Source organism: Cupressus sempervirens, chromosome 8, assembly GCF_028749045.1.
Source record: "Cupressus sempervirens isolate cs-2001-9-10 chromosome 8, ASM2874904v1, whole genome shotgun sequence".
In the NCBI taxonomy this organism is placed as follows: domain Eukaryota; kingdom Viridiplantae; phylum Streptophyta; class Pinopsida; order Cupressales; family Cupressaceae; genus Cupressus; species Cupressus sempervirens.
Window position 1 is genome coordinate 320,453,025 of NC_143125.1, and position 72,089 is coordinate 320,525,113.

The window sequence follows — 72,089 nt, forward strand, 5'->3', positions numbered from 1 at the left end:
TCTCTCTCCCCTCTCCCATCCCTTACTCTCTAGATCACTCACACACACTCCCATCCCTCTCTCTCCTCCTCTCCCACTCCCTCTCCCACCACCTACTATCTCTCTCTCTCTCTCAAGTTCTCTCTCTCCCTCTCTACTCTCTCTCTCTCTCCCATCCCCTACTCTTACTCTCTCTCTCTCTCCAATCCCCAACTCTCTCTCACACTCTCTCCCATCCCCTACTCTCTATGACACTCTCTCTCATCCTTTCACTCTGTCTCTCTCATCTCGTACTCTCTCTCACTCTGTCACCTCCTACTCTCTCTCACACTCTTTCCCATCCTTTCACTCTGTCTCTCCCATCTCGTACTCTCTCTTTGCCACCCCCTACTCTCTCTCGCACACTCTCACTCTCTCTCCTATCCCCTACTCTCTCTCTTTCACACACACACACACTCACACTCCCATCCCCCCTCTCTCTTCTCTCCCATCCCCTACTCTCTAGATTTGTCACACACACTCCCATCCCTCTCTCTCCTCCTCTCCCACTCCCTCTCCCAGGTCACCTACTATTTCTCTCTCTCAAGTTCTCTCTCTCCCATCCCCTACTCTTACTCTCTCTCTCTCCCATTCCCAACTCTCTCTCACACTCTCTCCCATCCCCTACTCTCTCTCACACTCTCTCCCATCCTTTCACTCTGTCTCTCCCATCCCGTACTCTCTCTCTCTCTGCCGCCCCCTACTCTCTCTCTCACTCTCTCCCATCCTTTCACTCTATCTCTTCCATCCTTTCACTTTGTCTCTCCCATCTCGTACTCTCTCTGCCACCCCCTACTCTCTCTCACACTCTCACACTCTCTCCCATCCCCTACTCTTTCTCTTTCACAGAAACACACACTCTTATCCCCCCACTCTCTTCTCTCCCATCCCCTACTCTCTACATCTGTCACACACACTCCCATCCCCCCTATCTCTCTCCCTCTCCCTCTCCTACTGCCTACTAGATCTCTCTCTCTCTCAAGTTCTCTCTCTCCCTCTCTACTCTCTCTCTCTCTCTCCCATCCCATCCCTTACTCTCACTCTCTCTCTCTCCCATCCCCTACTCTCTCTCACAATCCCATCCCCTAATCTCACACTCTCTCTCCTATCCTGTACAAGCTCTCTCTGCCACCACTTACTCTCTCTCACACTCTCACACTCTCTCCCATCCCCTACTCTATCTCTCTTACACACATTCCCATTCCCCCTCTCTCTCTCCCTATCCCACTCCCTCTCCCACTACCTACTTTCTCTCCCCCATCCCCTACTCTCTCTCTTTCATAGACACGCACTCCCATCCCCCCCTCTCTCTCTCCTCTCCCATCCCCTACTCTCTAGATTTGTCACACACACTCCCATCCCCCCTCTCTCTCCCTCTCCCACTCCCTCTTGCACCACCTACTATCTCTCTCTCTCTCAAGTACTCTCTTTCCCTCTTTACTTTCTCTCTCCCATCGCCTACTCTCACTCTCTCTCTTCCATCCCCTACTCTCTCTCATACTCTCTCTCTCTCTCTCTCTCTCTCTCTCTCTCTCACCCATCCTGTACAAGCTATCTCTACCACCCCCTACTCTCTCTCAAACTCTCACACTCTCTCCCATCCCCTACTCTATCTCTCTTATACACATTCCCATTCCCCCCCCCCCTCTCTCTCTCACTCCCTCTCCCATTGCCTACTCTCTCCCATCCCCAACTCTATCTCTCTTACACACTTCCATTCCCCCTCTCTCTCTCCCTCCCACTCCCTCTCCCATCGCCTACTATCTCTCTCTCTCTCTCTCCCTCTCTCTCCCATCCCCTACTCTCACTCTCTCTCTTTTCCACCCCTACTCTCTCTCTCACTCTCTCTCATCCCCTACTTTCTCTCTTACACACACTTCCATCCCCCCTCTCTCTCCCTCTCCCACTCCCTCTACCATTGCCTAATCTCTTTCTCTTCCATCCACCCTCTCTCTCCCTCTCCCACTCCCTCTGCCATTTCCTACTCTCTTTCTATCCCATCCCCTACTCTCTCTATCTCTCTCTCCCCTCTCTCATTCCCTACTCTCTCTCTCTTTCACACACACCCATCCTCCCTCTCTCCTCTTCCATCCTCTACTTTTTCTCTCACTCGCTCTCCCTCTCCCACTGCCTACTCTCACTCTCTCTCTCTCTCCCTCTCTACTCTCTCTCTGCTACCCCCTACCCTCTCTGACATTTTCACACTCTCTCTCTTTCTCTCTTACACACATTTCCATCCCCCCTTTCTCTCTCCCTCTCCCACTCCCTCTCCCATCACCTACTCTCTCTTCCATCCCCTACTCTCTCTTCCATCCCCTACTCTCTCTCAAGCTACTCTATCTTCCCCCTCTCCCATTCCCTACTCTCTCTCTTTCACACACATGCACTCCCATCCTCCTCTCTCTCGCTCTTCCTCTCCCACTCCGTCTCCCACCACCTACTCTCTCTCTCCCCCATCCCCTACTCTCAATCTCTCTCTCCCAACTTGTACTCTCTCACACACTTCCTATCTCTACCATCCCCTACTTTCAATATCTCTCCCCCATCCCATACTCTCTCTTTTCCACCTCTACTCTCTCTCTCACACTTCCTCTCTCTTGCATCTTGTACTCTCTTTGCCACCCCTACTCTCTCACATTTCCTCTATCTCCTATCCTATACTCTCTGCCACCCCTACTCTTTCTCACTTCCTCTCTCCCCTCTCCCATCTCCTACTTTCTCTCTATCTCTCTCACACACACAAATAGTCATTCCCTCGCCCCACCCCCCAGCTCTCTCTTGGTTTTGGTTTGCAATTTAGGTCTCAATAGTGTGTGCGCACTATAGCGCGTGCGGACTACCTCAAATTCAATAGCGTTTTAATAGGGTGTGCGCGCTATAGGGCGCACGCACTATTCAAAGCTTTGCATTAAAACCAAGCCTAAGGCTTAGTTTTTCCTTGGAGATCCAACCCAAAGGTTTGGAGTTTATAAACAGGTCTGAGACATGTTTCCAGAAAACATACAAAAAATGATTGATTTTTCTTGTGTGCTACCCTTCAAGATTCTTCATGGTTGGGTATCGATAAGATCAGGTTACATAACATTATAAGTCTTTGTGTTAGCTATCTAACCATATAATTTATTTTTAATTTGAACTATTTTAAGTCTTTCATCTATAATTTCTTTTGAATGTATGTTCATTTTTTGTCAAAAACCACCATGTACTAATTGGGCTGTAGATTTTAGCTCATTCATCGAATTTTGTAACAACTTAGTTTTTTAGAAACTAGACTCCATTCTACACACTTTGAAAAAAAGAAGTTTTGATTTTAGATTAGTTTTCAATCATTTCTAGGGGGAGCACACAGATATTTCATGTTTTTGGGATGGGTCTAATTTAAAAATTCATTTAAAAAAAAATACACATTATAAAATTACTCGAAAAATCTAGGATAAACTACATAGTGTTAGGTAACTTTTGACTAGAGCAATTAAAGAATTTCGATAAAAAAGTTAAAATTTTAGGGGGGCCACACTTTGTACTATGTTATGTGTTTTTGGAATAAATAGTACCACTTTCTATGGCCCCCTTTTTTGAGGACCTAAAACTAAACCATTTTGAAAAAAAATTAGTAGTTTAGAAACTAGATTCAAAGGACTACAACTTTTGTTTTTGTCATATCTTAAAATTTTGAGCGTAACTATCTTCAAATTCTTGTTGAAGTCTAGAATTTGCTGATTTCAGGAAAAAGGTGTCCACTTATACCCCCCTTTTGGCACCACAACTTGGTGCACTTACCCATTTCTTCTGCATTAATTTTATCTTGATGTTGTTTAAACTTTTTTTTAAAAAATAGTTTAGTAAACATTGTAACATGTTAGGTTTAATTCTCTTGGGTTCTCGAGTGGGGTGTTACAACATGAATATCAAGAGAGTTGTAAGAGAATAAAACAACATTGTGATCTTTCCAGATTGTAAACAATATCTCCATTCTAAAAGCATGCCAAATCTGGGCATATCTAAAAGGGAGTCTTGGAGCATCACTTAGAACCACCATATGCCAAGTGAAAGCCTCTTATTGAAAAGGCTTAAAAAAATCATAATTTCAAAGCTAGTAATTCTAAGCTCTTCTGCAGAACCAAAAGATATGCAGAAAGATTTCAGTATGACCACAAAAAGGGCATCTAGGATCAGGAACTCCCAAATTTTAGAGTTGAGGACCCAAAGGCAATCCCTAGAGAAGAAGACACTAGGTGAAGTGAGAAATCTTTGGCTTTGTGATGGTATGCCAAATAGTGACAAATCTAAGACTCCAAGTCTTATGCAAGGAATGCAAATTGCAACACTAGTTGAGAGTATCATCCATTGGAAGATGGGGTACCAGCCACCAACACCCTAGCCTAGGCTTATAACTAGTCATTGGAGTGGTAGGGTACCATTTCCAATCTTTCCACCAAGGGTGAGATGAGTAAATTCTAAGCTTGTGTAACAAATTTGGAAGAATCACAGAAACTAGAAGATCAATTATCTGTTGATCTAGATGGATAAGCCTATACTACATGTGCAAATCCTCCCATGAGTGAAGGCTCATAGTAACCCTAAAGAACAAGTATTTGGGTGTTTTAATACCCTTGTGATATAAACACAAAATACTAGCTCCTTGAATCTTGGCTCAAGGCACACCTTGAATGGAAAACAAGGGTGACCATTAAACGTCTCATTGGTTCATTGAGAGCCCATCTTTGAATCCATTACTAGCCTAATGAAGCCAAGTTTTGATGGCTTCCCAGGGTTTCCAAATGCTCTTAGCAACAAAAGTGCCTTGAATTTGAATAGGTTCAGAAGTCACAAGAAGGGTTTGAAAACTAATCCACTTTTATGCTAATTAGTTGATTGGAAAGCATGGAGAAATGTAGTGTCATAGCAAAATTTTCCAAGCCTAATCTCTAGAGAGAGCCCGTATGACCCACTTGGCATAGAGGGCTATCCCCTACTTGTGGGTGGAAAGGAAGCCAAGACCACTAGAACCTTTGTGTAAACAACAAAATTTCTAGCCAACTCTATGAAACCCATGATGCACAACATCAAAGGCTTGCAAAAATTCCCTAAGAAGACATTCAAGCTTAAGGTATGAGGCTTTTGAGGGAGCCCAAAAAGAATAATAGTACACATGTCTAGTAGAAAGCACTTTGGAGCATATTTGAAACTTTACCACAAGTTAAAAGGGCTTAGTAATCCAATAGTCCAGCTTCTTCTCAAATCAAGCAAGCACCGCACTGCACAACTCCATAGGAGATTCTTGAATCCTATTCAAAAATATCAATCCACTTCATCTTTCCACATATTGGTTCATTCTTCCTCCTTTCACTAATTGCTACCATCTTTTATTTTCTCTTCTTAACCCCCTTTTCCTCATACACCATCAATTCAACATTTTTTATTAATTATTTTTAAAAATTTATAAATCATTCTAAAAAAATTGAGTCATCCTTATTTTTATTTTTATTTTAAATTTTCACATTTATTTATTTATAATCATTTATGAGATGATGGCACTTTAGAGTTTAAAATGACTAGAATTCAAATGTCATTCTATAATAGAATTAAGGGGTGGAGATTTTGTGACTATACATCCAAATAGAAACTTCCTTAACATGGTTTTGTTAGGGTTAACCATGGACAAAAAATAACAATTACATGCAAATATAACCAATATCAAAAGATAATAAATCACATAGAAGAGAACACAAGTCACATAAATTTAGTGTGGTTCATCCAATCCTTGGGCTACATCCACCAAAAACAAGTCTACTATTATTATTATCTAGTGGTTACAATCCATAATATCTTATAGCTCAATACCACTACAAGAAGCTACCATATCATCATACATTATGAAATCCCTAACCCCAAGTCATTTTATACAAGCTTTTTCCACTTACAAAATTAGGGCTAGAATAAGTCATCCAATAGAAAGTAACAAACGATGCCTTTTACAATAGTAGAGTCATTTTTGGCTTTAGGGGCACTACTCCTAAAAACCCCCACAGAGGCATTGCCCCTCAACCCCACCATATACTATGACAGGGAGCACACCTAAGGCGCTACCCTAGGACCTCACAAGGGGCACTACCTCAAAACCTCTATAGAAATAATCTAGGGAAACTACATCGAATAAACCTTCGAGTCTAATTAGACTCCACATCATAATAGGTTTTATTATTATATAAACATCAATAAATTTCTTGAAATTGATTGTATTCATTTAATATTATGTATCAATCAAAATTAGAAGTTATCATATAATTGTGTAAAATTTAGGGTTTTCTCCTTGTTCAATTAACAAAATAGAATATCCCTACTTCAACCTATCTTTTTAAATAAGAAACTTATAAGAACCAATATTAGAAATTGTAGATTTATACATTTCATAATAGTGGTCCTACTATTGTATATTTTCCCAGTTAAAGTTATTCATAGTAATATGAGAGGACACAATGTCCCTTGTCAAATTATATAAATTGAAGGCCTTCTTAGTCCTTATTAAAGTACATATTTATTTTATTTAGCTATTGATGTGGAAGTGAATGTTATAAAATTGTTTGATAATAAGTTGAATCATAGGAAATTTTTCCATATAGGATGGTTGACAATATGGAGTACCAACATGATCATTTTCATTCCATATAATGTGAGATTCATACCTTATTGTAGTTTAGTTGGAACATCCTTTATTTTGGGTAGTTATATCAAAATTAATATTGAAATTTTGTTTACAAATATAAATATACTATTATTGTGCGAATGTAGTCAAAGTTGACTTATTTTATTATGTTTTTAGATAAATTATTAATATTATAGTTATATTTTTTAAAATTTAAACTTTTAAAAATATTTTATTCTTTTGTTCTTTTATTTTGTATAGGTAAAAAATCATTTTAGAGAGGTAAAATATTTATTAATAATTTATTTATTTTTACATAAATAAAACATTTGTTATAAAAAAAACTTAATATATTAAGAAGCATGGGATGGGAGATTAAAGTCAATTATCAAGGTAGTTTTTTACTAAGCAAACCATATTGTCTCTAAGTAGTTTTAAATTTTTTAACTTTAAAATGATTCTTTACAAATAAAAAGGAAAATATTCAATAATAATATATTTAAACTACACATGTTATATAATTGAATTAAGTCTTAGCATATCATGTGTGTGTGTGTGTGTGTGTGTGTGTGTGTATGTGTGTGTGTGTGTGTGTAATTTTAAAAATCTTTTGTGTATTTTGATTTAGATACCAAAGAAGTTGAAATTAAAATTTAAAAAAAAAATCTCACTACATCCCTATTACTTCGAAAAATAGATTTAAATTTAGAAAAATTTCCTCAAATAATTTTCCACTCATAGAAAAGTATGCGTAATATAACAAATAAAATTCAAATTTGTTGCCCTAGTATTTATCATACCCAAATTTAAAAATTTTCAATCTATGCGAGAGGACATAAAAATTTGATCTTTAAAGTATTCAAAGACTTATCCAATTCTTAGTAGTCTCATGATTTCCAATCCTTTGGCTAATCACTAGCTCCACCTTGCACTTCAAATTTCTGAATTCCACCATCTGAGTCTCAAATTATGGCAGGTTAATGAAGAGAACCAAAATACATGGTTTTCACTCAATCCGTAACCCTTAACCTTTTAAAAGGTTAAGGTTTGGGGGTCACAACACATATTCTTACTATTAAACTTAACCATTAACCTTTAAAAAGGTTAAGGTTCGAGGTCCAGAACATGTGTTTCACTTTGAAATCTTAACTTCTCTATCAAAAAGAAATTAAGATAAATTTCCAAAGCATGTATTACAAACCATTAACCTTAACCTCTCATCCAAAAAGGTTAAGCTTGGAGATTCATAACACATATTTTGAATACATTTATTAACCTCCTTCTCTAACTAATAAAGAATAAGAAGTGAGAACTAAATCATCTCAAAGGAAGGCATAAAATGGATTTTATATCAGAAATGAAAGGATGGGATCAATGGTTTGAAGAAAGTCACAGAAGCATGACTATTTAGAAAGATGATTTTGATTTTTGAGGAAAGCAAGGGAATGCTAGCTTTTGACTTAGGCATTGACAAATTGAAACTTGAAACTATCCAAACATTATGGTAGTTATTTCCTTTGTTTTGATGGACATCTGTAATGTCCCCATTCTAGCATTCATAGCATGATGTTGTTGTTAGCCTATTTCTCCACAGTCTCGTAGGCTAACTAGGACATTAGAGGGGCTTAGAGGCCATTTGGCCTAGACAGTTTCAGTTGCAGGTCTTTCTGAGGGGTTCTGAGGCAACTTTGGGCATACTTACTATTTATAGTAAGTCATCTTGGACATGGCCGGACATTCAGTCACAGTGGTATGTCGATGGTAATTGTTTAAAATCGACAAGAAGATTTATTTATCATTGATAAGATTTGTTATGCATTGATAAAGCCATTTTATAAAGTTAAATTTAAATATTTAACTTTATTAATGCATAGACTATAGTTTGTGGGAAATATTTAAATTAAAAGAGTTCCCTTTATTTTTATAACACATTGGAGACATAAGGTACATAAAGGGAGTTATGTTTTATCCCACATTGAGAAAATGAAGGATTGAGCTCTTGTGAGAACACTATAAAAGAAATGGAAGAGCATTTTTTATGTATGGTTCGATGAAGATTAATGTTATGTTGCTGGATATCTGATTATCGGGCTTGGAGGACGGAATCCCTCTTTGCTAGCATTCTCTTCACTATTGGAAGACACAGTCAGGAGGATCAAGGGTGTTTTCACTTCAGGAAACACACTGGGTTTCATTTGGGGTGTTTGCATAAAGAAATTTACAAGGGTTTGAGGTGCAGATCTGAAGTTAGTTATTGCTATAGTGCCGCATGAACAGTATTTTGCTACAGTCGGCATGAACAGTATTTTGCTACAGTACGGCATGAACAGTGTTGGTATCAAGTTTACTTGTTTTTTCGGCTGATTAGAAGTTTGGAGGGTTGGCCGACTACATCTGCAAAATACTACGGCAAGTAATTCCAGGTTTCTTCTGTCAAATTTTGATACTTTGCATAATAATTGTTGAATACAAGTCTGAATAGTTGTTGCAGCCTTTAAGGCAGCTGTAAGTGCACATCTACATTTTAAAATCACCCTTTATTAGCAGATTGAAAGAGTTCCCAAATTTTTCATATATTGTTGAATGTGTGCCAAGTGTTTGTGAAAATGTTATGATGGGTATTATGCATTTTAATGTCACTTCATAGTTGTTCGTAAATCTACTCATTGGAAAGCAATTTATTGAGGAAATTAGCTTTATGAGTTTGCATACAAAGTGTTTGACAATATTCCTTAAGTTAAATTTCTACAAGTCAAAGTTCAAATCAGGGGAGGATATTACAGTGGTATTAGAGCTATAAGTCTTGCCATCCTGTGGAGGTCTCATAGGAAATTTGGAACTGGCGGATAGAGGGGAAAGTGTTTGATGAAATGTCAAAACACTAAAATCAGAGCATTTATGTTTGAGCATGCGAAAGGGGCCTTATAATTTCCGCAATACCAAAGCAAGACAAAGTAGGAGTTCAGACCTGCAAAGCAAATAGTCTAGTTCATCCGTACAGGGGGGTATAGAATCCAGTCATACAGACACAGCGGAGGTATTCTTTGATCAAGACAGCAATATGGGTGACTGAGATGACAGGAATACAAGATTAGGTGGAGGCGGGAATGCCAGTCCAGAGACTAGAGAGGAAAGATTCTTACAGTTATTAGAGACCTTGGTACAGGGTCAGCGAGTAGCAGAACAAAGGGCACAGGAATAGAATCAGAGATTGGATCTTATGATGCAGATGATGGCTCGTCAAATGGGGTTGAATGCTAACATGGGTGGAGGAAATAATCAGAATGGTAACAATCAAAATGGAAATGATCAAGATGGGACACATAATGGAGATGAACAAGTTGGGAACAATTTCGGTCATGCACCCCAGCGAGCTAGGACAGTGAGTTCAAGGCCCATGATTCCTACATTTCCTCCTAGAGCTCTAGAGTAGCTCGTACTAGAGCCCTAGATTACTGATATACAGGACCAGTTGAGGAGAGATTGGGAAGCCAGAGGGCCAGATTTTACGGCTGCAATTACCTTTAGGGAGTATATGGATGTGCGGATGAAACATATGCCACGTGGACATGACAGGAACCAGAGCTATGAGCTACGGAAGAAAGTAGGGAGACTTGAGTTACCAAATTATGATGGCTCAGGAAAGTCTACAGCAAGAGCTTGGGTTCAAAAGCTTGACACATACTTTCAATTGAACCCTATGCCCAAGGAAGAAGCTATTAAGTACGCAGCAATTCATCTGGATGGGTTAGCACACGAGTGGTGGCATCATGGTATGGTCACTATGGGACATGCACACATTACCTCATATGTGGAGTTTACAGAGAGGCTGATTGAACATTTTGATAGGAAGGATCCATAACTCCATTTCAAGGAGTTAGCTCAGCTTAAACAGTGGGGCTCATTGGAAACATACATTTCAGAGTTTCAGAAACTTGCAGTGTTAGTAATAGATGTATCTGAACGGAGGATACTAGTTCTATTTATGGATGGGTTAGCTGATCCGTTGAGAGGGTGGATTAAAGCTCTCAACCCTCCCACTTTGCAGGAAGCCATTAAGAAATCTTGTGACATGGATTCCTCTTCATCTTCAAAAAATAAATTCCAGGCAAAGAGTTTCCCTTCAAGGAAAGATAAGGACAAGAAACCTTTTCATAAAGAGGTTCAGCCAGCTAAGGAGGAAAGTAAGAGGTTGGACAATGAGACACTTAATGATCTCAGGAAGAAGAAGCTTTGTTTTCATTGCAGGGAGCCTTGGGATTTGTCACATAAGTGTCCATTGAAAGCAAAAGCTAAGCAGATGGAGTACTTTTCAGCCGAAGAGTCAGTAGATGGAGATTCAGAGAAGTCATCTGAATCAGATGGAGATGATGATATTTCTTCACAAGAGGAAGCACGCGGTGATAGCACGATAGCTTAGTTGTCAAGTATACAGGAGGCCATCACTTTCAGAGTTAGGGGAACCTTGGATGGACAGAGAGTTGTGGCACTCATTGATATAGGGGCGACACATAACTTCATTGATGAGAAGTTTGTGACACGTAGAGGGCTACATATAGAGGAGCATAGGGGATTTAAGGTGATGGTTTTCAATGGCTTCAAAATTGAATGTACCAAGAAAATCTCCAACTTGCAGCTTCGTTTGGGAGATTATGACATGACAGGAGATTTCTTTGTGGTCAACATTGGTGATCAGGATATGGTGCTTGGGATGAACTGGATGAAGTCTCTGGTAGAGTTCACATTTAACCTTAAGAAAATGGAAATTAGGTTTGAGGAAAATGGTAAGAAGATAGTGCTCAGAGGTTTTTCAGATGGGAGACTTCGAGTGGTATCGCTCAAGCAAATGCAGAGTTTCTTTAGACATGATCAGGTGCAGTGGGCAGCAGAGTTTAGAGTAATGCCTGAGATGACAGAGTAGCATAAACTAGAGTATCCACTTGATGTACAAAAAATAATAACCAAACATACTAAGGTGTTTGGTGAGATACCTCCAGGGAGACCCCCGAATAAGGGAATCGAGCATGTTATTGAATTAGAGGAAGGGGCTAAGCCAGTTATCATCACACCTTACCGCCATCCGAAGAAATATAAGGATGAAATAGAAAAGGCAATTAAGGAGTTGATTGACATGGGGCACATACGGCCAAGCAAAAGTCCTTTTGCTTCTTCATTAGTATTGGTGAAGAAGAAGGATGGTACAATGAGGATGTGCATTGATTATAGGGAGCTAAACAAGAAGACAATCAAGAACTGATACCCTATCCCGCGCATCAATGAGCTTATTGATGAATTACATGGTGCATGCTACTTCTCCAAGATTGATTTGAGATCCGGCTACCATTAGATACAGGTTAGAGAGGTGGATGTGGAGAAGACAGCTTTTAGATGCCACTATGGACATTTTGAGTTCTTAGTCATGTCCTTTGGGTTGACAAATGCCCCTACCACTTTCCAATCCTGTATGAATAGAGTGTTTAGAGATCAGTTGAGGAAGTTTGTGTTGATATTTTTTGATGATATACTGATATACAGCCATACTTGGGAGGAACATTTGAAGCATATTGATACAGTGCTCAGTATTCTAGAGAGGGAGTCATTATGTGCCAAGATGAGTAAATGTGAGTTTGGGATGACAGAGTTGCTCTATCTAGGGCATATTATTAGTGCAAGAAGTGTTCGGGTTGACCTAGACAAGATCAGGGCCATTCTAGATTGGCCACCATCGAGGAACACTCAACAACTCAAGGGATTTCTCGGGCTTTGTGGGTTCTACTGCAGATTTGTGAAGGGATTTTCACAGATAGCAGCACCACTTATAGATTTGACACAAAAAGATAGTTTCAAGTGGTCAGAGAGGGCTCAGGATTGTTTTGATAGGTTTAAGGAGCTGATGAGTACATGTCCTGTTTTAGCCATTCCAGATTTCACCAGGCCTTTTGAGCTGCAGTGTGATGCCTTGGGAGAGGGCATAGGAACTGTTCTCATGCAAGAAAAACATCCCATCGCATATGAGAGTAGAAAATTATGAGGTGTGGAGAGAACCTACAGCATCTACGACAAAGAGATGCTAGCAATCATGCACGCGCTAGCTAAGTTCAGGCAGTACTTAGTGGGAAGCCGATTCACAGTAAAAACAGATCATAATAGCTTGAAACATTTCCTTGGACAGAAGGACCTTAATGACAGGCAACAGAAATGGGTGAGTAAATTACAGGCCTATGATTTTGACATAGCCTATGTCAAAGGGAAGAAAAATATTGTTGCAGATGCTTTATCTAGAAGGCCTCATTTTCTTGCTGTTTGGATAGTCATGGATGATTGGAGAGAGATGATCTTGGAAGAATATGCTAAGGATAGTTGGGCATCTAGCATTATTGAGGGAGCTATTCAAGATAGTCGATACACTTTCGTAAATGATCTGATCATCTACAAGGAAAGGATTTATTTAGTACCCAGGTCTGCTATGAAGCAAAAGATTTTGAGGGCATTTCATGATTCACCAATGGCAGGACATCCCAGATTCTTTAAGACATATCGACAGGTGAGAGAGCGCTTCACTTGGAAAGGACTCAAATCAGAGGTGCTTTAGTTTGTGAGGGAATGCCCTATGTGTTAGCAGAACAAACAGGAACATTCTTTTTCGGGTAGTTTACTATAGCCCCTACCCATACCAAAGAAGAAGTGGGATAGCATTTCCATGGATTTTATCACAAGCCTCCCCAAGGCACAAGGTCGGGATTGTATCTTTGTTGTGGTAGACAGATTGACAAAATTTGCACATTTCTTTGCAATTTTGTCTACATATTCAGCAGCACAAATAGCAGAACTATTTTTTTGCAAGGTATTCAGACTACATGGGATACCACAGAGCATAGTCAGTGACAGAGACAACAGATTTATGAGCCACTTTTGGTAGGAGTTGTTCAGGTTATGTGGAACAGAGCTCACTCCGAGTACCAGCTACCACCCCCAAACTGATGGGCAGACAGAGATAGTGAACAAATGGGTTGAGGGGTACCTTCAAAACTACATTGCAGGAGAGCAGAAGGCTTGGGTGAAGTGGCTACATCTAGGGGAGTACTGCTATAATACCTCTTTCCATATGTCTATTCAAATGTCCCCTTTTATGGCACTGTACAGGTATGATGCTCCTAATTTTTTGGATTTGTTATTTGGGGACAACAGGGTGCCTAAGGCCAAGGATACTTTGCAGGAGTGCCAGGACATTATGCGATCCTTGAAGGAAAATTTGCAAAAAGCACAAAATCAGCAGAAGCAATATGCTGATCAGCACAGGGTTGAGAGGTCTTTTGAGGTGGGAGATATGGTGTACCTCATGTTATAGTCATATAGACAGTCCTCTCTCAAAAAGAGTGGATCAAAGAAATTGAAACCACGCTACTATGGACCATTCAAAGTAATCAGGAGAGTGGGCGAAGTAGCTTATGAGTTGGAGTTGCCTGCAGATAGTAAAGTGCATAATGTGTTCCATCTGTCACGCCTTAAGAAGGCATTGGGTCACAATGTGGTGCCTTCAGTAGTATTTCCACCTCTTGATGATGAGGGGAAGCTTATGTTGGTTCCTGAGGCCATACTTGACTCTAGGGAGAGGGTGCTTCGCAGGAGGACTATCAGGGAGTATCTAGTGAAGTGGAGGAACCTACCTGTTGAGGATGCTACTTGGAAAAATGAGCAGATATTGCAGCATCCAGAGCTAAAATTGCTTGAGGACAAGCAATTTTGGGAAGGGTGGACTGTAATGTCCCCTTTCTAGCATTCATAGCATGATGTTGTCGTTAGCCTATTTCCCCACAATCCCGTAGGCTAACTAGGACATTAAAGGGGCTTAGAGGCCATTTGGCCTAGACAGTTTCAGTTGCAGGTCTTTCTGAGGGGTTCTGAGGCAACTTTGGGCATACTTACTATTTATAGTAAGTCATCTTGGACATGGTCGGACATTCTGTCACAGTGGTATGTCGATGGTAATTGTTTAAAATCGATAAGAAGATTTATTTATCATTGATAAGATTTGTTATGCATTGATAAAGCCATTTTATAAAGTTAAATTTAAATATTTAACTTTATTAATTCATAGACTATAGTTTGCGGGAAATATTTAAATTAAAAGAGTTCCCTTTATTTTAATAACACATTGGAGACATAAGGTACATAAAGGGAGTTATGTTTTATCCCACATTGAGAAAATGAAGGATTAAGCTCTTGTGAGAACACTATAAAAGAAATGGAAGAGCTTTTTTTATGTATGCTTCGATGAAGATTAATGTTATGTTGTTGGATATCTGATTATCGAGCTTGGAGGACGGAATCGCTCTTTGCTAGCATTCTCTTCACTGTTGGAAGACACAGTCAGGAGGATCAAGGGTGTTTTCACTTCAGGAAATACACTGCGTTTCATTTGGGGCGTTTGCATAAAGAAATTTACAAGGGTTTGAGGTGTAGATCTGAAGTTAGTTATTGCTATAGTGCCGCATGAACAGTATTTTGCTATAGTCGGCATGAACAGTATTTTGCTAAAGTACGGCGTGAACAGTGTTGGTATCAAGTTTACTTGTTTTTCCGGCTGATTAGAAGTTTGGAGGGTTGGTCGACTACATCTGCAAAATACTACGGCAACTAATTCCAGGTTTCTTCTGTCAAATTTTGATACTTTGCATAATAATTGTTGAATGCAAGTCTGAATAGTTGTTGCAGCCTTTGAGGTAGCTGTAAGTGCACATCTACATTTTAAAATCACCCTTTATTAGCAGATTGAAAGAGTTCCCAGATTTTTCATATATTGTTGAATGTGTGCCAAGTGTTTGTGAAAATGTTATGATGGGTATTATGCATTTTAATGTCACTTCATAGTTGTTCGTAAATCTACTCATTGGAAAGCAATTTATTGAGGAAATCAGCTTTATGAGTTTGCATACAAAGTGTTTGACAATATTCCTTAAATTAAATTTCTACAAGTCAAAGTTCAAATCAGAGGAAATATAGAATGGGGTGTCATATATGCTATCCAAGCCTATAAAGATTGGTTGGAGATGACAAAGAGTAAGAGTGATAGGCAGAGTAATGGATGTTGTTGTACAAACTATGAAGGATTCTCTTGAGAAGAAAATTATTACCAAGCAAAGAAGGGTTGTTGTGACTAGAATGGGTGTGGTCACTTCCCTTGGTCATGATCTAGATACTTTCTACAACAATCTTCTTTAGGGGAAAAGAGGTGTCAGTGAAATCAAGAGCTTTAATTGTAAGGTTTTTCCAACTAGAATAGCAGGTAAAATACAATCATTTTTGATAGATGGATGGGTTGCACCAAAAATGTCAAAGTGAATGGATAAATTTATGCGTTACATGCTTAATGCTGGAAAGAAAGGATTGGTAATTGGTGAAATGAAGGTGTTCAATGATGTTGTAGAAGCACTAAGGATTTCTTATAGGAAAATGAATCCATTTTGTGTACCTTTTGCAACAACAAACATGGGATATGCAATGATGGCAATAGATCTAGGATGGATGGGTCCAAACTATTCTATATCTACTGCTTGTGTGACAAGCAATTGTTGTCTCATAGCTACTACAAATCATATCATTTGAGGGGAAGTTGATTGCATGTTCTCTGGTGGTTCTAATGCTACAATTAATCCATATGGTATTGGGGGATTTGTAGCTTATAGAACATTATCAGAAAGAAATGATGATTCCACTAAAGCATCATGGCCATGGGATGCAGATCGTGATGGATTTTTCACCTAAGGAGTGAGCTCTTCAATAAAGTTGTATCTAGATTTAATGTTCCATCATGATACACATTGAATATGAAAAAGTGGTGGGAGTGAAGAAGGTACAATACAAGAATTTGATAGCATCAAAAACTGTTTATGTTAACTCATTATTAAATTATTATTTTTCCACCAATTACTATTTAGTATTTTTTCTTTTCTAATTTAAAAAATATATATTCTAAAGTTAACATGCTAGATTTTTTAATTATAAAATGACCATAATCATTTATTTGAGCAATGGTTGGCTAATAGATTTAATATCTTAAGCATGAAGGCACTACCCACATTTATAGAAACATATCATTTATAAAAAATATTAATATTAACAATCCATGGTTGTATACAAATATATTTTATATTTTTAAAATCCTTTTAATAAATTGAATGTATTTTTGTTTTTCTCTTTTAATTATTTTACTTACTTACATCTCTAAAATTATTTTAAACATTTTAAATTATATTAAAATAATATCAAAATTAACCTTAATAATTATTTTATTTTAAAACTTAACATTCAATTAATTTAATAAATAATTATTTCACTATATTATTAAACTATATTATAAATAAAATAATATCTATGAATATATAATTTTAAAATTTTAATTATATTATAAAATTTAATATATTTTTTAAATTAGTAAAAAAAAATTTAAACTTATTAATTTGTAAATGTAGTCTAATTTGTTTTATTAAATTATTTTATATTAAAACTATAATTAACTATTAGGCAAATGCTAGCCACTACATGACACTTGTTATATTTTATAATATAATTTTTATATTAAACTTATTTTATAAAATAAAAATTATTTAATTTCATCTCTAATTCTAATTAATTTATTAAAACTTATTCTAAACATTTTACCTATTCAAAATAAATAATGTTTATTTTATTACTATATTCTAAAAGTTTAAATTTAAAACAATATAAACATAATAATAATAATTAAAAAAATTGGAATTTATAATGAGAAAAATATAACTTAATAATATAATTTACAAAGTCAAAATAAATTTACAATGACCTGTCTAAAATGATTTTGTAAATAGAAAAGTCGACATCTTAAGCGTAAATATATGTGTTAGATTCCTTCAAAACCACTCATCTTACTCATATCGATTCAATTGTCATTTCTATTTGCAATCCAAATTCTATCTTATTGTGTAGTATCCCACTACCTGACCTTTTGCGACCATACAATCTCAGGGCCAAATATTAACTCATTAAAAATAGGATAGTTTAGAATAAGAGATTGTCCTGGAATTTAATTTTAGCTATTAAAACCTGAAAGTCTATATTATGTTTGAGAATTGTAAGTAAAAATAATTTTAATTTGATAATCACTTAAAATAAAGAAAACATTAAAAAAATATATCTTTTATTATTATAAAAATGTTACATAATTTTTAATGGTTACAAATTATTGTTTTGTACAATTTCACTTAGGATTCTTTATATATATATATAGACACACACACACACACACACATTAGGTTCTTAGTTAGACTAATTTTGAACAATGTAAGGGATATGTCATATTAGTTTATCATATAGATACTAGAGGGATTCAATAAATCACCTAAATTGGTCATGGCTATTTATGTTTCTCACACCAATATTTCAATTAAGGACTCATAGTTGTCATATTAATTTAAAAATAAATTATTTAAGATAAAATAAAATATATGTAAAGATAAAATAAAAGTTAAATTGTAGAATAGCTCAACCCCTTTATTCTTAATTAATTGGCCTACCATGTCTCTTTACATTAGCATTACTACAATATCAACTTCATTACATTTCTGAAATTTAAAATGTATATATTAATATAAAATAGAAATTATGAAAAATCTCATTATTACAAAATTCATTAAATTGATTAATCAATTCCAAATTTATTATAAGAACTAAACTTAATTTAAGTATACACATCAAAATTAAACTTACTATAAATATTATCATACATCAAATTTGACATCTAACTTACAAATTTAATACTTACCAACTTATAACATTAGAATAGATTTTTGAAACATTTTGAAACATCTTAGTTTAGAAGTTTTTGATATTAACCCCTATTTTGAATGTTTTTTAAAATCTTATAGGAATAGATTTGCCTTACATGGATTGGTATCAAGTCCTTACTATCCTTACCCAAAAACAATTAGGACAACCCAAAAAAACTGTATTATGTAATAAGGACTCCCAACATTGAAATAATAATAATAGTTTATTATTAAGACATCTGCAGCCTTAATTATGGATGTAACCTTGGTTGTTGAGGCGGCGGGGCAGAAGTTGTAATCATGATCTAGCAACCTTTGCAGGTTTGAGGGGCGATACCGCGTTTAGAACCAGCAACATAGTACGCTACACGGAAGTTGCGCTGCTGGTAACTCCCAAATATGGACAGTCCTGAATCCGAGGTGCTCTTTGGAGGAGGAGCGAAAGCTAAGCATCCCACCGACCCCGGCACATTCGCCTGAATCAGGTAGTTATCCAGCGGCAGAGCCACGTCCACATTCTTGTCGAAGTGCAGCGTGATCTGCGGCACAACCACATTCCCCGAAGGAAAATTGAAGCACGCGTCAAAGATCCAGTACTGCGCAGCTCGGCTGACATTGGAGAATTGGCGAACGAAAAACTCTCTCACAGAAGAGTATGCGGGCTCCGCTAGGCGAGTGATGAAGGTTCCAGAGTCTATAATTGTCCCTCCCCCGCTCGAATCGTCCATCGCGGGCACCGACACACGATCGTCGCCAACGGAGACAGCGATCAAGGCAACGTAATAGAAGGAAGGATGGGCAGAGCTTGTCAAGAGGGACGTAAACTGCATCCCACTGGAGGATGAGAGGACCGATTTGCCGAGTTCAAGGCAGCCCGTGGACGTAGAAGAGGGGATGCAATAAGAGAAGGTTTTCTCGAATAGATTGGCCGTCTGCGAAACAAACGAGATTGACCTCCTCGCGAACCGGACCAAACCGGGCGCCGAGGTGATAAGTCCCGTCCGAGATTCCGAGCAACCGAAACTAAAATCCGGCATCGTTTGCGAAGCGGCGGCCAGCGTGTCGGTGGAGAGAACCTCGGTGACCTGTGAGCCGTCGCCGTAGGTCTGCGTTAAGAACCCGCAGTTTGGGCTGCTGCCGAGTGCCTGACACGTGTCGGAAGAGCAGCTCAGGTATTTGAAGGTGGGTGACTTGGAGGGGTCGAACACGTCACCAGTGCAATCGGGGCAGGCGGCGCAGGGAATCCAGGAGATGTCACTGCCCGTGTCGACCAACATGTAGAATCTCTGCGGGGGAGTGCCGAAGCCGAGATTGATTATGTAGTCTCCGCTCTTTACAGTCAACGGAACGTCGGCGTCCTCTTGTGTCGTAAATTGTGCCCATCCTTGCGTTATTGCCTGGTAGCGCTGATCGTCGCCTTTGATTGAGTCCAGCATTGCGCTCAGCCACGTTGAATATTTGTTGCGGTAAGGAGAGCAGTGGGCTTGGACGTGCATCAGAGGAATGCTTGTGCTCGATTTCCTTGGCTGAGCTGCAGGGCACTCTCCCTCCGCCTGAGACTCCTCGGGACTGAATAGTGCGGGACTTACTCTTACAAGCTTGCTGCTCTGGCCTAGCCGCCCAGAGCACAGTAGCAGAACAAGTAAAAGATGAAATGTTGTCATCTCTTACCAGTAAAGCAAATACAGAGAGAGATGATTGATTTGTGAAGAGGGAGCGAGCTCGTGCCTGATATATAGTTTCTAATTATCCTCTCATATTAAAATTTCCTCTTTCAATGAAAATTAAATATTATATATATAAATCAATTAAAAGCTCAAACCCATAACTAATGTAATGAAATAAAAAAAAATTATAAAAAATTATAAAAGTTTCACTAATTGAACATCTTGTTTTTTTCCTTTTGTGATTGATTTCGAAGACACCTATTCATATATTGAAACTCTAATCTACATCTTCAAAGAAAATAAAATATAATATTAACATATACTTTTAAAATTTCAAATGCCCAGCCCTCTTCACAATATTAATAAACATTTCCTCAATTAATAGATCTGATCGCAACTGTTGCAAGAGCTCCCTCGTTCTTAAACTGTGTACACAAGCACCCATACAAAATATTGTGTAAGAATGTTTTTATAACAGGAAATGCACTTTTTCAACGTTTCAGTACTCTTATCTATGTTTCCCCATAGTTCTCAGAGAGCTCGCCAATGTGGAACTTCTTTATCATCATCATCATGCTACAGCAATTCAAGTATATTTAGTAATGTGTTCCCCGAAGTAGCTATGTCTAGTAAATTTATCTGACACGACTGGACACGTTATAGGCAATTGATAATGAAGTCCACTTACTCCTCCCCCTTTTCATGATATGATGTATGGGTTGCTTTTCATAGAAAATCTGGATAAGAGTTGATTTTCTTTCAATCCACTCTATCGAAATGCAATACTAAATGAAAAAAAGATAAGATACAGTTATTTATAAATAGATATATTTTGGATGAATGATGGTGTAATGAAATAAATTTAAGTAAAAGATAAAATATATAAATAGAATTGAACTCCAATATCAATATAAAAACAAAGCTGAAAAGCAACATGTTAAAAAAAAACTCAAAACAAAATTGCCAAGATCTGACACACCCTTCGCCAACTTATAAACTAAACGGCTAATGTTGGGTCTGTTGGGGTGAGCAGAAAAATATAATGTTGTTTATATGATAGAATCAAAAAATGATATTGGTTTAGACTACAATGATATATAATTACTAATTATTCTCTTATATTAAAAATTACTTCTTTCAATGAAAATTAAATATTATATATATAAGTCAATTAAAAACTCAAACCCATAACTAATATAATGAAATAAAAAAACAATAAAAATAAATTATAAAAGTTTCACTAATTGAACATCTTATTTTTAACCTTTCTGATTGATTTCTGACACTCTGGAGAATTGTGGGGATGCGGATAAGATTGTAAAGGTGAGAAAGTGTATGTGCCATCTTATATATTTTGTGTATTGCAATCATTTATATTTATTTATTATTAATAATTTTGATTTCAATTAATTAGATGCAATTATTTTTATTTTTTATTATTAGTTTTGATTTTTCTAAACTATATATGTGAAGCAGATTTTCTACAAGTGAGGCAATATTTTAGGAATTTCAAGATGCGCCTAAAATTATTTTTAAAGTTTAGTTTTTTATTTTACTTTGTCTAATTTATTTCTATGTTGTAGTCATCTTAATTTATATTTTATGTTCAAATGTTTCACAAAAAAAATAGTTCACACATGATTGACTAATATTTTTTTCTATTAGATATAAGAGTTTTAGAACAAAAAGAGCAACCAAAGTACCACCACAAAAATCAACAAGGAGGCCAAGCCTCACTAAGGAAGAACAAAATTAGCTGTGCAACATAACAAAAAGAGGAGAAAGACTAGCTAACTAAGAAGATCATAGTAATTGACCACCCAGGCAGTCCAACCTAAGGGACCCTCCATCCAAATGACGCTTTTACGTTCTTGAATCTACATCAACCTGAATAAATCATCCTTTCTAGCATTCACTTTCTTACGAATTTCTCTATTTAGCCCAATGCAAGTTTGCTCAAAAGCTTGCAAATCATCCAAGGTTCTACACCATTGGTATCCATGCATAAAAGAAGCATGCCCATCATGAAGGAACTGTCTCATCTTGTCTCGCTCGATCAACATAGTAGCTTGCACCTGCAAAGAAATTCTAAAATAAGTGAGCTTTCGAAAAAATTCAGTAAGGTCCCTTGGCTTACCTTGGTATCTTTCCTCATTCCTGCATTTCCAGATCTGCCAGAGAATGTTAGATGACAATATATTCCAAAATAAATTGGTATCTTTAAGAAGACCATTAATATGACCAGTGATAATATCAAGAATATTAACATCAATAGGATAAAAAATGCCAAACATTCTCCATATTTCTTTAGCAAAAGTACAATCTAAGAGAATATGTCTACCAGTTTCAGGAACTCTACATAAATTACAAAAATCAGAATTAGATAAATATCTCTTAATAGGTAGCCTGTCCAACATGACTAACCATCTGAAGCATCTAATTTTAGGCTCAACAGAATTCTTCCACAAGATATCAAAGTATTTTTTCCAAACATCAGCATCATAAGAAGAGTACCAAACAACATTGACATGATCAATAATATTAGTATTACAATCAAGGATTCTATATATATTCTTGTCCTTAAGCAGATTCGTGACAACTCCACCAGGCCATTTACACTTTAGGTGCCTTTGAGAATCAACATGGCATATAGTGGGAAGACCATTAACAACTTGCACAATCATGTTATAAGTTCTCTTATGGGAATCATGGATATCATATTTATTTTTAAGCTCATCCCAAGGAGTGATTTGGTTCTGCTCAAAGAGATCTATGAACTGTTTAATACCTTTCTTAGCCCACAATCTGGCAGAACACCCTTGGGTAAGGGCCAAAGGTTTACCATTTAGGTGAAGATTCCACCAGATTGATCTTTCACCATGAAGTTGATCATTACAATGAAAATCCTTGTTAGTGATGAATTTCCTAACATGGTCCCAAGCCTTCCAAATAGATCTAAAAACTATGGAACCTTGGACCATGACAGGAAAGTTACCAATAATGAGGTCGCAAAAGGGGAGATTAGTCCAAGATCTGGCTTTCTTAGGCACACCCCTTTCAATGTTATTTCTAACTAACACTTTCCAAGGACAGTCACCCTCCATGGATTGAAAAATCCATTTGGCAGATAGGGCAATACCTTGAATTCTTAAGTCCTTCAGCCCAAGTCCCCCAAGGGCCTTGTCAGTGTGGCACCAAGCCCACCTAACAGAATGAATTTTATTATTACCCTTTCCATCAAACCAAAGAAATTGTTTGATGGACTTTTGAATTTCAGCAATCTGATAATTGTTAAAAAACCATGCAGAGGAATAGTAAATGGTGTAGGAGGACAACATCTTCTGGCAAACTTGAATTCTGCCCGCCAGAGATAATGCCCTATTATGCCATTTGTTAAGTTTCTTATCAATCTTCTCTTTAACCCATGACCACATGTCCTTGAGGGCAGGATCCACTGAGAAAGGGATACCAAGATATCTAGTGATCTTATTGGGGCCTCCCCAAAGAAAATTGTATTGAGGAAACCAATCTGGGGGCTGCACATCCCACCCCAAACAAACTAATTTGGCTTGAGATATTTTAGCCCTAGATATAGAACAAAAGAAACTAAGTTTATATTGCAAAGCCTTAAAATTGCTTTCTGAAAGCTCAAAGAACAATTTCGTATCATTTGCAAACTGGCAATTGATGAGCTCTTCATCATTAGGCAAATAGATACCTCTGACATCAAGAGATAAAGAATTATCTCTGAGAATATAGAAGAGAGCGTCCGAAGCAATCACAAAAAGAGATGGTGCCAGAGGGCACCCTTGTCTAATGGATCTCCCTAGACAAAAAGGAGCAGAAATAACACCGTTAACTTCAACTTGAGCACAAGCATCACTAAGAAGCACCTGCATAGTATTACAAAAGGAGGGAGGGAAACTGAAGGCCTCTAGCATCATAAGAATAAACCTCCATTCAACCCTATCAAAAGCCTTTTCAAAATCCAAAATAAGCATGGCCAAGTTTTGGTGTGAGCATTTAGACCACTCCATGGCTTCCCAACTAGTTATGAGATTCTTGAGAATATATCTACCCTTGATGAAACCAGTTTGGGTAGAGTTAACAAATTTAGGAAGAATATTGACTAACCTAAGAGCCATAATTTTAGCTAAAATCTTATATGACACATTAAGAAGGGTAATTGGCCTCCAATTCCTAATGAGGGTCTTATCTCCATCCTTGGGGAGGAGCTTAATGATCCCTCTATTAACATCCTGTCCCAAGGAGCCAATAGACAAAGCTTCAAAGTATAAGTCATGGAGATCCTTACAGATCCAACTAATATTGGATTTATAGAACTCAACAGGAAAACCATCAGGGCCCAAGGCCTTATCATCATTTAGAGCCTTAATAGCTCCCTCAATCTCCTCAATAGAGATATCTTTAGCAAGCATAGCAATATCCTCAGAGTCCAACTTTTTAGGAATAAGAATTTTGCATTTATTTCTTGAAGACTCAGCCTCAGAGGAGTCCTCTGAAGTAAAAAGAGTCTTGTAATAATTAGCAAAAGCCTGAATAATAATCTTAGGGTCTGAAATGTCTTGATTATCAATCAAGAGTCTATCAATGGAATCTTTAATATGCTTATGTTTAAGAAGATTGAAGAAAAATTTTGAACCCATATCCCCATGTTGGAGCCAGTGGGCTCTAGATCTGATCCTGGCACCACGAATCCTAACTTGTTGATGCTTCCTAAGAGCATCTTCGACAGCCATAACACGGGAGAGAAGATCCAAATTGGAGGAATCCCTTTGGATGTTGTTCTCAGCTATTTGCAACTCAGAAGATAATTGTTTTTCAACAAACCTGTAATCCTTAGCCTTTTTTTGACCAATGGTTTGAAGAAAAATCCTCCATGAAGAAAGGTTAGTTTTCCATCTATCAAGATGGGAAAGGTGCCGAAGGTTAATTTTATTGATACCTCTAATAATCTGCACAGCAGCAAGAACATCCTCATCCATGAGGAGACTAGTGTTTAAGATGAATTTAGTACTTATAGCCTTGTGTTGAAGCGGACTATTATTAAAATTAACCTTAGACAAAATAGGGTGATGATCAGAAAAAGTGGTGGCAATAACCCGAACAATATTTCCAGAGATATCTAGAGGAAAAGAGAAAAAATACTTATTGGCATGAAACCTATCAAGCCTGGAATAAATCCTAGCATTTCCCTATTGAAAGTTGCACCAAGTGTGCCATCTAGTGTTGGTTTTCAAGTTACCAGCAATAGGATCAAAAAGAAAGTTAGAATTTAAAAATCTATTCCAATAGAATTTTTCATTATCCTTCCAATGAAAGGGAATACCCCCCGACTTGTCATCCTGAGATTCAATCATGTTGAAATCTCCACCGAAAAGCCAAGGCATATCTGGGAGGTCTATAAGCCATTTCCAGAGCTCAATTCTTTCCTTAGGGTCATTTGAAGCATAAATAGCGAAGACCCCGAAGGTTTTGTCATCATATTGCAAAGTAACCCACATTGCTTTCTGACAAGGAGAACATCCATTATTAGTAATATGTTTTTCCCATTTATTACTAATAAGCAGGGCAATTCCCCCTCTACCTCTCTCATGGTTAGTGCAAAACTTAATAGCATTTTTCCAAATAAAATTGAGATTGGAATCCAAAGTGAATCCCACAGATTTAACTTCCTGCATCATAAAGAAGTCTATAGAATGTAGAGAGTTTAACAATTGCTTGATAACAAACTTTCTATTAGGGGCCTCTAAACCCCTCACATTCCAAGATAGGCAATTCATTGAGACAATATGTTAGAAGTGGAGCACACAATACCCTCTTGATCAGCTAGGATCAAAAAATTATTTGAGGAATCCCTTGGTTTAGTCATAGATGGCTGGGTAAAAGCACAAATTTGTGTCACCATTTGTGATACAAAAACCTGTTTTCTTCAAATCTCATTTCTCTATCAAAACTCATTTTTTTTCAAAAACTAAAAATACCCTTTTATAGATCTTAGATTGAATATCATCATTATATAAATTTTTGAGTGTTTTGATTAGTTATAATATGTTATAATCTCAAAATATTATAAGTCGATATTTCAACATTTTAGAAGATGCTCTCTCAAAAAATGAAAAAAAATAGTAAATCATATTAAAAAAATAAAAAAATAATATTTATCACTAGAGGAGAGAATTCTCTTCATGAATATGTAATTTTTTTTGAAGAAGGTATAGATTTGATAGGGAAGTTTTGACGGGAGGAAAAAACTATTGGATTCTGACAAGGTCGAACTTGAGTACTTATAACAAAGAAAATATACATCAAAAATAATTATTTCTTTTTTTGTTCACTAGGTATACATGTCATCTATAAAATATTTTCAAATCAGAACAAAAAAAGATGATTTGCACATACTTGTTTGACGGGAACTATATCCTATATTTTTTATAGTTAAAAAAGGGACTTCAAAATAAAATAAAATGAACAAATTCTTAGTCAAAAAAATTATAAAAATTATAGGCATAAAATTCATACAATTCTACACATTTCATCAGTTTACATCATCTTCATATTTTAAACACAAATACCATTTTTTTTGTCATTAATGTTGAACTGTCACATTCTAATATCACATTTCTTTATAAAAGGTGACACACGTTTGTGCTTTTACCCGGCTTATTTTTTGAGCCAGGTGGTCTTCCTCTTCACCTGGCAGTAGGAGAGTAGGTACTAACATCGTCTTCAATATTTGCTAGAGAATCCACATCCATGCACTGCCCATGATTAGACTTCAAGGGAACAGGGGCAGTTGGAATAGTTTCAAATTCATAATCCTCCCCAATCTCTTGGAAGATTTTTTGGGAGAATTTTCAAGAGGACTCACTAGCTTGGGGCTTACGATTGATATCAACAATCTAACTGACAGTATTCGCATTAGTCAAAGCAGGACCAGTTAACAATTTAACATGATGATTATTACTGTTGTTGGGGCAAAAAGTTTTAGGCATGGAGGAACTATTTCCTCTTCTTCTTTTTTTCTTATCTTGAACAACAGTAAATCCATCATCTGTATTAAGATCAATAGCTAAATCAAGACTAGGGAGCATTTGAAGACCTCCAGATGTAGGAGTGGTATCACAAAAAATGTTCTCAGGCCGAACAGTAATAGTAGAGAGAGGGTTAGGAACAGTTTTAGATGAAACAATCTTAGACTGAACAATCTTAGGACCAACATTAGTCGAAACAATAGTGGGGTTAGGGGTTTCGGTGTGAGGCGATGGGGATGAAGAAGAAGCAGGGGTTGATTGACAAAGAGCATTCTCAAGGGGAGGATTACTGGTGACAGGAGGATTAATCACATTTTTAGTTGAATCATTGGAGGGATTAGGTTTTCTCCTAATGATAGGACAATCCTTAAGGAGGTGGCCTTCTTTGCGGCAGAGAAAATAGGCATTCAACCCCCCCAAAACCTCTATAGGACAGATATAAGCATCATTAAGGATGTTAATTGAAATATTAGAAGGAAGGTCCTTACTAGGCAAGAGAGAGATAAGAATTCTAGCATCCATATGCGGGATGAGTATCACAGTTTCATCCATTCGAATAATTTTATCAAAAGGCTCAAGCAATTGCGGCAAAAAATGCCACAAAAAAGGGGGAATCTTTTTAACCAGTATCCATCTTGGAGATGAAAGTGCGAGAACCTCCTCATGGATGGCCTCTGGCGACCAAGCAATAGATCTAAATGATGTTGAACCCACATTCCAATATTGTTTTTTAAGAACCTCTGTTTGAGCATCATGATTCACAAAGAAAATCACATATAAATCCTTTTGTATTTGCCTACAGAATGAAATATGCAACCCAAGTTTGTTATTCTAGTAATGATGGAACCAATCATCCATAAATTTCCTTGGTGGACATTTATCAATTTCAATAGCTGAGAAAAAAATTGCAGTATCTCTTAATCTATCTTTTTCCTTAACAATTTCTTCCAACATTTCAGGATTAGGAACAATTGCAAAAGGAGATAGAGAAGTTGAAGGAGTCTTACCGGATTCAGAGACATCATTGTTATCTACGCTTGCAAATTCAAACTTAGCTCTATCGTTAATGACTGATGATCGACCCACAACCTCATAAAAAGATTTAGGTCAATCACTGTTATGAGAGACTGGGTTACTAATGCCAATACCTGGAGCAGATTTAGCCACCGTCGAAAAAGTATTACCTGGTACTTGCTTGGCGGTCTTGCCATTACTCACCTCAAACATCTTAAAGTCTTTAATGCAGGATGTAGAAAGGGATGTGTCTGGATCAAGGAACTGCACGGGAGAACTACGTTGTTCCCCGCCATCAGTAATGGCAATGCCAGAGGTCACCACCTTGACAAAGCCCAAGGTCGATCAAAAATCACAAGCAGATCAAAAGGAGCAGATCCGATCAAAAACTTCACTCAACAGAAACCCTAGTTTTCATAAGCAATCACAATTGCTGAATCAGATTAACTCGCAATCTCTCACAGTCAGATATTAATTTGCAAGATTTCCTTTTTATTCCTTTCACTGCGTTTTTGTAGTCTGATATTGATTCATACTCCTTCGCATTCACAATCCCAATGTTAATTTGCAGTCTCGCAGTTTCTCTGTTGTCTACTGAAATTGTTGAAATCATTCGCTGAAAATGCAGGCTCTGAAAAAGCTTCAAATCTGTGAAACACCGTTGGGGGATTTATTTTGCGAGGGCATCTCAACAGTCTGCAATTATACTCGGCAAACATGCGGGTAGACGAAGAACTGTCAGCCACATTTTCGAGCAAAAACAACAGCACTGCGATAAGTTCTATGGAAACCCTTCAACTTCAGGTCCGGCAGAAGATGCACAATCTCAATCGCCGAAGATAGAACAATTGGCAAATAATCAATGTAATATATGGGACACAAACATCTGCAGATCGTATTTGATGACGCTTTTCACTGAGTAAGATTTGCGAAGAAAATTTCGAACATCATTTGGATCTGCTCTCCTATTTTTGGTATCGCCAATCAGACTTCTGCTCGATATTTTTTGCCCTCATTTTTTGCTCAATCGCAATTTTCCTCGCTTTTTCGGCGTGCTCTTTTGCCATAATATTCATTGACTAATATTTAAATAATTATATTGTGTTTATATAAGATGCAAATTAATATTTGGAATACTATTATGAATTACTTTCAAACTAATTATTTTTTTTTTTTTTATAATTTCAATATTATATAATTCTTATATCAAAAATTTATTATGTGTGCTCTCCTTCTACTTATTAAACCTATTTCAAAAATTTAATAATTTTTAAACTATTACAACATAAGGAAAATACAACCACTACGTGACACTTATTTTTAAATATCTTCATTTAAATGTTTTCATTTCATTCAAGAATTAGATGCGTACAAAAAATATGTATTTTTAAATATAGAGAATGGATAATTATTTAGGTCATTTCTACTTTGAAAGGTTCAGTCTATATATTAGATTAATTTAGGCATTTGTTTATTAAAAAGTTTTTTTTTTTTGTTCTTTTTTTCTTTTCATAAAATACATTTAAAATATCTTTTTATTAAAATAATAATAGTTCTAATACATTGTAGTTTGATTGATTTTGCACAATTGAATTTAATGATGAAAGCCAATATTCTCATAGATTTATTTATTTGATTCCAACTTTTCATTTTTGTTGTCCAATCATTTTATTTTTTATTTTTTCATTTTTACTATTATGATATATATTGAGATTCTAAATGAGGCTTTGCTATTTGTTGAAGGAAATAAACTTTGTTTCCAATCCTTAATTCTACTATGGTGTGATAAGATAAGTGATGTGACGAGATGGAATTATATCTTGTACATATTAAATGCCAATTGTTGCCGTATTAATTGTATATTAAAAATTAACCTTATTCTAAATGGCTCTAATTCTTTCATTATGTTGACAATGCCATTCAAGCAATTATACTTTTATGATAATGGTAAGAATATGATTGGCAAGATCTTCCACACTTTTGTTCCGACATTCAAATATTCATGGGAGCAAGGAAGAGAATATAAAATTGAAATCTCACTAAGTATAGGTTAATTTCACTTTTTGTGACAGGTAATGAAGATTATGCAATCTAAACATTGCTTGATATCACTTAAATTTAACATTTAATATGTCACAAAAATTCTTTAAACTATCAATTTTGAATGTAAACAATTAGTTGGATTGTAAAAAATTATATATTAATAAAATATAATTTTAGATTATTGCAAAGGTATTAAGTCTTTTCATTATTTTTGGTCATAATCTTTTTATTATTTTAATACTAAATAATATGGTAAACTTTAGAAAGGAATTTGGAAGTAGAATAATACCGCCGAAGTAATAGAGCTTTACTATATATATTTAACTGAATTTATACTTTGTCACCTGAAAATCTATATTCTTTATATGGTCAAACAGAGAATAGATAGGCAACGTAGCATGGAGGCGGCTGAGGCGAGGAAAACATTTAATGATCTAGCAACCTTTGCAGGTTTGAGTGGCGATACCGAGTCGAGAACCAGAAACATCGTACGCTACACGGAAGTTGCGCTGCTGGTAACTCCCAAATATGGACAGTCCCGAATCCGAGGTGCTCTTTGGAGGAGGAGCGAAAGCTAAGCATCCCACCAAGCCCTGCACATTCGCCCGAATCAGGAAGTTAGCCGGCGGCAGAGCTACGTCCACATTCTTGTCGAAGTGCAGCGTGATCTGGGGCACAACCACATTCCCCGAAGGAAAATTGAAGCACGCGTCGAAGATCGAGTACTGCGCAGCTCGGCTGACATTGGAGAATTGGCGGACGAAAGAGTCCCTCACAGAGCCGTATGCGGGCTCCGCCAGACGAGTGATGAAGGTTCCCGAGTCTATAATTGTCCCTCGCCTGCTTGAATCGTCCATCGCGGGCACCGATACACGATCGTCGCCAACGGAGATAGCGATCAAGGCAACGTAATAGAAGGAAGGATTGGCAGAGCTCGTCAAGAGGGACGTAAACTGCATCCCACTGGAGGATGAGATGGCCGACTTGCCGAGTTCAAGGCAGCCCTTGGACGTAGAAGAGGGGATGCAATAAGAGAAGGTTTTCTCGAACAGATTGGCCGTCTGCGAAACAAACGAGATCGACCTCCTCCCAAACCCGACCAAACCGGGCGCCGAGGTGATAAGTCCCGTCCGAGATTCCGAGCAGCCGAAAATAAAATCCGGCATCGTTTGCGAAGCGACGGCCAGGGTGTCGGTGGAGAGATCCTCGGTGACCTGTGAGCCGTCGCCGTAGGTCTGCGTGAAGCTGCAGTTGTAATTCCCGCAGTTTGGGCTGCTGCCGAGTGCCTGACACGTGTCGGAAGAGCAGCTCAGGTATTTGAAGGTGGGTGACTTGGAGGGGTCGAACACGTCACCAGTGCAATCGGGGCAGGCGGCGCAGGGAATCCAGGAGATGTCACTGCCCGTGTCGACCACCGTATAGAATCTTTGCGGGGGAGTGCCGAAGCCCACTTTGATCATGTAGTTTCCCCTCTTTACAGCCAGCCGAACGTCGGCATCCTCTTGTGTCGTAAATTGTGCCGTTCCTTGCGTTATTGCTTGGTAGCGCCGATCGTCGTCTTTGATTGACTCCAGCATTGCGCTCAGCCACGTGGAATTTTTGTTGCGGTAAGGAGAGCAGTTGGCTTGGACGTGCATCAGAGGAATGCTTGTGCTCGATTTCCTTGGCTGAGCTGCATGGCACTCTCCCTCCGCCTGAGTCTCCTCCGGACTGAATAGTATGGGACTTACTCTCACAAGCTTACTGCTCTGGCCGGCTAGGCCAGAGCACAGTAGCAGAGCAAGTAAAAGATGAAATGTTGTCATCTCTTACCAGTAAAGAAAATACAGAGAGAGAAGATTGATTTGTGAAGAGGGAACGAGCTCGTGCCTGATATAGGGGTGGAAGCACCGTGTTGTGGACTCAACTGGAAATTTCTTTGAAGATGATGATTTGTTTTGTATAATTATTGGCTTGACTTGACTCGGGACCTTGAGTCTTTCGCCGATAACTGCGGTGGATGGTCCCCGCGACATGCCTTCTGGACAATAACGAAGAATATCTTGGCTGTATTCTCGCATTCTAAAATCTAGCGCTGCTTTGTGGAATTTAAAAAATTTGGATTTATACAAACATTGGTTTACCTAAATCAAGGTTTTACAAATCTTCATTCCGATTTTTGGGATTTTACTTGGATCGTTTGTTTCACTCGGAAGATGCATTTGAAGACACATTCTTATGTGTAAGTTTGGAATTGAAGGCAAATTTCAAAAAGTAGTCCAATCTATTGTTTTTACACTCCTTAAAAAACATAACCAGGTTTTGATTTTCAATTCCTACTTGCTAGTAGGAAATTCGAAAACTTGATTTTGAGGTAAAATTGGAAGTCCGGTATGCTACTTCCATTATGCTAATTTTGAAAAAAACGCAAAAAAATTTAAAATCCAGATATGAAAAAGCCAATTCCTATCATCTTCCAAGGAAGCAAACGGACCCTAAAGGATTGATTGGTATAATCAATGTTTATTTTCAGTAATCATCGTTGTCTTACATCATCCATGAGTAACGAAACACTATCTGCATCACGTCACATACATGATTTGTGCGAAAAACATCGACTTCAAACAAGCCTTGCAAACTTGCATCTACTAAACAACAGGGTGTAGTTGTGTCCACATATCTATCAATACAATAATATTTTTGTATTGCCTACATTGTGGTTTGATCTCCCTAAGAAAACCTACCTAAATGTCTTGCTTTATGAGAGCGGCTTAATTTTATTTAAAATATAATTTTACATTTTTTTTCTTTGTTTGATCTACTTTTTTAATATTTTAAAATGAAAAACTTAACAAACAACAAAAATTATAAAATAACAAAATAATTATCTCATACAACATGAAAATACAATTTCCTAAAACATTTCTTTCTTCGATGAATTTGGGAAATTGCATAATCTAGAACAATTTTTTCTATTGGTTTGTTCTTACATGTAGTCAGTGAATTCTCAAGACTCTACAACAATCAATGTCATTAGGAAAAGAAAGAAAGAAGAAAACTTTGTGAAATTCTTACATATAAGATTTTCTCATTTTTCTTTAATTTTCAATCAGTCCTATTCATATTTAAAGTTGTCATCTTATGTAAATTACAACCACCAACTTCTTTGTCAAGTAATTATGACTCCAGTTTGAATTGTCGGGTTGGTTAATCAATCATGTTAACTACATACAAAAATTGAACATTGAACAAAATGAAGTTTCTAGATTTAGACACCCAATTTTGAATTTTGAGTTAGAGTTTTAGCACTCAACTCTATTATCCTATTTTATATCCAATGTATCTGTTAGTGTTTTAAAACTACTGAACAACAAAGATTCAATAACAAATGGATAGTACTCACATAACCTAAGGATTAGTCAATTCATATTAGAAATCATATGTGTAAACCAATTAGACCCAACTTCAACAAAACCAAGGGTGGTTTTCTACTCTTTAGGCTCTACAAAACTAGGGTGGATATACCCAAGGATAATTCAAGACTGGAAGCTATTGTATGAGAATTATATTAGTTTCATTCTGATTCTCATCTTAAATTCTAAAATACATAGCTATTTGTGACACTTTGAACTGAATACATCCCATATAGTAGATTTGGTCATAAAGTCTTCTGTAGATTTGCAGGCACTATCAACAATAGTGGCTAGCTAAGGCTAAAGTGTTTCAGGCAAATAAGTATTGACCAACTCTGAAGGTCTTTAAGAAAGAAAACTAAAATTGATTATAATGTTGCATTTGATACCCATCTATGATCTATTTCTCTCCCAATTGAATTAATTTGACTAGTGCCTAATCCATTCGGGTTTAGAGTCTACTGCAATTCCATGGATCTGATCTATTGCCTTACAACAAATATCATCAACAATTGTTACTGGACTTTATCATTCAAAACATCCATCCTATTACTACAACAATCTTATCAATTTCATCAAAGCTTTTACTTAATTCATCAAACTAATAGCAGTGATGAGAGGATATACAACCTAAGTTGATTGCATTCAATTGCACAAGCCTTTACTCACACAACATCAAGATGACTAAGTAATCAAGAGGAGACAAAATTTAAAAAAGAAGTGATATGGGGACAGTTCATAATTTGTATTCATTTTCTTTGAAAATTGTATACACTTGTAGTAAACTTAGAATGACCTTAGAAAGAAACACAGAGATCATTCTATCTTCATGTATTCTTAGAAAACTTGTAGAGAATATACATCATAAAAATTGCTCAAATTATTGGACCAAAAAAAAAATCAATTCTATGACTAAAAGTCTTAGAAATTGGATCCTCACATTGCCTTGAAAACTCATTTATATAGGCATGATTTGCAACAAGCAAAGAGCAAATGTGATTGACAGGTGTCCTTTAAAAAGATTCTTACATACACCTATCACAAGAAGACAAAACTATGAATAACAAAAAGAATGGTACATTGAAAATCCTTTTGTGGGTCCCTTTTTGTTATTCCACTTGGAAAGACAAAAACACTATGATCAGAATCTTTTATCATTCTAGTTCCTTAGGGTAGGTGGCCATCAAGTTTGAAAGTGATGAGTCATCTCCATCTACCTGAGGATTCTCTTTGTCTTTATCATCAACTGCATGGGTGGCTTCTATTTTTGCACCTTCTTCTTCCTCATCATCTTTTTCCTTGTCATCTCCTACCATCTGCTCTATAGACATAAATTTATCTTTCCACTCATTGTAGGCAATGTCATTAGGCCAATCAAAACTCAAGACCTCTCTTTGCGCAGTTATTAAGGAATTTGCAATTGCCTCTATGTCCACAAGATCTCTTTTGATGGCGTTGTAGAACAACTATACCTTTACCAACTCTTCAGTTGTCATTGCCCATTAATAGATGGCTTGTTTCATTTATAACTTTATTCATTCTTTCACAAAATATCTCATCCAGCTCCTTCCATTCTTCCTTTTCCTTCACTTTCTCAATTGTCTTTAAAGAACAAGGGAATAAATCAAATTTTTCTGCAAAATACTTGGAAAAACAAATAGTTAATCTTCTTTGGAAGGAATCTTGTTTATCATCAAAACCTTGTAATTTATTTAATAGATCAAAGATATTTTCTATCTAATGATAGGTTAGCTAGATAATAGATATACACATAGTAGTGATATCTTGATTTCTTTCTTTCCACTTTTGTAAAATGTGTCTGAATACAACTTCATTTCCTTTTAACTCATCCCTAATAGTTGCAATCCCTACTAGCAAATCAAAAAATGATGGCCATTCAATTCTATCTACTAAATACATGATACCCTTCCTCAATTTTTCTTCATATTGATTATTAAGTTCTACATGCAATGCATATAACTTATTTTTCTCCTCTTCAAAATCCTCTGCAGTATAGAACTGAGGCCTTTCTGGGGTATCTAGTATCTCAATAATTGGTGTTGACTTAAAAGGCTCAACAGGTGGTCGTGGGGGGTATGCAATCTTGGGTTTACTAGATTCTCCTAATTTTATTTTCCCAAGAATCTTCTTCATTTGAGTCACTCTATTTTCCAATGATTGTATTTGCATACCCCTCTCCTCATATGCTTTCAAAACTTCTTCAAACCTAGCATTGAGTTGAGAAAATATATCTTCTTCTTGGCCAGACACCACACTACCAAATTTTAGCATTTCTGAAGCCATTCCCATTATTTGTTTACTACCTACCTCACTAGCCCTAAAAACTATCAATGCACCAGTGTGTTCTGCAGTAGAAATCTCATGCATTATGGTATTGTTCCTTTTTTCCATAGACCAAATAACAAGGGCTTGGTGGTCATCACTAAAATTGACTCCTCTATGAGCCTGTAATATCTCTTCCTCAGTCCTTAATTGAACATCCTTTTGTTTTCTTATTGAATAAAAAATAATGGCATTCACTATATCCCATTCTAGCAGAAGGAGGACTCCTGACTGTTTAACTATCTTCCTCCTAGCTTTAGGTGTAAATTGAGAAAAGTCATTCAAAAATTTAGATTTTACTTCTTCCTTAATACCAGAGTCAGGTTTGTCTAGTTGTTCTGCCTTTATCTTCTCACAAGTTTTCTCAAAATTTCTCATGTTTAATCTCCACAAAAATTAAGCAAAAGCCCTAGATTTTACAACATTCTCATCATTAATAAATTTCTCTGAAGCTTGGGCAACTATGGGTTCAATCTCCTTTCCTTGATAATTAGCCACAGTGAGATCCAATGAAGGTGCAGGTGGTTCTTGAGGCTCTTCAATCTCCAAATCTGTGGAAGTAACAATTACATCTCCCTCTCCACCAATTTGTCTAAGCTACTGCCTTAGAGATGTTTCATCATCAATTCTGATTGCGAATTGGCTTAGGGAATATATCTCCACTTGGGAAGAAGAACCTTGCTCTAATCTTTGTCTTTTTGGAGCACTGGCTATAGACGGGCTTCCTGGGCTTGGTCTCTACTGAAGAGAAACCTGTTGCACATTCTGGATCATTACATATCTTGCCCTTTTTTGCAAGGTGTATTGGCTATGGGCCACTACATTTATGCTATTGATCCTCCTTTGCATCTTTGTGGCCTTGTCTGGATATGTCTCAACATATATGGCCTTCTTCTCATTCATAGTTTGGATAATCACAGCAAAATTATTCATTAATGCTTGCATCTTGGCTCCCCAATATTTTTTATCTTTCAATGGGTCATAATGGGGGTCAAAAGCATTAATAAATTCTAGGGTCTTGCTGAATACTATATATTTCTCCTTTCTCAGTTCTTGTTTTTGCAAAGTAAAAACATTCCTGATCACATCCTCTAGATAGTAAACTTGTTGCACCATGCGGGAATCTTTCACCCTCTCTCTTAAGAAGTCATAGAATCCTTCAGAATCAATAAATTTAGCATGAGATTCAACCATGTTATATCTATCTAGGAAGAAATTCAGGTGCTTCCACCCTTTCCTCACAAAGACAAAATCATGTACCATAGTAACAATTGGAAAAAAAGGTACCCTTCTTAGGCAACTCCCTCTCATCTATAGTGCCTATTTTCCACAATAGCTCAGCTATTCCTATCTTCAAGGGCACATGAAATGTCAGCACATGTGGCTTTCCCAAAAAACCATATACTCTTATTACTATTGAAACATTATAAGGGATTATATCCCCCCAATTATGACTAACCAATAGCCCCTGTGCATGGTCCTTAGGTTTGACCAACTCTAACACTGCTTGTGGAATTCTAGGGTTGTCCCCTCTCAAAACTAATCTAAGCTTTGATGCAAAGTATCTGTCAAACCTCACATAATTGGCATCTGTAGCCTCTGAAGTCATATCCACACTCCATAACTGCACTGGATTCCTTTCTCCATCCCTAGTTATTTCTAGCTCCATACCCTTGGAGAAAAAGGTAAATCCCTTGTACAAGCATACATACATAAGCAATGAATACCAACATAATGGTTTGTCCACTTTTCCCTGTGCTATCCCCACCAAACCATTATGATTTTCCTTCACAAGAAAAGTAGCAAAATCCAGAATAGTGCTCATCCTGAATTGAAGGTTTTGAGCCATAACGAGGACAATTGAGTCTAGGATTTGATTAGCTTCATCCATCCCAAAAATTTTCCAAAGAAAAAAATATAATGCTTGAGCCCTAAGGTTAAAATGTCTTCTTAGTAATGGCTCTGGGGTGCTGGCAGTGATCATAGACAAAGTACCAATTTTAGCAGCATGTTCTTACAGTGGCCCTGTCCTTAAGTAAATCCTTTGTGCATCATACTATTACATATTGTGTCCCATGCCAAATATTTGAAATTTTTAAAATATTTTCTCGCCCAATGGTCACTTCCCGGTTTAATGTTATTTTTAAACATCCCAAGAATATCAAAAAAATTAAATGATCGAACCTTATGATATTCCTTATTTCCTAGGTTTATTTCTGTAGGCCCGCAAGTCCCCATTGTCGGATCTCAAAATATCCACAGTCAGCGCTATGTCGCTATTGGAAGTTGCACGTTGTTTTTCCATAGTGACATAGTGCATTTTGGCTACATGGCTGGTGGGTCCTCCTTTTCCTTGTTTCTCCGACATCGAGTTTTGATAGATCCATGGTGGGCACTATAGTGCTATCAAAAAAATTGTGTTCCTCGCCATTAGCGACATAGCGCTCGGATGGAAAATGATACTGTGGTGACATCAGAAGAAAGGTGGGTCCCAAGCATGCCCCGTCGAATATCAGTGATGAAATTTGGCACACACGGTGGGACCTCAGGCAACATGGAAGGATGACTATGCTTGGAACGAGGCTTTGATTCATCACCAACTGGGCAATTTTTTGATGTCAGCAGTTACTTGGACCCATGCCCCTTTCAAACGCATGAAGATTTCCTCACCCTTGGATCAGACTAGATCAATGGTGGGTGCTATCTCGCTATGAAAAACTACAAGGATATTATCCATAGAAACATAGCACGTCGACGACGTGTGGCACAGATGACATCATAGGCCTGCCCTTCTCCAAAGTAATATTACGGCTCATCCTCAGTGGCAATTTTTAGGTGGGTCATAGTACAGTGGTGATATTTCATTGGTCCGCTCAGCCAACTCGTTGTGTAGTCATGCATTTCTGTTGATCACCATAGGTCTAAGGAAAATCGACAGTGGGTGCTATCTCACTATGGAAAATTGCGAGGATATTACCCATAGAGACATAGCGCCATTATGCCATGTGGATCGGTAGGGTTAGGTCATGCCAAGATGAAGATGCTAGGTGGTTGCCAAGTGGTTCATGGGCCCAGATTTTCAAGTTTCTTTTAAGGAGATAGCGCAGTAATATGGCGAGTCTTCACGATCGTCAGATCAGTATAAATCCACAGTGGGCGCTATCTCACTATGGGAAATTTCTCAGAGGATACGCATAGCGACATAGCACCTCAGTGACATGTGTCACAGTGGGTCTAATGGAGGTAGTTACGGTTAGATGCACTAGCAGTTAATGTGACCATCATAGTTGGAGTTTGAGGAATTAGCATAGTTAGTAAAGAAAGATTGGTCAACCTCGGGAAGACCTTGTGGGGTGGCAAAGTGGAAAGAGATCGTTGGTCCACATGGCTCATTCTGGTGCCAGGGTTATGTTCACCTGCTGACCACACTAGTTCGTGAATTGGGAATAGGGGAAGCCAAGGTTTTTTGCATAATCTAATCTTATGATCAATTCCAACCACCCCAGAGTAAATACAAAACAAAGAGGAACACTTTACCCCTCGATCCAACCTATCTACCTGGTCAGAGCATAGTTATGGTGTCGTTTCTATCTTTTTCAGGCCCTATTTTAGTTAAAAATCAGATTTCATGGTACCAAAAAGCTATATTCAGATTGGATTTTCTTTTGGATCCCCATGATTGTTCTTTGTAGGACTTCAATGTAGTGGTTAGGGAGTAACTTTAGTTGGAGGACATCTCAGTTATGCCTGAGCTATAAAGGCAACTTCTAAAATTTTTGAAGGGGTCGACCTTTCTCTGTTTTCTTTGTTATTGCTCTACCGATTCTCAGTGTAAATTCCCCTATGCCTCAGGAACTACATGATTTTCTACCTTATCTCTTTCAGCCATTGGTATGAAAGTGCAAGAACTCTTTGCCTCTTACTTGTGTTTTGTAGAGATCTATGATCTGCATGACTATATCTCCTTGGCCTATGAATGATAATATAAGTGAATCTCTCTTTCCTTGTGTCATTCATCTTGGTCTTCTGATCTGCATGTGATTATTAGATTAAAGCAAGTCTGAATGTGTATATCCTTAGTTTCATTCTAGTTCAATACTGCATATATGGGCAGAGTTTGGTCTGAACACTTTATTTTGGTGCATCGCCTCCCTAGATTAGAATAGGTAGATTTTCTTTCCATGCATTCCGTCTCCCTTTTCCTTTCTAAGAGTAGTTAGGTGCGCCCTGATAGTAAGAGGAAGCCAGCCTTCTCCGGAGACTCAACCTCACAATTCAAGTCCCACAACTTGGAGGTTGTTTCCATGTTTCACTAGGTTGCCCTCATGCATAGGCTTTGGACAAGGGTGCAAACCTCAATGACAACAGTTTTTTCCATGCCCGGTGGGACAACTTTTCAAAAAATTTCAAGCCTACTGGTATCAAAAGGGATGATTTCAAGATCAACACCGAGGAGATAGTACTGGCTTCGGTGTTTAAACCTTCGTACTTGGTGACTCTGAGCTTCAAATACATATCTAGTTCCAGACCAAAGTTGTAGTGATTTATGCCCAGAGCTAAAACAAGGGCATCTTCTAGAGGTAAGTTTCAGTATCAAGAGCTTTCATTTTCAAACCCTAGAAGAAGGAAGACTAGAATATCTTTATCACCGGTTAGGAGTGCAATAGTAACAAATACACCTACAAGATCTATCTCTACTCCCCCTGCTATTAGATCTTAGCCTAGACTGCCATCAATACATATCAATAGATCACTTGTCTATATGGCGTTGCCTAGAGCTCATACTTTTGCCACCTTTAATGATGGGAGCCCTCTCTTATTAGCCCAAAGACATGACATACCAATAGCTGCCCTCAAAAGTATACCAGAGTTTACTGGTGAAACTTCTATCTCTCCCTCAGAACACATTCAAGAGGTTGCAAATGTTTGCAATATCCATGGTAGTATAGAGGATGATTTTGTAGTTAGGCTCCTAGCCTTGTCCTTGAAAGGAAAAGCACTACAATGGTATAGAGGTTTAGCTCATGGTTCTATAACAGATTGGGATGGATTAGGAGCAGGATTGTGCAAACATTTTGAGGATAAAAGTGACTATTTGTCACTTTTAGAGTAGTTGACTACTATAAAAAGAGCCCCCCATGAATGTATGACTGATTTTAATTATAGATTTCAAAAGAAATGGGATAGAATACCTACTTCAGTGAAGCCTACCCCTGGTAATGCCTTCTTGCATTACCTTAGAGCTTTTAACAAGATATTGCCACTATAATCCAAACTATGGGAGGAGATACCTTGCCTAATGCTTATAACATAGCAATAAGGGTAGAAACTATATTGATACAAGGAGGTAAGTTAGCTCCAAGGACTCCTATGCGTTTCTTCCTTGATGTTCCAAATCATGAACCAACAGTGGCTCCTCTTCCCACAACTTCTACATCACAATCCCTTGTCCCAGTCCCTCAAGCTTCCACATCTTCAAATGGGATAGATGAAATCAAAGAGATGATGCAATCTCTAATGCAAAACATGGATAAAAGAGAAAAGAACCTAGAGAAAAGATTGCAAGATTATGGGAAGAAGCTAGAGGATAACTCCTCTATGATGCAGAAAGGAAGCAACAAGGTGGTGACTTTAGAAAGATAGCAAGCTCGAGGTAGTAAGCCTCATCAATTGCAATATCAAACTCCAAGTAGTGGTAGGCCTCCAAATCCTAATCATTGGAACAATTCTTTTGATTAGAATAGGCAAAGTAGCCATGCTTCGACCTCAAATGTAAACCAAAGTAGGGCCATAGTCCCTCAAAACAACATGGCTCAAGATCAAGATTTTTTTCCCTCCTGTAACTACTCCTATGCCTATTGTATGTGTCGGAAGGCTGAATCTTTTATGGCTTTGACTGTCCAAGAACCTACAGAAAAATAATCATACAAGGAGGACCACTTCAAAGATGCCTCAAATATGCAAAGACAGGGTGATTGCTCTTTTATGAATCATTAGATGGAGGATTATTGTAATGTAAACCAGGATTCCATTGCTCATAACACTAGAAGCAAAAGAAGAGCTATGGAAGATGTTGTCCCTCCTCCTCCCAATCAGGCCTCAACTTCAAATGCGATATCTCATGACCAAGTAGAAAATAATCAATCAAGTACCTTTCAGCAACAAAGGCAAAATCATGGCAGAAAAGATACAAGTGATCCTCAGGTTATTCCATCTCAACCTCATACAATTGCAGCTCCCAAAGATTCTACCAAAATACCTGCTATGCCATTCACTGTGGTAGAGCAAATGAAGAAGACAAATGTGAATATCTCCACGTGGGATGCTATTGCTTCTATAACCATGCAAAAGAGGTTGTTGCAGCAAGAATTGGAAAGAATTGAAGCAAAGGATCAGAAAATTAGCATGGAAAGTGCCACAAGCCTAGTACAAACATCAAGGGAGGTAGAAACAAGTAAAAAGGTTAGACCTCCTCCATTCTATGTTTCTCTAATTATAGGGGGCAAACTAGTCCATAATTGCATGATCGATTCAGGGGCTAGGAATTCAGTGATGCTTTGGGAATGAAATATGAGCCCATTGTTAGGGATGTATTATATTTAGATGGTAGTACTATAAAGAATGTAGGGATCCTTAGGAATTTGGAGATGGCCTTACATGCATGCCCTCATTATACTATAACCCAACATATCTCTATTACTGAGGTCAAGCCATATTTTGCCATCTGTCTATCAAGAGACTTTACTGCCCAAATAGGTGGTTTCATATCTTCTGATTGGTCATATATGTCTTTTAAAATGAGATATGGAGCCAATGCTTCAATTAGAGAAGAGCCTCAAGCCCTCCATCATACTAAATCTTACACCCCCAACCCCATCAACATAAATTGTCCTATTCTAGAGATGGATGAGAACGACATAGTGAATGAGCTCACCACTCCACTAGCAGAGATACCTAATTTTTTCTTGGATGAATGGGCTAATGCATATCAACTTGACCCTATGTCAGAAACCCTTGAAACAGGTCTTGGTACATATTGTATATTAGAAAAGGATGCTCTAGTTTCCAATCTTGTGGGGACTAAAGAAGATATGAGTGGGATATGCAGTATGTACTTTGATGGCTCAAGGAATACGAATGGATCAGGGGCTGGTGTGATGTTAATTTCTCATGCACAAGTAAGGTACTACTTCTCCTTTAGGCTCCAATTTAGTTGCACTAATAATGTGGCCAAGTATGAATCCTTGATTCAAGGTCTCCTACTTGCTCAAAAGAGAGGAATTCAAGCCTTAAGGGTGTATGGAGAGAGTGAGTTGGTGGTTAATCAAGTGAGGAATCAGAATACCACCAAAAATGGTTTTCTCAAGTCTTATAAACATAGGTTATGGGATTTTCTTGAAGGTTTCAATGCATTTAATATTCAAAGCATCCCTAGAAAGGAAAATAGACATGCTGATAGACTTGCAGCAATAGGTGCATCTTATGATGTGCCAGGGAATCTTGAGGAAGAAAAGAAGCAAAAAATTAGAGTATTAGTAAGGCCTACCATCCCTGATAACAACATCCATTGGAAAGTGTTTGAATCTGATGAGCAAATTGTCAGCTTCTTGCAGAATGAGGCAGAATTTTTAGAGAGAAATCAGTTAAGACTACAGGATCAGTATGGTGACCAAATAATTAACCTCATCTCCAACAAGCTTCCTAAAGGTCTCATTACTCTAGAGAGTGTTTTTAATCCTAATGATCAAAAAAGAGGTAGGGCCATGAACCTAGCTGTTGATGAAGATTACTACACTCTCGTCATGATTGCCGATGGAAAGTCCTTAAACATGGGGAAGTTATGTTCTAAAATTGAACCAGAAAATTTTATTCACCTATGTCAAGAATTTAATGATGTATTTGCTTCAACATATGATGACTTAAAGGGTTTTGACCCAAGGTTATTTCAGCATACTATAGATTTAGTTGATAATGGCAAACTAGTAAGATAAAAGCAGAGGCCAGTGAATCCCAAGATTGAACCCCTAATGAGAAAAGAGCTATCCAAATTGATTGAGGCCAATATAATTTTTCCCATCAAACACTCATCATGGGTAGCAAACCTTGTCCCTATTAAGAAGAAGAATGGAGAAATTAGATCGTGTGTGGACTTTAGGGACCTTAACCAAGCTTCCCTTAAAGATCACAATCCTCTCCCTTTTATGGAGAAAATTTTGTCCAAGGTTAGTGGTTCAAAGAGATTTTCATTTCTTGATGGATTTTCTGGCTACAATCAAGTGCTAGTTAAAGAGTTTGATAGATACAAGACTGCATTCACCAATAGATGGGGTACCTATGCTTATTGTAAGATGCCATTTGGGCTAACCAATGCAAGTGCTAAATTTTAGAAGGCAATGGAGATGGCCTTCAAAAGATTGATTGACTAGTTTGTCTTAGTTTACCTTGATGATATCACTGTGTATTCAAAGAATGTAGAATATCATTTTGATCATCTAAGACAAGTATTCCTAAGATGTAGAGAGTTTGGGGTTTCCCTTAACCCAAGCAAGTGTATCTTTGCTACTAACCAAGGAAAATTATTAGGACATATTGTATCTAAGGATGGCTTAACCATTGATCCAGAGAGAACAAAAGAAATACTTGCCCTCCCTCTTCCTAAATACAAGAAAGGGCTGCAAAGTTTCTTAGGTAGGATAAATTTTGTGAGAAGATTTATCCCTAATCTTGCTACCATGGTGAAACCTCTTACAACTATGCTCCAAAAAGGTATGGTCTTTGCATGGACCAAGGAAGGGAAGGAAAGTTTTGAAGAGATCAAGGAAGCCATAGCCTTGGCCCCTACTCTCATGAATCTAAATTTTGAGAAAGATTTCATCCTTTATACCCTAGGTGGTAAGTCAAGCATTTCTGTTGTCCTGACTCAAAGAAATGATAAAGGTGATGAGCAGCCCATAGCTTTCTCTAGTGAAGGGCTTGAAGAATATGAAGGTAAATACAACTATGTAGAGAAGAAAGCCCTTGTAGTCATCAGAGCTTTAAAGAAATTTAGACACCTCCTATCTCATAATAAGATTCATTTGTTAGTACCCCATGCCAGTGTGAAGAATTTTCTCTTGAGCAAAGATATTAGTGAGAAAAGAGCTGGCTAGATTACTAAAGTGAAGGAATATGATATTGACATTCAGATTACCAAGTTGGTAAGAGGGAGGGGGTTGTGTAAATAGATGTTATCATCTCAAGAACCTAATGAGGAATGTGCTATGATACTAACAGAGCAACAAGAGGTAAGAAATAGTGACCCAAGGAGTTGGATGGATGATATGATGAATTTCTTATTAGGCAATAGATACCCTCAAGGATTAGATAGAACTAAAAGGAGACAGTATAGATTATAGTTAATTGCTTATGTCATAGTTGACAGTGTCCTCTTTAGAAAAGATTTTAATGGAGCCCTATTAAGATGCCTTGATACAAACCAAACTGAAAGAATGATCAAAGGACTTCATGATGGTCCTGATGGTGGCCACTTCTTAGCAAGGACAATTGCAATGAAGATCATGAGGTCTGGTTATTACTGGCCATCTGTGTTTCATGATTGTCATAAGTATGCGAAGAAGCGTGAAAAATGTGCCTTCTTCTCTAGCAAACAAAGACTTGTAGCTCTTCCCCTTCATCCTATTAAAGTGGACCAGCCTTTTTCTCAATGGGGATTCGATTTCATAGACCCTATCAATCTTCCTTCTAATTCAGGTCACAAATAGATTTTAGCTGCTACAAATTACTTCACTAGATGGACAAAGGTAGTTACATTAAAGGATGCCACTAAATCTTTAGTTGTTGATTTCCTTGATGGAAATGTGACCAAGTTTGGTGCCCCTTCAACCATTATTTCAGATAATGCAAAGTCTTTTGTTGGAACTCAGATTTGTGCATGGGTAGTGGATCATAATATCTATTTGAGAAAATCCTCAAATTACTATCCTCAGGGTAATGGTTTGGCTGAGTCCTCCAACAAGAACCTAATCAAGATCATGAAAAGGACAATAGAAGATAACTAGATGTGTTGGCATAAAAAATTGAAGACTACACTGTGGGCTGACAGAATAATGCCTAAAATGTCAATAGGGAATTCACTATTTGTGTTAGTCTATGGTAGAGAAGCAAGGCTTCTAATTTCATTGGAGTTCCCATCTCTAGAGCTAGCTCATCAGTTGGAGTTAATTGAAGATGATGCCATGATAGTAAGAATGATAGAGCTGATGGAGCTAGAAGAGAAGAGAAGTAAAGCCATGCAGACCCTAGAGACACACTAGCAGTAGGTAAAAAAGAGTTTTGACAGGAAGGCTAGGGTCAGGACTTTTAGAGAAGGTGATTTTGTTTTGAAATGGGATGCAGATAGGGCAAAACCAAGGAGGCACTTGAAATTTGACACACTATGGAGTGGTCCCTATCTGATTGAAAGTTGTAAATAGGTCAATGCTTTCTAGTTAAGCAAGCCTAATGGTGAGATTCTGCCTATCCCAGTCAATGGGATCTATCTCAAGCCATGCTTCTAAGGGTTTGATATTCCATGTACATAGTTAGCTTAGTTTTGTTTCTAGTTTGTTCCCTACTTTTCCAAGAAGTGCATGAGTACAAGATTGTCTCCATGAGACAACAAGTTTTCATAATTTTGAAGGACATAGAGGAGGAGTTTTGTTCTCTGGCTTTGATTGCAGAGATAGGGGTTTTGTAACCCAATGGATGCATGAGGTCATTGGTCTATGCATAGTAGGCTAGCATCCCCTATGAGTTGTCATAAATGTTACATATTGTGCCCCTTGCCAAATATTTGAATTTTTTAAAAATATTTGCCTACCCAACTGTCACTTCCCAGTTTAACATTATTTTTAAACATCCCAGGAATATCAAAAAAATTAAATGATCAAAACTTATGATATTCCTTATTTCCTAGGTTTATTTCTGTAGGCCTGCAAGTCCCCATCGTTGGATCTCAAAATATCCACAATCGACACTATCTTGCTACGGCAAGTTGCACATTATTTTGCCATAGCAACATAGCACCTTTTGGCTATGTGGCTAGTGGGTCCTCCTTTACCTTGTTCTTTCTCCAACGTCAGGTTTTGATAGATCTACGGTGGGTGCTATGGTGCTATCAAAAAATTTGTGTTCTTTGTCATTAGCGACATAGCACCCAGATGGAAAATGATACTGCGATGACATCAGAAGGAAGATGGGTCCCAAGCATGCCCCGTCGGATATCAGTGATGAAATTTAGCACACACGATGGGACCTCAAGCAAAATGGAAGGATGACTATTCTTGTAATGAGGCTTTGATTCGTCGCTAGTTGGGTAGTTCGTTGATGTCAATAGTTACCTGGCCCCATGCCCCTTTTGAACACATGAAGATTTCCTCACCCTGTGATCAATTTGGATCAATGGTGGGCACTATCTCGCTATGGAAAACTATGAGGATATTATCCATAGTGACATAGCGCCTCGGTGACGCGTGGCACAGATGACATCATGGGCTCGCCCTTCTCCAAAGTAATATTATGGCTCATCCTTGGTGGTAGTTGTCAGGTGGGTCATAGTACAATGGTGATATTTCATTGGTCCACTCAGCCAACTCGATGTGCAATCATGCATTTCTGTTGATCACCATAGATCTAAAGAAAATCAACAGTGGGTGCTATCTCGCTATGGAAATATGTGAGGATATTACCCATAGCAACATAGCACCATTGTGGTACGTGGATCGGTAGGGCCAAGTCATGCCAAGATGAAGATGCTAGGTGGTTTCCAAGTGGTTCGTGGGCCCATATTTTCAAGTTTATTTTAAGGAGATAGCACAGTAATATGGCAAGTCTTCACGATCGTTAGATCAATCTAAATCCACCGTGGGCACTATCTCATTATGGTAAATTTCTCAGAGGATATGCATAGCGACATAGTGCCTCAGTGACATGTGTCCCAGTGGGTCTAGTGGAGGCAGTAATGGTTAGATGCGCTGGCAATTAATGTGAACATCGTAGTTGGAGTTTGAGGAATTGGTAGAGTTAGTAAAGAAAGATTGGTCAACCTCGGGAAGACCTTGTGGGGTGGCAAAGTAAAAAGAGATCATTGGTCCATGTGGCTCATTTCGGTGCCAGGGTTATGTTGACCTATTGACCACGCTAGTTCGTGAACTGGGAACAGGGGATATTGAGGTTTTTTGCATAATCTGATCTTATGATCGATTCCAACCAACCTGGAGTAAATACGAAACAAAGAGGAATAGTCTACCGCCCAATCCAACCTATCTACCTAGTTAGAGCATAGTTATGGCACCATTTCTATCTTTTCAAGGCCCTATTTTAGTTAAAAATCAGATTTCATGGTACCAAAAATCTATATTCAAATCAGATTTTCTTCTAGATCCCTGTGATTGTTCTCTGTAGGACTTCAATGTAGTGGTTGGGGAGTAACTTTAGCTAGAGGACATCTCAATTATGCCTGAGCTATAAAGGCAGCCTCTAAAAAATGTTAAGGGGTCGACCTTTCTCTATTTTCTCTATTATTTCTCTATAGATTCTCAGTGTAAATTACCCTGTGCCTTTGAACTACATGATTTTCTACCTTATCTCTTTCAGCCATTGGTATGAAAGTGCAAGAACTCTTTGCTTCTTACTGGTGTTTTGTAGAGATCTATGATCTGCATGACTATATCTCCTTGGCCTATGAATGATAATATAAGTGAATCTCTCTTTCCTTGTGTCATTCATCTTGGTCTTCTGATCTGCATGTGATTATCTATCCTTAGTTTCATTCTAGTTCAATAGTGCATATATGGGCAGAGTTTGGTCCGAACACTCTATTTTTGGTGCATCGCCTCCCTAGATTAGAATAGTTAGATTTTCTTTCCATGCATTCCTTCTCCCTTTTCCTTTCTAAGAATAGTTAGGTGCACCTTGATAGTAAGAGGAAGCTGGCATTCTCTGTAGACTCAACCTCATAGTTCAAGTCCCACAGCTTGGAGGTTGTTTCCATGTTTCACTAGGTTGTCCTCATGCATAGGCTTTGGACAAGGGTGCAAACCTCAGTGACAACACATACCTTGCTTGAAGGTCACCTATATCAATGATGTCATGCACAATATGGTTAGAGTTGAGGTTGAAAACCTCACTAATCAATTCAAGGTAGACTCAAAAAAGATTCATTGTAGCATGATTCTTTACCCACCTTATAATTGGATCATATTTTTTGGCTAAATCTATCAATAAATCAATATCAAAGAAAATTGTGGGGACTGTTAATTTCCTAATATTAAACTCCTAGACATTGCTCATAGGGGTATCCAGTTTTCATTTTGAAAAGCATTTCTTGAACAACTCTAAGCCTCCCATGGAAACCTAGGCATCTCTTACCCAATTTTCTTTATCATAGAAACCTTTTGCTACAACTACCCTAGGGTGTTTTGGAATGAGTTCCCTCCCCTTGGTTATTTCATGTATTGATAAAGGGAATTGTTCAAGAAAATAATCATGTACAGAACATTTTAGATAATCCATTTGTCCAGTGAATTCTTTTCGGGGAGGCATTTTGAATAAACCCTAGAAATTTAATAACAAGAGATACTTGATTTTCAAAGATTCATAGTGTACTTACCCACTAAAATTTGCACTTCTACACTATGTGATTTCTTCTACAACTTATTGGATTGCTAGATAAAGTTTCTATGCCCTGCCTCTAAAATTTTTGTATGCTTTGATATTCTTTCTATGCTTTGATGATTCATTAATGGTGAGATCATGAGTTTTATTAATGCATTGAAATTGCACGAATGAACTCAGCACCATATTTACTCTTATTAATTATTACCTCCAAATTGCACCTAGATTTTAATCCTATCTGTAGATTTTCACCAGATCAGATGACTTTAATTTAAAAGGCAATGAGCCATATGGATTTAAAAACAAGGCCATGTGTTGCATTACCACTTACTCGTATTCCTTAAATTTCTTGCACCTTAGAATTTTGGGTAAGTGCCACTCATTGATCAAGATAAGATCAATGATTAGATAGGTTTACAATTGAATAAAGTCCAATCAGCTATGGTAACCAATAGGAAGCCTTTATATGAGTTTGTGCCTCCTAAAAACTTCCATGCCAGTGGGTCCCATATCTTCTTCTGAGTGAGCAGGTGCTTGACGTCATTCTTTCCATGTGTTAAGCTGGCACATTCCCACTTTCCTTATTGGATTACCATCTTCAAATTGTGGGCTTGCATCAATCATCGATCTTGGAAAGATCAGTAGTGACATTGCTCAAATCCTACAAGCCTTCTGAGATATGATAGTGACATCATCATGGACACGTGCCCACATGGCGCATACCCACATTCCTTATGTTTCTTTCAAGTTGCTAATGTAGGCCTGCACCCATCATTGATCAAGACAAGATCAATGGTATGAAAAAATCTGCACTTTATGATCACAACATCCACTTGGACCAATGGAATGACTCTTCTCAACCCTCATGCTCTGACCTATCTGACTACTGCATTAATTGCTAAGATTCCCACTCCCATAGCATAAGTACTTCTAGCTAAGCACATGTGGCAAACAACATGGCGTGACTCAATTTTCTTCCATAATTTTGGCCCCGCTATGACACATGGTACAAAGGTGCATTCTCACTTTCCTTATTGAATGAGTAGGTTCATAATGTGAGCTTGCACTAACCATTGATCCTTACAAGATCTGTGGTTGATAAAGCTTCAATTCCATCTGGTAGACGAACTTCTTCAATGGCACAACTGGTAGTACATATTAGCAATCATCTTACAGCTTGGCACACTGTAGCACACACTAGAAATTTTTAACCCCACCTTGATACATGTAAAGAAATTGCTTGTCCACATTTCTTATTGAACGAGTAGCTTGAAAATGCGAGCTTGCACTGGCCTTTGATATTTGATAGATCAATGACCATAGAATCATCTGTCTTAAATACCATGTCAGCTATATTGATGAATAAAATACTTCCCTCCAGTCCAACTCATCTGTCACCTGCCATGGAAGACATCTCAACATCATCCTTGGAAACGGTGGGACCATGCTATTAGACTATGCTACATGTCCTATTTGCACTTCCTCGCTTTATTTAATTCTTGAGCATCTCCTTCTTGTGGGAAAGTGCTAGCCCTTGATTTAAATGAAATCAATGGTTGATGAGTCTTGGTGATAAAGGAATACCTCTATTAGTAACTCAACCAATGACATTGCAGGAATTCCAGAACATGCATAAAATTTACTGATAAGTTTGCAAAATGTTCTGACAACTTATGACTCATCACAAACTTTATGGCTCATTCAGACCTTTTTTTTTATTTAGAGGGAAGGGTTATGTGTCAATTAAGGGAAAGCCCACATTTTTTAAATCCCTTGCATCTCAACATTACAGGAATGCGATACTTTTTGATCTAAACAAGATCAATGGTCACATAAAACTTGCATTACATATGATATTTCTTAATAAAATAATTGAACAATTTGCTTGCAAAGCACGACCAGCTAAGGTCTAAACAAGATTTTAATGAAGTCATGCTTGTGCAAGCCCATCCTTAGGGTAAAAGTAATATGCCTTAAAAAAAATTTTGAAATATTATTTTTGAGGGTTTTCAAGAGGTAAAAAGTAATAAGGCATTAGGGTTTTCACTTTTAGGGTTTTTCAACTGATTGCTCTAATGAAAAACTTTGAGAAACTAATAAAAGTACAACAACACAAAGACCAGGACATGAACTAGGGCAATTTAAGAATTTTGAGAAATACAAAGAGAAAACACTAAATTGCATGATATAATGACCACAAATGATTTTTCATTGATTTTTTTTAAAAAAAATTTGTACTGTGAAAAGATGGACCAACAGTATCTATTGCAAAGCATTAACTTAAATCATATAGTGGAATATAGTTGAAAAGTTGAATAATATAATGAATGGTCTTTTCTATTGGATCTTTTTTTTATGAACTATGTGTTATGCTTCAACATCTATGTTTTGTGACATGGTATAGAGCATTCTAAATTCCTAATATTCTTGACAATTGAAATATTAATTAGTCTTCTTTTGATTTAAATTTTTGAATGCAATCTGATGAGAGTTGTATAAAAGACTTCATATTGTTATCATTCCAATATCATTTATTTTATTTGACCATTAGTATAAATGGTATTTTTAAATTGTATTTCATGTAATCTTAATTTGTTGAATTAAAAAATTATATAACTAGCACTTTCACCTTTGATGGTGCAAGGGGTTACGTCGATAGTCTTATGTACTTTTGAGAATTTGCTTGAGTATGTTCTTTATGTAATATGTTTGATTTAGTTGTATTATTTTAATTTCTTGTCGCACTCAAAATGCAAATAGTTTGTCTAAAGAACTATCTGCTATAGGTGGTCCTCCTTTTGTTTGTGTATAATTGTATATGGATTGCTTTTCATTTTTGAGTATCTTTCAAAATTGAAAGCAGGTCGGATATGGAGACCATCTAGTTTTTTTAAATCTAGATATAGCTGTAAAAATGAGTCCTTATCTTTTAATTCCACTGACTCATCTTGATTCCATGGTGGTCCATTATAGTTTTCAAAATGTATAACAACATACATGGACATGTTTGGTGGTTTGGTACCCATTCTATAGACAATATATGTGATTTCACTAATCACTCCATTGACGAGTCTTGCTTCTATCCAAATTTTTGTTGTAAGAATTACATATCTTTTTAATGTACACATCAACTCATTTCCCCTTCCTTATGTTTATCTTATCTTACCCCTCTCTTTACCATTCACCTTTCATTATTTATATTTCATTTTCTCTATTTATCTTTTATCTTCTCTATGTATCTATCTATAATATTTTATTTATCACCTTACATATCTCTATCAAATTATATATCTTCATCTACCCACTCTCTTGTCTCCTCTTTCTATTTCTCTCCCTCTCACTTCCTTCTTGTTTTCCTTTCCCTCCCTCATATGTGCACTCTCTCTTACTATTTCTTCATCTCTCTAATTATCATTTCATAAATGATTTGGATAACCTAGTCTTCTAAAATGTACTCAATATATCATCTTAATACAACTTTCTCTTTCCAAGAGGCTTTATATCTGCATGTGACCTTGTTTTTTTCTTGTGTAAACATGTACGCTTAGTGTATTTTGTGTGTCTCTAAACTTGGTTTACCAGCTCTTCGTAATCATGAGAAATAATTGTAGCAAAGATCTCAGTTGTATTTAGAAGACAAGGATCATCTAAGGGATAATGATATCTTATATTATTGTAAAGGCACACATTTCACAGATTCTAGGCAGTAACACATATATCAAAAAAAATTCTAGCTACTCCATGCTAAACTCAGGATCCACTCCCCCGTAATGAATGCCTAAAGACTCTAGAAGACTCCCTAGAAAGTTAATAATGCAATGAGTGACAATGATAATAGTATGATTAATGAAAATGTGTATGTAAGTGAACTTGGGAACTCTTAGGTAATTCAAACAATAAAATAGTCAAATTTATATATAAGGTATCCAATATATTTTCAGTATTTGATTTTGTCCATCTTCTTAATGTTAATGTATAGAGAAAATATCAAAATACATACCAAGAAGAAGAATGCAAAAGATAAGCCTTCAAAAGGTAATATTTTAAAAAATGTTCTTAACATAATAGATAATTTATAAAACATATTAAATTAAAAAATATAAATCTCAACCAATTAATTTTAACAAAAAAGTAATAATCACCTAAATTTTAATTATAAATCTTAATATTACAAAAATCAATTTCAATTTTAAAACTTCTAAATATAATAACAAAATATATTTAAATAAAATAATATTAAAATAATTTAATATTAATTTAAATGAAATAATATGAAAAAATATTTAAAATATACTATAGGCAAGAGCCTACAACACAATGGTAAATTGTGAGTCTCTTATCGAAGAGGTCTTGGGTTCAAATCTACTTGAGTGTACGGAAAAAAATTCACAACTGTCACCTAGAATTCAAATTAACAAATAATTATATATTTAATATGATAGTCTCAATTGTATGTCAAATATAGTTTATATTATTGGCTTCCATTCATTCCTCTATTTCCCGACAGCTTGGTAATGGATGACTATCGCTCAATATTTAATGCGCATTTAATTATTCCTTCTCTTCATTATAATTATCTATGCCTCAAACTATTATTTCCTATATAAAATGGACATCCTAGATATTTGAAATCAACAATTTAAAATTGTTATCTCATCATCTGTATCTTTTTATCTCTATCTTTTGCTATATTTATGTATCTCTTTGTTTTTATATCCATATCTTTCTCTAATTTGCACCTTCTCCCTATCTACCTCCATATCCTTTCCTTATATCTTTCTTATACACACACTTTTTCCTCTTCTTTGATCTCTATATTATCATACCCTTTCTTTAAGTTTTAACTCTCACTATCTTTATTTTATTTTCTCAATTTCTCTTTGATATTCTATATGTAACTATCTATATACTATCTATCACCTCAAATATCTTTATTATATCTCTTCATCCCCCTACCTCGCTCTCTCCTCTTCATCTACCTCTCCCTCCTTCCTACTTCTTTGTCTTTCCCTTCTCTCTCTCTCTCTCTCTCTCTCTCTCTCTCTCTCTCTCTCTCTCTCTCTCTCTCATTTTAAATCAGTGCAAAACTTTTCACCTCTCTATCTCTCTATGTATTATTCATTGTATTCACACTCTCTCACCTCTCTCCCCTTATCCTCCCATTTATTCATTTCTACCCAATATATAATACTTCTATAAAATAAAATAAAATAAACACTTACACATCTGCTCTAGTTATCAAATGTATAAATATTTAATTTGTGAAAATATTTCATCTTATTCTCTTAAGATTTCTACATATATAATTTTAATATTGATTTCTCTAACCTTAAATTTTAATTCATCCCATTCATAGATATTAAAATATAATATAGTTATTAATTATAATTTTTTTTAATAAAAGTTAAGATCAAAGTTAAATCTAACATTGTTGTTAATAAATGCCTCTAAATTTGAATACTCTGAATGTAATGCTCTATATTAGATTGCTTTGAATTAGGTCTTATGAGTTTTGAATTAAGCACATCACCACTCTAGAATTAATTATAACTATACTATGCTAACATTTTCTATTATCACTATTACTTTTTTAAAATTATAATATTATTATAATTTAAATACTATTGTAGTTTTAATATACTATTTTATATTATAGATATCTTCAATATATTTACATTCATCTTTATGATGTTGCATATATATTTTATTTAACTATTGTAATCATCGCTGAAATGAACAAAATCATAAACCCTAATTTCACAATGCTAAATAGTCTCACACAACACTTGAAATGAAACAAAAGTATACTTTATATTTGATTGTCTTTAAGTGAAATTGGGAATGTTAAGTAATAGAGACACCTAGATAAATAGATATATTTTTCATCTTTATCAAATTATTTTTTTAAGAACTATACAGCTCTAGTTTTTGTTGAGCTAAAAGTAAAATATTACATTTTCACTCTAAATGAATACTGTGGGAAGAAAAACTATTAACTCTAAATGTTGGTTTTTAAGAGTCAACGTCGTAATTTATTGTGCAAATTAATAGAAAGATAGTTCAGAATTTTTATTTTCATACACAAAAAAATATACGAAATGTGTAGAATTTTTATGTAAATATGGTGGAATTTTAGTATGGTCTTATTTGTTGCTTGTGTCAAATTTGTGACTTCTAAGCATCTATAGTTCATCAAGTCGTGCATTACTTAATGGTCCCATCTATGAAGATGGTTCTCATGTATAGGTTTCTATCATGCCATCAATGCCTTTATCATTTTTGTTTTCTTCATTTTCATCTTCCTCCTTAGAGTTGATTTCCTTAATTAACATACTATACATCATATCTAGTTATGCTCATTTGCTTCTAAATAATGATTATTTTTCCTTTTCTGAGGCCTATGATTGCTTCTAGATTACCCAAATGCTTATATAAACTTTATTTTTATAAAGTTTAGATTTATATTTTAAAATATAAATAATTATTATATTTTTTTATTAAAAATAATTAGTAAAAATTGATATCTCTTAAAAAATTATTCCTTCTGAAAGAATAAATAATCAAAATAATTTCTTTTAAATTTTTCTAGATACACATTCATACTCTATAATACAAACATTACTTGAGTTTAAGTATCTTTTATTTATTTTATTTAATCTTAAATAAATTATTTTTTTGTTAAGATATACCTATGTTCTACTAGTTATTCTATTGAAATAACGAACTTTCATTTCATCTATTTAAAATATTTTATAAAATTGGATAGATTATCTACATATTTATTGAGCTTATCTAATACATATGTTTTATTGTTTGTCAGTTCTATCTCACTATTCTATTGTAATAGTCAAATTTCATTTAATTTATCCAAAATCTTCTATAAAATGATAAATTGTCTACTCACTTATTGACCTTATCAATACAGCCACCCTTAAGCATCACGCACTAAGGAAAGAAATAAGCTTGGGAAAAAAAGTCAATTTTGACTATTTAACACTTTTGGTTTAGGAATTAAGCTTAGTGTGTGATGTTTAAGCCATTCCTATCACTACATGTTCATTTACAAGTGAAGGTGCTACATATACTTGATTTAATACTTAGCACAAAACTCATAGTCACATATAGAGAAATTAACACCACTTGTAGGCCAAGAGTCACATCTAATTGGTATATAGAACATAAGGAACATAAGGGTAAAATCTCAAAGTTATTACAATTTTAGTTTAGCTTTTGTATTTCTCAATGGTTTTAGTGTAACTAATCATCCACAATTGAAGGCTATTAACCAATAATAATAAACAAGCAATCCAATAGTGTTTAAGCATATGGTTGGGTTTTACCCAGAATATTTGGCAATGTGTCTTCTTCTCCACTTGTAATTTAATGATATATATTTTCTTCCCTCCTGTCACTGTAGATTAAAATGTACTCACATACCTTTTCTTGATAGTTGCATCTAGTAGATGCCATTTCATCAAATTTCCTAGTATTAAAGCTCCCTCAGGCTCTGGGCACATCAATTCAATATGCTCAGTTATAGAGACAGCCTAATCAACTTGTAAGTAGCTTGATGGTGAATCTCCTAACATAGACCCACTTCTTGATAGTTGCAGGGAACATAATTTTAAGTAGGATTAACTTACACAATGAAATCAAACAATAGGAAAAACAAACATTTCACTACAAGAAACATTTGACATAACTTATAAAAAATCAAAGAAGTAGAAATATCAACTAAAAATGATTCAAATTTCATTCAGTGTTATAATTCAACTAGTCCTCTAAACACCCTTAAGAAAGCCCCAAACTATGATGAAAACCAAAGCTCCCCTCACACATAGTTGATAAAAACCCCAATGTTCCTCCACAAATGAAAAAATCCATGCTAGTGCTTGTTTAGAACTTCATGATTCTAGCATGAGCTAGATGTTCTCTCTAGACCCTTAGTCATTCACTTCATCTTTCCAAGAATATATCTTCTTATCAAGATATTCTTTTTTATTCCTTTTTATCTTCTTTTTTAGATTAATTTTCATTAAGTTAACTTTTTTATTTTGATTATGTATGTCTTCTTATGAAATTTTATAGATAAATATCAAGATATTAGAATTAAATTAGTTATATTATTTGTGTTATTGAAAAAATATTTACTATTTGAATTTTAATTGAATTTTATCATATAAAATAAATTTCAACAAAAACCCTAAAATTCAAAGTTTGAGCAAGAGGGAAAGGAGCTAACTATTGATTATCCATTTCATGCTAATAGTTGATGGATAGCTTGGGGTTGCCCATCATTTGATTATTATCTCTATATCTATCTCTACTTCCTAACCCATATATCTCTCTATCTCTTCCCCTTCCACCCTTCCCACTATATCTACCTCTCTATCTCTTTCTCTTTCCCTATCAATCCCTTTTTTAATATCTCTTTATTTCTCTCTCTATTTCTTCCCCTTTCTATCTATTTATATATACCATTCTCCCTCCCCCCCCCCCCCCTCTCTCTCTCTCTCTCTCTCTCTCTCCCTCTCCCTCTCCCCCCCCCCCTTGTGTCTGCCTCACTCTCTCCCTCTCTCTATCTTCCCCCATCTTTTCCTATCTTCAAATCTCTATACTTTTCTTCGCTCTCTAACTCATATACACATACCCATCCCATATTTCTTATCCCTATCTCTATCTTCCCTTCTTCATGTTTCTCCCTTTCTCTAAATATTTCTCTCTATTACTAGTCTCCAACACCTTCTTTCTCTCTCACTCTCAAGCCTTCAATTATCATCTCCATATCTCTCTCTCCCCCTCTATCTATTAATCATTATTTCCACCCCTCTCTTCCCAACTCCTTTTATCTTTTCATATTTCTCTTTATTATAATTCAAATTTCTTAATGGAATATCAACATATTTCTCTTTATGATAATTAAAATTATTTTAAGGAATATAGACATTGACACATTGTGACCCTTAAGTTGTTTTTCTATTATTCTCCCCATCTAGAAATGAAGTCTCTCATTTTTGACATTAGAAATTTATTACTCTAAGAACAAAATATTTACCCTTCCTAGAAAAAACAACATTAATTTCTTATACTTTATCTATTAAGAATTTTTTTTAAAAAAACTATGTACATGTCAAGAGTCCACAATAAAATGCAAATCAATCATAAATTTAAAAACCTCAACGTTTAAGAAGGGATGCAGGGCCTGGTCTAGGCAAATTAAGAAAGTTATTGTTTGATAGGCAGATTTCTTATGGTTGCAAAATATTGTTTGATAGATTTATTATGGTCTGCACTCAATCTAAAATGTCACAATAATTTGTAGGATCTTAAAAATAAAACCTTTTTGTGATGGAAGGCTGGATTAATGAACAAAAGCTAAGGGCATTTCCTATTGCAAATAAAATTTAAGCCAAATCTAATGAATGCATCCAACATATCGAATCTCAAAAACAACATAGTTTTATCTCTTTTTAAGGAAAATGCGGTTATTCAATTCTCACTAATTGAAGTACCAAATCTAATTCTCATGAGAATAGTAATTGCAATTTGCTCCTACTTTATTGTTGATCTTATTCTGTATTGCATGGGTCAAAACATGAAACTGAAGAGAAGAAGAAGTGGCTACTTGACGAAGCACTCAAATAATTTCTAAAGTTTCATTTGAAAATTGTTGGGGAGAATTTTTCTTCTAATGTCATTTCTTTTTATCAGTGTCCAAACTACTATTGCTTTTTCTAACACTGTATATGAGCAATGTTAGTATGCTAATAGAAACCAAATTTAAATAAAGCTTCTACAAACTAAACAAAATTCATAAACTTCAAGATAGACTAAGATGAGCTCTCAATTGAGAATATGAGCCATTAATGGGCTCTCTCAATGAGAAGCTCTCTTATTGAGTAACTTTGTCTAAATAGATAGGATGTATGCTCAAGCTTTATGCTTCAAAAAGGGCTTCAAATGGAGTTGGAATTTGGGTGTGAGTGTATGGTTTTGATGTAAAATGCCTTCTCAAAATGGCATTATGACTTTACTTCATGGATTGTGTTATTTTGCAAAGGGGAAAGATCCAATTTATAGGCAAGAGGCTTGAGGGATTGAGGGCTAAGATGCAAGGATGGGAAAAAGCTCATGGAGGGCTCAGATTGCATGAGAAGAGAGCACATGGATTGTGCTTCCTTATAGCCAATCAAGGAGTGACACATGTCACATGGTGAGAGGATGGAGGAAAGGGGAAGGATGAGTCAACAAAGGAGGCTCAAGGGATAAAATCTTCATAAAGACCCTCATAATGACTTGTAAGAGCCATACAAGGGCTTGTAAGAGTCATTTATGACCTAGTAGGCTTCATAAAGTTTTATGGTTGAGATATTTTGAGGGTGATGAGAGAAATTTCGACTTGGACTTGATTAGGAAGGTTTTAAGCTTGCTTAGGCTTGTGCAAATGATTAGAGGATGGATTAGGATGGTTTAGGATTAGCTTAGGGATAGGCAAGTGGATGGCATTTAATGAGGGTGGGTGAAGGAGGAGATATTTGTTAACTTTGGCTTGGGTTAGTAATTATTAACCCATGTTTAGGGAATGTGACAAGGTTAGGAAGGGATTAGGATTAGGTTTAAAGACATCTTCTAGAAGAGTCTAGACTTTGGATGAGGATAAAGACTTTCTAGAATAGTCTAGAATTTCCTAGGATGAGGATGAAGACTTTCTAGAAGAGTCTAGAACTTCTTAGGATGAGGATAAATTAGATTTTTAGGAAATAAATAAAGTTTTATTTATTTCAAGGGTTTGGGTTGAGGAGATATTTATTAAAACTTTTTTAATAGACATGAGGATTAATATTTAATCTTAATTAAATATTTTGAGTTGGGATTAGGGGTAGGAAATGATGGGATTAGCCTTTAATCAAAATTAAAGAAGGATTAGAAGATTTTGGAAGAGGTTAGTGGTCTTAAGGAAATTGGCCAAGTTTTGGGCAAAAAATAAATTTTTTATTTATTTTGGGTTTTTTGGTTAATTTATTAATTAAATAATTAATAAATAAGGAAATAATGTTTAAATAAGATTTAAACATTTTTGGGAGGGATTCCTTAATTAAATATTTTTAATTAAGATAAAGGGATTTAATGGCATAAAAATAAATAAATAAATTAAATAATTAATTAATTAATTAATGATGATGTCATCAGAAATTTTTCAAAAAATAAAAATACTTTATTTTCTAAAGGTTTTTAGGTGTCTACATTTTGCCCCTCTTTGATGTGATGCCGCAAGTGGCATGGCATCAAAGATAAGAAAATAAGATGCCCAAGGCTAGAGCAGAAAAGGAGAGAATGGACTGCAAGATGCCCCCTCATGAAGGCGGTGGGGAGAGAAAGCGAGGCTCGATGACTTCTTGAAAAGTACAAGAAATTGAGATGAGCTAAGACATAGGTTTGGCAAAGAGAAGGGGCTGAATTAGCTCAAACTCTCACTACGAGAGGATGATAAAGGGAAATTAGGGGCACAAGAGGAAACAAGCTTAAGACTTTTGGGATTGGGGGGAGGATGAAGGAGCAGAGCGCTATAAAAGGAATTCAGGATGGGGAGATGGATGAGGGGATTAAAAAGCTAATGCAACAGGATTTCAAAGAGTCAGATTGGTGGAAGATGGGTTTTCGGAGATCCCTAGGACTAGGATTGTGGATCTCGAAAGATGAGGCTTGGTGGATTGATTTGATTGGTGGATCCCTAAGACTAGGATTGTGGATCCCTAAAGCTAAGCGTGAGGAGTGATCCAAAGAGATACTAATGCATAAGATGGGATAGGTGCTGGATATGGATGGGAGATAATGGAGATGAAGGGAATCCATTGAAGCTTTTTGAGCGGGGGGATACTTCAAAGAGAAGTACCACCATGTAGTTGAGCACTAGATTTGCTATAGGACTATTGGTTAATTGCCAAGGTTACCAAGAACATCAAGGCCTTTTCACCAACTGTCCAAAGGACTGACAAACTAACTCAAAACAAACACGCAAGGATTTCCCCAGCATCACACATGAATCCTAGAGGAAGCAGCGTGGAAACGACACTAGAGAACCCACAAGCAGAAAAGAAAAACAAACGAAAGACCTGATCAAGACCTTACACTCTAATTGCCCCATTTGCAGCATACCTTGATATGGAAGATCGTGGCAACCTTGAGGAGGGAACAAGGAGATTGCTTGGAAAAGATACTTCAAGACCCAAAAGGGAAGATCCCGAATCAAAAGAAAGTGAAAATCCAAAAGAGAGCCGTTTGCCAACAAGATGGGTAGGACAAGGTACTAACAGACCAAGATCAGACATGAGGAAAGCTATATCCTGCAAGGACCTATCGGAGAGCACCAAAGCTGGTGGATTTGGATGAGTGATGCATCTGGCAAGCTGAACTAAGAAAGATAACACTTTGGTGATAGGAAATCTAGCTAAAGGATGCGTTGGAATAGCTAACCAAGATGTGTGATGGGTGCAAGATGTTGATCAAGGACAAACTGACACGAACGCTGGATAGATACAATGGTACTAAGCTAAAGAGGATGTACAAGCTGATGGACCAATATATGTTACAAATGTACAATTTTGTTCATGTTTTGGTTTTTGTGAAATGGAAATGTTTGTGAAGGATGGGATGTCTATAATAGGTGATAGGTGGATAGGTAGATGGTTTGCAAAAAGCTTAAGTGAAAATGGGGTTTTGTGTGTGCATGTGATAGTATACAAGCTAGGATACAAGATTATTTACAGGCTAGAATATGGTACAAACCTTGGACAAGATTTGGATAGACAAGGTATGGTACAAGATTTACAAGGTATAATACAAGCTTTGGTACAAGATTTACAAGCTGTATAGGAGGTATATACAAGCTTCATCAGATTTTGGATATTTGGTTGGAACACCAAGGGAACAAGCAAGTGTGTCTTATGGGATGGTGGGTGAATAGATGAGGGATAGGATAGTTATTGACAATGGATTAGTCTTTAGTACACAAGGTGCCTGAATTATCAAGTTTTCACCAAGGTACCTATCCGAGGCGCTTGAATTGCCAAGTTTTCACCATTGGATGCTTATTTCTCTTTACTATTTTTTTTTGTATTTTTCAAAAGCTAGGTATACCAAGGATCTTCAAGATAGAACTTCTTGAGATGAATGATGTTAGTAGGATCATTCAAGAGTTCTCCTTCCGGTGTAGATAGCTGATAGGCTCCAAAGCCAAAGGAAGCAGTGACAACATAAGGACCAAGCCATGTAGGTTCAAACTTGCCTTTCTTTTCTCAATCTTCTTGGACTTTCATGTTTTCTTTAAGGACCATGTCACCTGGTTGAAAGTGTCATGGAAGCACCTTCTTGTTGAAATTCCTTTTGAGACGAGTTTGATAGACTATGAGATGATCATAGGCTTGTTGTCACTTCTTGTCTAAGAGATCTAGCTGGGTGAGCTGAGCTACTCTATATTCTTCATCTGATATTTGCCCTTGCAAAGATATGCGCAAGGAGGTAAGTTCAACCTCTATAGGTAGTACTGCTTTGGCGCCATAGACTAGGGAGTATGGAGTTGTGCCTGTGGATGTACGAAAGGAAGTTCGATAGGCCCATAGGGCTGAATTTATTTGTAGGTGCCAATCACGGCCGAAATCATTGACAACTTTCTTTAGGATTTTGAGGAGGGTTTTTTTAGTTGCCTCTGCCTGGACGTTACCTTGTGGGAAATATGGGCTAGAAAAGCGGTGATGGATGCAGAGGGAAGTGCATAATTCTTCCATGTTGAGATTTTCAAAGTTACCTTCGTGGTCAGTGAAGATGGTGGATGGGATGCCGAAGCGGCAAACAATGTGGTATAAGATGAACTTGGAGACCTGAACTCCTGTAGCTGAGACTAGGGGGACTGCTTCCACCCATTTAGTGAAATAGTCTATAGCTGTTATTATCCATTTATGTCCATCAGATGAGAGGGGTGTGATAGTTCCAACTAGATCAAGGCCCCAACAAGCGAAAGGCCAAGGTGGTGTAATAGGCTGTAGATCCTATGCTGGAGCATGCACAAGATTTACATGTTGCTGACATGGGAGACACTTTCTGACAAAGTCACAAGAATCTTCTTCAATGGTAGGCCAATAGTAGCCTGCTCTAAGGATTTTTCGTGCTAGGACAATACCACTCATGTGGGCACCGCAAAGTCCAGAGTGTACTTCCTTTAACACCATTGCGGCCTCATTTTGGTCTAAACATCGAGAGAGAGTATCGTGATAACCCTGACGATATAGGGTATTGGCTATGATAACATAGCGGGATGATTTTTAGATGAGGTTCTGGCGTTGGGTACGTGTGAGGTGAGGGGATATGATACCATCGTTAAGGTAAGCGTGAATCTCATGGTACCAAGGGGATTGGGGACCAACCAAGATACAAACACAGTTTGAATCCTCATTCGCATAGGCGGGTGTGAGGAGCTGCTCCACTAAAAACTCATACTGTGTAGCTACTTGGGAAATTTCCAAGAGCGAGCCTATAGTAGCCATAGCATCTACTGCTTTGTTCTGTATTCGAGGCACTTGTGTAAATTGAAGCCTTGTAAAATACTGGGTTAGTTGATCAACTAGCTCTTTGTAGGGTAATAGCTTTTCATCTTTGGTTTGATATTCATTTAGGGCTTGCTTGATGATGAGCTGAGAATTGCCAAAGATTTGTAGCTCAGCAATGTTCCATTCTACAGCTATCTTTAATCCTGCTATGAGGGCCTCATATTCAGCTATATTGTTGGTGCTAGGGAATTGTAGCTTGAAGGCTTTTGGAATGTAATCTCCTTGAGGTGTGACCAACAATATTCCTACCCCTGATCCATGAGATGTGTATGAGCCATCAAAATAAAGTTTCCATGGGGGTTGTTCTTCAATTAGACAGATATGCTCATCTGGGAATTCTGTGATCAATGGATAAGCATCTATTAGAGGTGCATCAGCTAGGTGATTTGCTATAGCTTGCCCTTTGATTGCCTTTATGTCCACATATTGGATGTCAAATTCACTAAGGAGCATAACCCATTTGGCCAAACGGCCTGTAAGTGCTGTTCTAGAGAGCATATACTTGAGAGGGTCAATCTTGGAGACTAGTTGGATGGTATGACTTAGCACGTAATGGCGAAGCTTTTGAGTTGAGAAAACAACTGCCAAACAAGCTTTTTCCATAGGAGTGTAATTGAGTTCATAACCAACTAGGGTTCTACTGATGTAGTAGATGGCTCTTTCTCTGTTGTAATCATCAAGCTGTGCTAGAAGTGCCCCTAGAGCAGTAGGTGTTGCTGATATGTACAAAATTAGGGGACGACCAAGAACTGGTGGAACCAAGATAGGGGGATTGATGAGATACTACTTGAGATGGTCGAAGCTGCGCTGACATAAAGGATCCCACTTGAAGTTCTCATCCTTCTTCAGTAAATGTGAAAATGGTGTACACTTATCTGCAAGCTGGGAGATGAAGCGCCGAATAGATTGGAGCTTTCCTTGAAGAGAGCAAAGCTGTCACAATTTTAGGGGAGCAGGCATGTCTAAGATAGCCTTGACCTTCTTGGGGTCGATCTCTATACCTCGTTTAGAAACTATGAAGCCTAGAAGCTTGCCAGATGTGACCCCAAAGACACATTTCTTGGGATTCAGCATGAGATGATATTTGGCTAACCTATCAAAGACTTTCTCCAGGTTAGCAAGATGATCCATGAAGGTATGAGACTTGACCAAGATATCATCCACATAATCCTCCAAAATGCTATGGATGAGATCATGAAAAATGGCTGTCATAGCTCTTTGATAGGTAGCCCCAGCATTCTTTAGGCCAAAAGGCATCATGTTGTAGCAAAAGGTTCCCCAAGGGGTAGTGAATGTTGTCTTATGTTGATCCTCTTCTACAATCTTGATTTGATTATACCCAGAAAATCCATCCACGAGGGACAAAATTTCATGTCAAGCTGTAAGATCTACAATCATATCTATGTTGGGTAAGGGAAAATCATCTTTTGGACAAGCTTTGTTAAGATCTCTGAAATCAGTGCAGATTCTGATGTCACCAGAAGGCTTAGTGACGGGGACCATGTTGGAGATCCACTCTGAATAGTCAATAGGTCGAATAACCTTAGCAGCTAACATTCTTTCTAATTCAACTTTGACCAATAATGCCACTTTGGGGTGCATTTTTCTAAGCTTTTGTCTGACGGGCTTGATCTTTGGATCGACTGTAAGATGATGAACTACAAGCTTTGGATCAAGCCTTGGCATGTCCTGATATGACCATGCAAATCGACCAATGTTTTCCCTTAAGACTTCAAAGAGGAGATCAGCTTGGTCTTGTGATAGGGATGCATCAATGTGAACAAGTCTGGGGATCTCTGAAGAACCAATGTTGACTTCTCGAGTATCCTCAATTAGAATAGAAGACACCTCTGGTTGATTATCTTGAAGAGGCAATGCTAAATCCTCATGTTCTTCTTGTGGCTCTAGATTTTCTTGCTGAGGGGTTCTCTTCGTTGCCTTAGCTAGTCTCAGATTCACCTTAGTTCCAGTTTTGGGTGTATCAAAACTAGGTTGGGAATTTTCTCCAAAATACCCCTTGGAATCTAGCTTGTAGATATAGGCAGAATCTGGCTTTGTTTTCTTGTGAGGATTTTCAGCTCCCATGAATCTTAGAAGTGCCTCCTCTGATGTGAACTCATCGATGTGTATGACACTTGGTTGGTCCCAATCTATGAGTTGTGGATGGGCGAGTGGTAGGTCAATGAGGTGGATGGATAGTTCTTGGAGAACAGAGTCTTCAAGGGAGATTTGGTCTAGGATATCGTCATAGGCTCTCTTTTCAACTTCCTCAGGAATGTCTTCAATTTTGACAAGGTTGCGGTGAATGTTTGAAAAAGCGTGACCGTTCTCATTGGTGCCCCCAGTTGTGGGTATGCCAAAGCCAAGACCTGACTTTGATTCTCACTTGTGTGCATCGATGGGGCACTGCATGCCTCTTTCTTCTGGTCCTAGACCACCACCTTGATAGTTCCATTTGTCAGTGGTGAGCTTATGTTCTTGGGGATACTTTTGTCTGAAGTGATCAAGGCATGCTTGATTTCTTTGAGGTGCATCCTTATGTAACCATTTGTTGATATCTGGAATGAGCTCCTCATGAAAAGGGATTTTTGAGGATACAAAGGTTGTTGGGCCAAACTATTTGTATCAAGGAGGTGGAATCTCCTTGGCTTTGTGATATGTCAGTCGTCCATGGGCATGTGGATCAAGTGGGAGTGCCGCGACAACAAATGTATCCAACAGACTATACTCTCCACAACCTTTGTTATTGATCTTAACGGTAGACAGGGTAGAGGCGAGGATGGTTTCTAGGTCATTATAAGTGTGGGATGAGCTGGTGATGGATGTGCCGATATCAATTCCAGGGCAATGGTTTGTAAATGAAGCTTCAACCACATTGCAGTAAGCAAAGGGTTTTGGATCGGCATGGATGGTTACCTCAGTGCCTTGATGCGGAAATTTTACGCACTGATGGTAAGTGGATGGAACAACTTTCATGGCATGAATCCATGGGCGACCGAGGAGGATGTTAAATGGTAGGTTTAGATCAATAACATGGAAGAGTGTCTCTTGGATGACTGGCCCAACCTTGATTGGCAGAAAAATACTTCCTTTGGTAGTTCTTTCCAAGTTGTCATAAGCTTTGATGGTGATAACCTCACTGATGATATCTGCCTCAGTATATCCAGCTTGTTTTATGAATTTTAGGGTGCAAATATTCAAGGCTGATCCATTATCTATCATTACTATTTTCACAGCAAAGTTGGATACCATGATGGCTATGCAAAGCAGAAGGGTGTGAACTGGCTCGACCACGGGTATGTCGGTGGGCTTGAAAGATAGGGCACATGAGGAGGATAGGTGTCCAACAAGATTACGAAAAATTAGTAGCATTGATATCTGAAGGGACACAGGATTCTATGAGAGCACTGTCAAGGATGTTCTTGTACACAGGACTAGTGCGAAGAAGGTCTAAAATTGAGATTTGGGCTGGCATGTTCCCAAGGTGTTCCAAGATATTGTATTGGCATTTTGATGGAGTTGATGGTGCTGGTGGAATGGGTGGGCCTGCGATGTTAAATTGCGCTCTTCGAGTGGTGACTGCACACTCATTGTTTGGTCCTTGGATATTGATAACATTGACAGAAGGCTCTTTCTCGGATATACAACCTATAAGGCTACCATAGTCTATATAGGATGAAGTGTGGTCATTGTTCTTCCCATGCTATTGGTTTGGCTGACGATTGTTGGTGTTGTTGTTGTTGGTTTGGATAGGTGCTTTTCCAAGATTTTGGTTGTGGTGTGGAGGAAAAGCATTTTGATAGATCTGTAAGCCTACATTGGGAGAGGTTTGGGCACCAATAGTGATTTCCTTCCGATCAACGAGGTCCTGCACATAGTCTTTCAGTTTCATGCATCTGAGGGTAGTGTGACCTTTTACCCTATGAAATTTGCAGTATTCATTATCTTTGTACCATGCAGCTTTGGATTGGCTTGGGTCAATTTTCTGGGTAGGAGGAAATTTGATGAGGTTTTCCTTGACTAATTTCTCAAAAATGACATCCAATAGCTCACCAAGGGGTTTATAGTTTCTAGGTGTAGGTTGGAATCTAGGCTTTTGTCCTACAGCTACATTGATGGCATTAGCTTGATTGCTAGACCCTTGAAAGTTGGGTCTTGGATTGTGGCTTTGATAGCTTTGGTGATTATGTTGTTGGTAATTGATAGCTTGTTGATTGTTTGGTTAATATGGTGGGTTGGACAGTTTTGAGAAGGACCAACAATATTCACATGTCTGGTGTTAGTGACTCCATCTGTTGCAACGTGCTTGTTTTTGTTCCAATACCTAGACTTGTCATTGGAATTTGATTGATTTTGGTTGGCTTCCTTGTAAATCTTGACCAAACCATCTTTAATGAGTCCTTGCTCAAGGATCATTCCTTTCTCTTTGATATCTTTGTAGGTCTGCAAACAGTTCATGGTCATGTGGTGAGCCAAGCTAGGATGGGCATTATCAATAAACATTTTCACCACATGGCGCTCTGGCAAGGTGCAGGATATGCGGGTGGTAAGGGTTTGCCATCTTTGCAGGTATTTAGCAAGGCTTTCTCCACCTTTTTGCTTAGTGTGGACAAGGTCAACTATTGATAGCTCTGTTTCAACAAGATGGGCATATTGGGCTACGAATGCCTTAGATAATTCAGCAAAGTTTTTGATTGTGCCATAGGGGATTCTATAAAACCATTCAAGAGTTGGTCTAGCCAAGCTTTTGGGAAAAAGGCGCAAGAGGAAGACATCATTGTATGCTACGTCCTGACAATGCATGTAAAATTCTTTGATATGTGTGATAGGGTCTCCTTTTCCTCTGAATTTGTCAAATTTGGGTACCTCAAAGTGTTTGGGAAATGGTGTCATGGTAATGGATCTGTCAAACGGGTAAGGACACACATTCTCAAACTTGAATGTCTTCAGATCATTCCCTTCTTGGATGGCTTTCAAAGCTATCTTCATTTGCTCCCATTCTGAATTGATAGGTGATGGCTGGGGTGCCCTCAATGTAGGAGTGCCTTGAGGTAGGTATGTGCTGGATGGGGCCACTGAATATTGATGGCTGTGAGGGATTTGCTGATAGGGATTGTACATTGTTTGGGCAGCTGCATGGTGGATGACAAGTTGCTGAGGGGGAGGTGGCGCATATTGCTGCATGTGCTGCGAAGCTTGCTGTTGATATGGGATTTGAGGTTGGGATTGAGGAACATAAGCTAGCTGTGGGATAAATGGATTGCTTTGTGGAGGTAAGGTATAAGATGGTTGCGAGGCTTGGGGAAAGGATCGGGGGGCTTGTGGGGTTTGACCAATATATGTGGGTTGTGCCCCCATTTGGGATGGTATCTGCAAATAATTGGTGGTTGGCTAGGGTGGTGGATTACCTCCTAGAAGTGGCATTGAAAAGTAGTTGGTAATTGGAGGTAATGGATTAGTTGGTGGTGGAGGTGGTGGGAATTGAAAGCTTGGAAATGGAACTGATGGGGTTTGATAGCTTTGTGGTTGGATTTGGAAGCTTGGTAGAGTGGTGGCAGGGGCTGGGGTCACTTGGGAGCTTGGTAGAAAATTGGTAGTAGCTTGTGGGATTTGATAGCTTTGTGGAGTGAGGGTAGTAGCTTGTAGATTTGTGGCTAATGGTATTGAGCTCCCAATACCTAATGGAAATGATGGGATTGTGCTTTGGGTTGTAGTGAACAAGCTGGGGGTGATGAAAGGTTGATTACTTGGCCCCATTAGTGGCATCCCTGTTGTATATTGCTGAGTTTGGCCAAAGATGCTAGCACTGATTTGGGAGATGGGTGGATTTGGAAGGCTGGGTTGGGGAGTAGCAGCAGCAATAGTGAAGGGGGTGAATGGTGAGCTATTTTGGGTAAAGGGGGTTTGGAGCGGAGAGGTATGAACCAAGGATGGAGTGGTGGTAGCTGGGTTGGCTTGCGGCATGGAGATTTCAACTTGGGTGGATGATGGTATGTTTGGGTCTATTGGATCATATGGATTGGCTGGAGGCTCTTCTTTTGGCATATATTGAGGATAATTTGGATCATAAGAGCCTATGGGTGGTGGTAGCTGCCCAAACAATGGGTGAGATGGATCTGATAATGGAGGGGGTCTTCCAAAGTCAAAGGTTCCTACATTTTCCCTTCAAAAATTAGCCATGATTGTCTCTTTGTTCTTGTCTATAATGGCATTTAACAATACTGCATTTCCTGGTTGGTTCATGAAAGCTTCAATGTTAGTACATGATGGCATAGCTTTCTCCGGGATGAAGGATGGCTGAGTTCTCAAGGGGGGGGTGAGGCTGTTCGATCCAAATGATAGGGCTCCATTGTTTCTTTCTTCTTGGCTAAGCGAGTGATGGGTGGCATGAAAAATGCTCCTAGGGATGAGATGCAATAATGTTGATGGATGCAAAAGGGGGAAGGCTTCTCTATGCAAATGATTTCCTAGGTTAAGGCAAAGCTATATGACAAAACCTAAGGAGGATTGGGTTGGAGATTCTAACTTCAAAGATATGTTGCCAAAGCACGAAAGGTCTGCTTTCCTATGTGCAAGCTTGGTGGTGATTGTGTCAACTTAAGGATAGACTGATGATCCTTTAGGAAGAACACGAGATTGACCACTTGCGGATCCCAACCTTTAGCTCAAGGTGATGAGGGATAACAAGTGACAAAGCTGGATTATCCTAGAAAAAGCTCTGTCAAAGGGATAACCTTGGTGAGATTGATGGATTTGGAAGATTTTAGGAGTGGCAAACTTTTGGCAAAAGTGACAACAATTTTGAAGGCTTGGATGTGAAGTTTTGATTGCTGGCTAGATGGTTTGGTTCTAAATGAGATGAATGAGCTAATAATGCTTAAGGGGATAACCTAAAATGGCTGGCTTTTCTACAAAGATGACTCTAAAGTGAAGCTTATCCAAGAAGATGTGGAGAAACAAGGGTGTCTAATCATAGAAATCATGCCTAGTTGGTAAGGTATAAGCAGGATTAACTCCTAGATGTTAGCTAAATTTGATGTTGCGCTCTAACCAGGCCTCTTGAAGTGCTTCGTTGATAGCTTTGTCCTCTGCTTTGTGGAGTTTGGAAATTTGTGGGCTTGGTGTTATTTCTTTTCTCTTGGCTGAAAGTTCTTGGTATGCTAGAGATGGTTTGAGTTTAACTTTGTGGAACTTCTGTTTGGGTTTGGGTTGCTCTGACATCAATTCCTGAATCTTCTTGGCTTTGAGAGATCTTGGTTGTTTTGCTTCAACTCGTTCAACTTCTGGAATAGGTAGTGACTATGCTAAGTATGCCCTAAGCTAGGATTGACCAAGTTTGGCAAACATTCATTCAACAAATAAAAGATCAAGCAATAGATAGAAACAACCAGATAGAAGTTTTTGATTCTCAGAAAGTGATACTTGTGCCAAGGAGTGTGTATGTTCTACAAATGTTTCGATCAGTCACCTCAAACACATTAACATCCTAGATGGTTGTCTACAAGGCTGACAGTTGGTTTAGCTAAGGAGTCCTCGATATACCCAAGGTACGTGAGGCCCAAATCCGTAGATGAGACCAAAAAGATGTCACACAGCTGAGAGGAGCGGTAACCCACTTCTCCTCTTTAACTTCTCAAGGGTATAAAGTTCCTTGAGGCTTAGCCCGAGTGACAAAATCTTGATCCCAAGAGAGGTGTCTTTCGATTCACCTCCTGATTCTTATACTCCACCAGAACGCTGGAGTTGAGGTCGTCCAAGGGGTGATGAAATCCCCAAGCAGGCCTCCTAAAAAGAAACAAGGTTTTGGATCCTAATCTTATGCACCCAAGATAGCCTCAAAAGACGACAAGG

General features: G+C 37.3%; 2 protein-coding genes across 2 annotated transcripts; both read right to left on the bottom strand.

The window, feature by feature from the left end:
• Window positions 1-18,670: 18,670 nt before the first annotated feature.
• Window positions 18,671-20,214, bottom strand: LOC149542664 (aspartyl protease AED3-like). Its single transcript, XM_089796226.1, has one exon. It carries the CDS (start codon window positions 20,130-20,132, stop codon window positions 18,774-18,776), a length of 1,359 nt encoding a protein of 452 aa, XP_089652352.1. The 5' UTR covers window positions 20,133-20,214; the 3' UTR covers window positions 18,671-18,773.
• A 10,303-nt stretch (window positions 20,215-30,517) lies between these two features.
• Window positions 30,518-32,082, bottom strand: LOC149542665 (aspartyl protease family protein 2-like). The gene has a single exon (XM_089797553.1). The coding sequence runs from the start codon at window positions 32,050-32,052 to the stop codon at window positions 30,682-30,684; it is 1,371 nt and encodes a 456-aa protein (XP_089653679.1). The 5' UTR covers window positions 32,053-32,082; the 3' UTR covers window positions 30,518-30,681.
• Between the last annotated feature and the right edge of the window lie 40,007 nt (window positions 32,083-72,089).

Bases quoted from the DNA above. Each gene is read 5' to 3' on its own strand.
- LOC149542664 (XM_089796226.1), bottom strand. From the start codon at position 20,132: ATGACAACATTTCATCTTTTACTTGTTCTGCTACTGTGCTCTGGGCGG.
- LOC149542665 (XM_089797553.1), bottom strand. From the start codon at position 32,052: ATGACAACATTTCATCTTTTACTTGCTCTGCTACTGTGCTCTGGCCTA.